Consider the following 66,490-nt stretch of genomic DNA (forward strand, 5'->3'; position numbering starts at 1 on the left):
ATAAAGCCCTGTTCCAACAGCTCTGGTAATATCTCTGGGAAATGCCTTAATAGTGTTCTGAAAACTGCTTTGAAAACAACTGGTGGCTGGTTTAGATAGCAGGACTAGGATCCACGTTAAAATTTGTACAGGCACAAACAAGTTTCTCAGATTTTCACACCATCATCACCAGGAGCTGCATAAAAATCACACTGAATTTCCTTCACAGTTCTGCAAGAGTTGATGGCCACGTCTTAAAGTGCTCTTCAGTCCTGGGAGTCAAAGGAAAATCAGTATCCATTCAAGTCAAGCAGTTTTCCCAGCAATGTTACTTGACTGGCTCTGCCAGCAGGACATATTTTCCAACCTGCTTAGCTGTTTTCCAAGTCTGGCCTCCTCTGTTAGCACCTGAGTTGAAGAGAAGCTCCTGAACAGCCTAAGTCAAAGAATCACAAAATTGTTTGGGTTGGAAGACACCTTAAAGACCAGCTGGTTCTAATCTCCTCTTGCAGAAACCTCTCAACTGCTCCCATTTTTACTCTTCTTTAAAATGAAATGATTTCTGAGTGCAGCTCAGACTGGGATCCACTTGGCTAAGGAGCAGCTTTGTGGAAAGGGACCTGGGGGTCTTGGTGGACAACAGGCTCAACATGAGCAGAGTGTGCAGCAGCTGCAAACAAAGCCAGCAGGATGCTGGGCTGCATCAACAAGGACATCACCAGCAGAGACAAGGTGCTGTACTTGTACTTGTCAGACCAGATCTGGAGTACTGCATCCAGTTTTATTCCGTGCTATACAAAAAGGATGTGGAGAGGCTGGAGAGGGTCCAGAGAAGAGCCACGATGATGATCAGAGGACTGGAGCACCTGCTATACGTGGAGAGTCTCAGAAAATTGGGTTTGTTCAGCATTGGGAAGAGAAGGCTTAGGGGAGACTTTACTACAATGTTCCAGTACCTAAAGAACAGCTACAGAGAAGATTGTTTTAACTCCTTGTTTTGAAGGAGTCCCATGGACAAGACAAGGAGCAATGGGTACAATATGCTCCTGGGGAGATTCCATTTGAATACAAGAGGAAAATTTTTCCCTCTGAGGGCAGTCAGACATTGGAATGGTCCCCCAGGGGAAGTGGTGGATTCCTCCACTTTGAAAAGTTTTAAGTCTCAGGTCGATGGGGTACTGGGACACATAATATAAACAACAATATCAGAAGGGTTGGACCAGATGATCCTTTGAGTCCCTTCCAACCTGACATTCTATGATTGCACTGCACAAAGAAGATGGTTCTGCCCAGACTCAGCATGGGCAGCAATGGTGGGGCTGGCTTGTGCCTGCCCACCCTGCACCAGGAACGAAGATCTCATTGGGATGGAGGATTGCAGCCCTGTGACATCCCACTGGGATGCCATCCCATGGTGGCAGTCAGCCTGGTGTAACCCCAACCCTGCCAAGGAAAGGTCTCCCTCTGGTGCCATCACACTTTGCTCCCCTGAAAAGCACAAGCTCATTTGGAATTGGAGCAGTAGAGGATGGCAAGAGGGTTTCTCTCGGATGCCCAAATGTCAAAGCAGAGGTGGCCCAGAGACTGGAGGCAACCAAAAGCCATCGGTATGGACGTGGCCATGGATGGATGCCAGGAGGAGGAGGGAGGATTGGCTGCTGGGAGTAGCTGTGCCTGAGTCAGTGGAGCAGCAGTGCCATCGCCTGGAGCCCTCCATGGAGATGCTCTCCTCCAGGCAAACCCCAAAGCCAACACAAACACGTATGTTTATTTTTATTTTTTTCCCCAGCCAAGACCTCCTGTAGACCACAGGCCTCCTGGGCAAAGGAGTCATTCTTTGCACAAGCTTTTCCTTCATGCAGCAGCAGCAGCAAGAGCTTGAGCATCCTTATTCTTTCGTTTTTCCAATGAAAAAGCCTGGGGAACAAGCTGCCACCTTAGCTCCAGCAGTGGCACTGGAAGCAAGGAATGCCTTGCACCAGGATTCACAGGATTCACAAGGAGTGCCTTACACCAGAACACCCCAATTCTTCATTTAGGTGGTGAAGACTCCCACGGCTGGGACAGAAGGAACCTCTCTGGAAAAGGGCCAGAGGGATCCCTGGGCTGATCTGGAGAATAAATATGTCTGGGGACAGCATTTTGAGCAGGTCAGGGGTGGAAGTGCGTGGGAAGTGCTGGGGGTCTGGTTGTGTTCACGGGGTATGGGGTTGGGGGTGATGGTGGAGAGTAAATCTGTAGTACAGGAGAGCAAGGGTTAGCAAAAAAAACAAAACAGGGCAGCAGCTTAATTTTAACCTAAAAAAAATCAAGAGTTGCCATCCATGGCCCTGGTAATTGCAAAGGTCTGGTGACAGTACTGCTATTTTATTTTATTATTTTATTATTTTTATCTTATTTTATTTTCCTGTGCCTTGAATTAGGGCCGTACTCCAAGATCAACACCCCAGCTCTAGGGTTTAGGTAAATTAGAAAAAAAAAAAAAGGGAAAAAAAGGAAAAAGAAAAAAGGAAGGAAAAAACAAAAAAATGAAAAAAGGGGAACAAAAAGGGAAAAAAAGAAAAAAAGGGAAAAAGAAAAAGAAGAAAGAAGAAAGAAAAAAGGGAATAAAAAGGAAAAAGAGGAAAAAAAGAAAATAGAAAAAGAAAAAAAAAAAAAGAAGAAAAAAAAACAAAGAAAAGAAAAGAAAAAAAAAAGAAAAAGAAAAAAAAAAAGAAAAAGAAAAGAAATAAAACCGTTTAAGTCATAAGGAGGGCTCCTAAGCCTGAGTGTGGGGTAAGGCAGGCAGGACGGGTGTCATGCATGGTACTGTGTCCAGTTCTGGGCCTCTCAGTTCAGGAAGGAGATTGAGGTCCTAGAGCGGGTCCAAAGGAGGGCAACTGGGCTGGTGAAGGGACTCGAGCACAGATCCTATGAGGAGAGGCTGAGGGAGCTGGGGGTGTTCAGCCTGGAGAAGAGGAGGCTCAGGGGAGACCTCATCACTCTCTACAACTCCCTGAAAGGAGGGTGTAGCCAGGGGGGGGTTGGTCTCTTCTCCCAGGCAGATACCAGTAAGACAAGAGGGCATGGACTTAAGCTCTGCCAGGGGAGGTTTAGGTTGGATATTAGGAAAAAATTCTTTCCAGAGAGGGTGATCAGACTTTGGAATGGGCTGCCCAGGGAAGTAGTGGATTCTCCATCCCTGGAGATATTTAAGAAGAGACTGATGTGGCACTCAGTGCCATGGGCTGGTACCACAGTGGCAGTGGATCAAGGGTTGGACTTGATGATCTCAGAGGTCCTTTCCAACCCGGATGGTTCCATGATCCTATGGCACAGCCATGCTGATTGGGCACACACCTTCTCAGAACCATACAGGGCTTTTTGGCACAGTGTGTGCTATCCTGGCATGTGTAGTGGAATGAGTAGAGGCATGGCCTGAGCATGTGTGCACAACCCCATGTTTGAGGCACTCGGGTGCTAATTACGAGGTGGGAGGCGTGAGCTTGTGTCAGGCCCACCTGTGTTAAGCCCCCGCCTAATGAGGGTTTTGCCTCAGCTGCACATGAGCAGGATCGGGGGTCAATAAAAGGGGAGCTTCCCAACACATGCTCAGCTCCCTCTGGAGCAGCCAAAGGAGGAAGAGGTCAGCTGAGTCTGGAACAGAAGCATGGAACAAGGCCAGCCAAGTCTGAAGGCAGCAAAATGGGAGCGCTGTTTGTGCCCCTTGGTGAGAACCCCTCTTTGACTTTGGAGCACCGTGCCCCAAGAAAGGTTCGCCTGTCTGCACCTGTCAACGTCTGGCCTCGTAATTAGCACCCGATTGCCTCAAACAACACCCGACTGCCTCAAACATGGGGTTGTGCATTATGCTCAGGCCGTGCCTCTACTCGTTCCCCTACAGGCATGTGTGCTTTTTATAGGATACGCAGCACACATGGATGGCGTTTTTATTGTGTGTGCAATGTGTAATGAAGGAGGTAGACTATAGCCATGACAGAGTCTAATAGTTGGACTTGGAATATTCAAATTGTTTTGGTTGGAGAAGACCTTTAAGATCATCGAGTTCAACTATTAACCCAGCACTGCCAAGGCCACCACTAACCCAGCAGCACCACATCCACATGGCTTTTAAAGCCCTCCAGAGGTGACACATCCACTGCTCTGGGCAGCCTGTTCCAGGCTGACAACTCTTTTGAGGAGAAATTATTTAATTATCCAATTTAAACCTCTCTTGGAGCTACTTGAGGCTGTTTCCCCTTATCCTGGCTCTCACTCCAAACCATTTAAACCTGGTTTGTATTTTTCAGCATCACAGCAAATCACAACTCAGGCAGTCACAGTGACACCAGATTGAAAACAATACAGAAAATTCCAGTGTCAGGGTTCCTTGGGGGAGTCTAATTGTGGCACTTGGTCTTTCCCCTTATGTCAGGATACAGCTGTGCTGAAACCATGCACCCTGGTGTCTCCTAGATATTTTTCATCTTAAAGGTCTCCTCCAGCCCAAACCCTTCTGTGGTTCTGTGTCTCACACACTGCATGATGTGTAGTGTAGATAAGATAAAAGACTGGATACAGATCTTTTGATCACATGGAAATATACAGAAATATTGAGGGGGGGGGGGATGGAAGTATTACCTGGGGGGCATAACATTCCGGGTATAACACATCCCAGGTATAACACATCCAGGAATAACACATGCCGGGTATAACACATCCTGGGAATGACACATCTCGGGTATAACACGTCCCGGTAATAACATCCCGGTAATAACATCCCGGTGTAACACATCCCGGGAATAACACAGTCCCTCCCCGCAGTCCTCCAAGACACAGAGACTCGGGGCCGGAGGGGCTGAGCTGATCCGGGGGCCGGGCGGAAGCGCGTCAGGCGGAAGTGGCGTCAGTGCGCGGCCGGCTGCTCGGAGTCGGGTGATGTGTGCGGTGTGAGGGGAGGATGCCCGTGGCGGTGATGGCCGAGAAGGCCTTCAGCTTCAGGAAGCTCCTGGACCAGTGCGAGACCCAGGAGCTGGAGGTACCGCGGGAGGACCGCGCGTTGCGGGGGTTCCCGGCTGAGGCGCCTTTTGGGCCCCGTCGGACCCGCAGCTCCGGGACGTGCGGGAAGCGTCAGCTCCGGGCGCTGCGGGAGGCGCCGTGGGGCAGAGGTGGCTGCCTGGGGGCTGCCCCTGTGCTGGACGTGTTCGGCTCGCGTTGGAGGGGTCTTGGAGCAACTGGTTACACTGGGAGGCGTTGTTTTGAGAGCCTGACCCGGTGCTGGCGGGAAAGGGGCTCCTGGCCCTCTGCTCGGTGTTTCCCTGAGTTTGGGGAGGGTTCGGCGCTTGAAGTTGTCGCTTGTGCAAAATCCTGCGGAAAAAAAACCCCAAAACATGTGAAGCTGCAGCCAAACAACGGAGTCCGTTTTAGTATCGATGTTAGCGTCTTTCTGCAGTGGGATGTGGGAGGGAGGGAGAGAAAAGTTCAGGTGCCTTCCTGTGTTTCACGTGGTTGAGAAGAAGAAGGCACCGAATGGAGAGTGGGGCCCTGAGCTGTGTTGGAGGTATTGCTCTGGGCTCAATGGGATGAGTGGGATGGGAGCTCCCACTGGAAGCTGCCTCTGTGCTGTTTCAAATGCTGATGTTTTTTTTTAATTTTCAAGGCTGTCTGCGTGTGCTGTTAGTGTGCCAGACCCCAGCCTCTGGTAAATGTGAGATGCCACCGTGATACTGCTAAACCTCATCCCAGGTGGCATCAATAGATGCCCTTTCTTGCACAGTTTCCAGTGCTTTTCTAAACGTGAAGCTCACACATCCTGGTGTAGCTGTTTTGAAAGAAGGGGCAATTTTGGATTTTCCTCTTTCGTTACTCTTTAGTAATTAACTTTTTTAGAGTTAACTACTTTGGGAGTTGAAGGGAGAGAGCTGTCCCAGTCTGTGATCACTTGCCACAGCAGAACTCTGGTGCTGACCAACCATGCAGCATTCCCTATAATCCTTACAGGGAAGGGGTCCCTGCTTACTGCTGTGTCTCATCAAGCCTCAGTTGCTGTGCAGAGCCAGGAGCCTCTCATGTTCTCAGCATGGTGCTGCAGCTCCTTGGCATACCGTGAGGTCTGTATGAGAGTGATATGGAGCTGGAGGGAGGTGGTGGTGCTCAAAGTGAACTGCCCGATGCCTTAAATGGTGACAAGTGATAATAGTGAAACCGTGCACCATGTGGGAGAGTTGAGTGTTGCCAGCCTTTCCCACTGGGAGGTGTTTGGTCCTGGCTCTGGAGGTGTATTCCCACCCTTGGGAAGATCCTTCCAGGCTGGAAGGAGCACTGCTCAGGTGTGAGCTGGGGAAGAGGAGCAGTGCTGGAAGCTCTGCATGCTTTGGACTTTCCTTCTTCAGCCATCTGAGGAGGTTCAACATAATAACCTCCTCACTGCCCTGCTGCAGAGCCTTTGGTGTTGAACGTGTTTGGGTTCCTGGGAGCTGTTACAAAGCTGAATATTATAGACTCTCTGTCTCTGCCCAAGATTTCTGCATCATAGAATTGTAGAATCATCCGGGTTGGAAAGGACCTCTGAGATCATCAAGTCCAACCCTTGATCCACTGCCACTGTGGTACCAGACCATGGCACTGAGTTTCACATTCAGTCTCTTCTTAAAAAACCTTCAGGGACAGAGAATCCACCCCCTCCCTGAGCAGCCCATTCCAATGTCTGATCACCCTCTCTGGAAAGAATTTCTTCCTAACATCCAACCTAAACCTCCCCTGGCAGAGCTTAAGTCCATGCCCTCTTGTCTTACTGATATCTGCCTGGGAGAAGAGACCAACCCCCCCCTGGCTCCAACCTCCTTTCAGGGAGTTGTAGAAAGTGATGAGGTCTCCTCTGAGCCTCCTCTTCTCCAGACTGAACTCCCCAGCTCCCTCAGCCCTTCCTCACAGGACTTGTGCTGGATCCCTTCACAGCCTCCTTGCTCTTCTCTGGACCTGCTCCAGGACCTCAATCTCCTTCCTGAACTGAGGGGCCCAGAACTGGACACAGGACTCGAGGTGTGGCCTCACCAGCACTGAGTACAGGGGCAGAATCCCTTCCCTGAACCTGCTGGCCACGCTGTTCCTGATCCAGACCAGGATGCCATTGGCCTTCTTGGCCACCTGGGCACACTGCTGGCTCATGCTCAGCTTCTTGTCAATCCAGACTCCCAGGTCCCTTTCTGCCTGGCTGCTCTCAGCCACTCTGTGCCCAGCCTGGAGCTCCCCATGGGGTTGTTGTGGCCAAAGTGCAGGACCCGGCACTTGGCCGTGTTGAACCTCATCCCATTGGAATCAGCCCAACTCTCCAGTCTGTCCTGGTCCCTCACATTTCCGCTGTGTCTCTACAGAGGCTTCCAGAGTTAAAATGTTGCAGGGTTGCACCTCTGGCAAAGTTTTCCCAAATGGTCTCACAAAACCGGCAAGTTTGTTTGCTGTGTGTTTCTGCATCAACATTCTTGTGGGCACACTGATACCTGCTGACAGCTTCTGTGTTTCAGATCATGAGGTGATACGTGGGATAATTTATTTTTTAATTTTCTTTTTTTTCAGGATAGATGCAGCCAGAGTAAAACTGTAGGTCATAAATCCAGTTGTTTTGGTGGTCCTTAGCTTCCCCTTCTGTTTCACTAGTCTCCTGGCAGAGAAAGTGATGAATATTCTTGTTCGTATAGAGAAACACTAAAGGTGATCAAATATAGTGTCAATTGACCTTCCTTTGTTTTACTGGCTGTAATCCAATGAACTGTTGCAGAAACAGTTGTTTTGAAGGAGGTGATGAGCCCTGAGACCAGTGTAAGAATTGCTGGGACCATTCTGTCTGCTTCATAACACAGCAAATTACCTGCTTTTGGTTTAGATGAGTCTGTAAATCATACATGTAATTAAATCAAATAGCTGCATACTTATTTTCCTGTAAGTGCCTGCTGCACTACCCTTCAATAAATTGCTAATTTTCCTTATTGGAAATCTTTTCAGCTTTTAAATTATTGTGGACTTTCAACACATTATAAATTTATTATAATAAATAATATTTATTTATTTCACTTCTTTTCTACTTTTATGGCTTCTGAGGTCTGCTGGGTTGTGGCAAGTGTCAGAAATGAGTTTGGATTCTTAATAAGGGCAGTTGAAGTGGGCAAAGAAACCTGGTTCTGATGGAGTGCCCTGAGTTGGGCTGAAGTTCACTTCAATGTAGATGAAGTAATGCATGACAAAAACCAGCTCTGTAAGGAACTGTAATGCCAGGTGGTGACCACTTTCATGGGCATATGATGGAATGGTAGAAAGATGTAGCCTTCCTTTATTTACATAGCAAAAAAACCCTAAGTTTTCTTAGGAAAACTCATGGTGTGTCCAAGGCAACTCTTGCTGTAAGATGCACCTGCATTGCTGTAACATTGCAATTCTGACAGTCTGTCCAAAACTGTTCTGTGATGTGAAAAGCATCAGCTGTTTGGGAATGTTCAGATTTCATTAAACTTGGTGGGGTTTGTAAGGTAACTTGCTCTTAAAATACATAACTGAATTATTTGTTCTTGTTTTTTAGGCTCCTGGAGGAATTGCAACACCCCTTGTTTATGGCCAACTTCTAGCTTTATACCTGCTGTATAATGACATGTAAGTGAGTTGTACTCATATTTAACTTGAGTTATTGAATTTGTCACTATTGAGTTGAGCTGTAGTTGCCAAAATATTAGGAACTGGTTGTGTGACTAACAAAATGCATGTTTGCCATGCTGTGTATAAAAAAATCAGAACTGAAAATCATGGAATTAAGTATATTTCAGGAAATATATCTCAGGAAATTATTCTCCTTTGTTTGCATTTTCCCACCCTTTTGAACTGTGTGGAAACAGATTGGCTTTAGGAAGAAATATCCTTAAATAGTGAAATTGGCTCCTTTGGAAAATGTTGAACTGAAATGAGTGATTGTTGATGATGTATTCAGGCAGAATTTCTGTCAGTGCTGTGTTTATCAGGCAAAAGTGAGCACTGGTGTGGGGATTCAAAAGTTTGAGTGTGTTCTTGGATTGTTGGTGTATGTTATAGGACAAATTCCCTGGACACTGATCACAAGTATTGGGTTTACTGCAGATCACCTTGGTGCAAGTTATTTTGAAATTTTAGAGCTGTGCATTAATGAAAAGCAGTGAGTCTCTCTGTTCTGAGTTTTAAATCTTTCTGAGAATTTGTAACCATTTCAGCTTGAGTTCTGCACTCTGAAGATCAATGAGTAAATATTTCAGTATGCCTCAATCTCCAGAATATGTGTGATGAAGCTGGGCTGTAAAGAACTTGAAAAAATAGTCTAAATCTTTGCCATGCCAAGTGGGGCGTGGACAGAAAGTATTTTTCTACTGTTAATAAATAAAATAAGAATACTTTTTAATTTTAATCCTTTAAAATGTTTATGCTTTGTAATATACACAGTATATTAAAACAGCAGGACATTATAAATAATATATAAAGTAGTAATATATAAATTATGCAGCAGTGTAATTTATAAATGCATGTACTGGGGTGCTTTGCTCAAAAGTTTTTCTGCTAGAAGTGTGTGGTCACAGTTTGGAGACCACTGATTTAAATGACTGCTGACATGAGGAAAAGTCACAGTTTGTCCACGTGTTCCTCAAAGATGCAGCTGTTTGAAAAACAAAAACTGCATCTTGGAAATGCTGCCTTGGGTAGAACAATTAAAAATCTTTCCTGAACTGGTGTGAAATGAGCTGGTTAATGAACTATTTGTTATATTATGGCAGTCCTGTTATCTACTTGAGAATAACTTTGGTTTTCTACTTCAGCAGACATAGAGGGAATATTTTAAAGCACTGAGACTGTTAATTACAGCACCTCAACAAACCTTTTGGTGTCTCCTTGTAGCAAATACTGGTTTATTGAGGAATTTTTTTTTTTTCAGGAATAACGCCCGATATCTTTGGAAAAGAATCCCACCTGCTATCAAATCTGTAAGTGCTTTCTAAAATACCATTTGATACTAAAACCATTTTGTATAACCTTGCAGATTGTGACTTTTCCCCCAGAAGATTCTGTTCAAGTAGCATTTGGGCTGAGTTCTGTGCTGTAAACTGCTTGCCCAGCAGATGGCATGTTGGTTCTAGGCATCTCCTCGTTGCTCATCTGTTACCTCTTCTCAAATCATCTTGTGCAATAGAGTCCAGTACATCTGGGTACTTTTTGGTAGAAAGCCTCATGATAAAGGGTAGTCAGCTGGAGGAAAGCAATGAATTGGTTTTAAATCTCTGATTCTGGGATGGGGCCCCATTCCATGTGAGGGTATAAAGTACCTTGTTCAGTGACAAGTGACTTCAGGAGAGATGCACCTTGGAAGTGATTAACTTCCAGAAAGCAGGTTGGTTTTTTGTTTTTTTTTTGCCCTGCATTTGGATCAGAGGTTCATGTTGAGGATGTAATAGCAGAAATACTGCCAGACTTTGCTGTTAGCTTTTTAATTTGAGATTCACAAGGAAACAAGTGTTCTGTAGTCTGGTCTTAAGAAATCTCATGGTCAAATGGGACCTGTCAGATGGTTCTGAAAGAACATTGTCAAGAAAAGAAGTAATTACATCAGCTGAGTCAACAGTCATCTGGGCCTAATTTTACTTGGACTTTCTCTGAAACTTGGTGCATTTCTAGCATGGTAAATATTCTGTGAATGACCAGTGTGGGGTTTTTTGGTTGTAACTTGCATTTCATGTGAAGTGCATTCTTGGTGGAGGAAACCTGGAACATTAATTTTTTCAGGAAGTTCACATCTTAAAGCACAGTGGTTTTTAAAGTGTATGTGTTGATTAATCTTTTGCTAATTAAGTCAGGCTATACTTAGTATGAGTCCTAACTTCAGAAACAAATTGGTTCTCCTTATAACTAAAAACATTACTTTATTACTCAGTTTGGTGTCTGGTTGCTGTTCTGTCAGGCTGCTCTGGGGTCCAGTTAACCAAAAACCAATAAAGATATCCCCTTAAACCTGCCAGGGGAGAACAGGTATGGTGGGTATGGCACCACAGTTTGTGTCACCTCTTGTTAAGGCTGCAAGACCAAATTTCAAGTGCAAAATTGCCTTTGCTGAAGAGACAAATGGTTCTTTAAGTGGAAATGAAGCTGTGCCTGTCCTTGTCCCTCTCCAATTAGCAGCCTGAGCATAGGCTGTCATCCTGTATTGGGTTAGCTGCTGTGTCAGCCTGGGTTGGTGTAACCAACAGGTGAGCAGACTGTACCTATGGGGGTGATAAGCCCTGGCAGAGGATGGATCAGGGAGCCTGCAGCAGTGACACCTGCTAGAACAAGGTTTCCTGGTGCTTGTCTCCTCATCTCCACAGGAATTATGATATATTCTGTCAAGGGGAGAAGGAGTGGGGTGGAAATGGGTTTATGCAGAATTACCTCTTTATAAAGAATACACCATTCTGGATTAACTGTTCTGGGTTTTTTTGTCACAACAGGCAAATGCTGAACTTGGTGCAATTTGGTCAGTGGGACAAAGAATCTGGCAGAGAGACTTCCCAGGAATCTACACAACAATCAGTGCACACCAGTGGTCTGAGACTATTCACCCAATCATGGAAGCACTTAGAGGTGCAAACTGAACTTCTGTTGGGTAGCATGGCATGACACACTGCTTCTTTCTCTGTGTGTAGAGAAATGATTGAAAAATCAGAAGTGGTCAGGAAGATTGTCACCAATTTTTGTAGGTTTTACCTAAAGGATTTTAGGTATTGGGTGTAAAAAAACTCCTTACGAAAACTTGTAGAAAACTTCATTGTTTTTATTGGCTTTGTGTATGCAATTGTGTGTTCTGTCATTGCAAATGACAGCTGTGATAGCAAAATAAACCATTAGTTACTCAGATTTATCAGCCTTTTAACCAGTAATGTGGGAAACTCAGCTTTGGTATTTTATAAGCTCGTTGCATTTAGAAGATTTTTCTTTTGTGTGGCTCTAGACAGATGTTTTAGTTGGGACTGTGCAGCAGTGACATGCAAAATGTTGTTCCTAGAGGGCAGTACAGACTGCTAAAAAGCCTTCCAAAGGTATCTTGCAAAAACAAGTTCTCTGTAGCTTTAGAAAAAATTATTTGCAGATGCCTAATCAAAACAAATGTGGTTTATAAAAGACTGAATAATTTGTCCAATTGCTTTTGAAATATGCATTTTTCAGATCCTGGCCTATTTGACAGACAAGCTTATTGCAAACAGACAATGTCACGTAAAGCAGAGTTTCCTGAGCTTCTTCATGTGTTGGTGGTAGTAACCAAGATACTGCAAACTGTAGTTGAGAAGTTAAAACCCTTCAGAGAACATTTTGTCCTGGCATAGAGCAAGCTGTTGTCTTGCTGCTGATTCACTTCAGTGAATTGTGGGAAGGGAGAGGGAACTTCTAAAGTGCTGGTTCTACTGGTGGCAGTAGTTTTCCTAATGTGTTAGAACTGGAAAAACTGTCAAGATTTCCTAGATAGGGAGTCTGCTTACAGTGTTTATCTCTTCTTAGATGCAACTAGGAGACGAGCCTTTGGACTGGTGTCTCAGGCATATACCTCAATAGTTGCTGATGATTTTGCAGCCTTTGTTGGGCTTCCTGTAGAAGAAGCTGTGAAAGGTACTTTGCATTTATTCACTGAATAGTTTCTCTACAGATGACTGTGAGATGAGAGCTTTAAGTGATGGTAAATAATGTCTTGGTTCTAGATAAGTACTTGATTTTATTATTTGCCACTAGTTACCAATGGTTATCCTTCCCCTCTATCTGAGGAAGTGTTAAAACAAATCCCCAGTGAGGGAAGACTGAAGGTAGTGAGTTAACCTACTTTTTGGGTGCTGTTACTCCTTTCATCAGCTTGTAAGTCAAAATGTCTAAATGTTTTCAAGGAGTATGTCTTAGTTGTGTCATAAATGAGTGTACTGAGTGCACTGAGATGCTTTTCTGCTGTTCTTAATATGCTTCTTTATTTTGTATTTCCAAAAATCATATCAGAAACTTGTTCTCACAAATGTAAAAATGCTGTTTCAGATATATTAGAACAGGGCTGGCAAGCAGACTTTTCAACTCGTATGGTAATGCCGAAGAAGCCAGGTAGGTGGAGCTGTTACTTCATTTGACATTATTTTTAGCATTTTCTAGTAATTAGGTGTTAGTTTTTAATTAAAATTTTGCACAGTATTCTTTCAAATACTTTTGTGGGAGTTTATGTGGCTCTAAAACATGAACTGTTTATAAAATGTAGCAAGCACAAAGTAGTGGGCTTGGTTTGGGGCTACAAGTAGTTTGGATTAAATTACATCCTCAAATTAACTTCTTTAAACAAAAGTAGACAGGATATACTTTGATTTCTCCTGCTTGTCTGCTGCTGTCTCTGACACAGTGGAACATAAGTTGAATGACCTCAAATGACATCTTAATCTAATAAAGAAGAGTAAAAATATACCATTTTCAACCTGAGATTTTTTTCATAAAAAGTTCTTTGGGAAGGCATATATTGGATTTTGTGTTCTGAGGAGCTCAAGTTATTGGTATAATTTCCTTTGATTTTTAAAACTTACTGGATCTTTTCTTCGGTGTCATGATGCTGATAACAAAGTATCTGTTCCTGCAAATCTCAGGCTACAAAAATGCTTGAAGTTTTTTGCTAAAGCATTATTTGTGACTGCAGATATAAATGATAAGCTCTGAAGGCAGAGGTGAAATGGCTGCTCTTAAATTTCATGGTGCAGCTCAGGAAGCAGCCAAGTCGTAGCATATCTTAAAGGGCAACATCTGTTAGGCTAAGAAAAAACTTATCTAGTGTTTGTATAGGCAGAACTTATAGGTGTACAGAGCCCAGAACATTATATGTGTCAGGCAAGGTGTTAAAATTTATTCCTGAGGGCACACAAGCTACCAGCATCCTTAGCTTTTGCATGGGATCTGTTTTTTCATAAACTGGCTGCAAAGTGTACAGAGTTTACAAGTACTGGGAGTTAGCTGTATATGATTTTCTTCCAGAAGTGAGTGCAAGGATTATTTTAGAGACAACAGAAAGAAGCAGGAGGCTGTAATTTGTTTCGAAGCTGTGTGTCTAACCAGCTGAGCCTCGGGTATTCTGCTTTTTAGTTATGAAGTAAAATAAGTAAATTAGCAGGCTTAATTTTAATTACCTTTCTATCCAGTTTTGGCTTGATCTATAGAACTGTTTCATATTGTTCCACCTGGGCTAACTTCCATTGTGTGTTTTTCTTCAGGTGCACTGGAAGCTTCCTTGAACAGATTTATTCCTTCATCAGGTATTTGCTGTTTATGTGTAATCTGCTGTCGTGTTTCTAAAATTTTCATTATTAATATAATCATAATTTCACCAGCACCACAAAATGGAAACTATTTCCTAGGCAAATGAGTGTAGTCATTCCTTCCTTTACAAAAGCCAAACCCAAACAGAGTCCAGTGGGGTGCTATGTAAGTATTTGTCTCCCTCTCTCTTCCCTTCCTGTCATTTTTAAGGAGTGTCTGAGATATCTGCTTCCATTGCTGAAGAAGGGAGTATATCTGAAAGCAGATGTAGGCAGCCTCTGTTAAACAAAAAAGGATGTTAGTCAAAACTTGAATTACGTTCTTCACAAAGCAACTCTTGAGTAGGTTTTGTTGCTTTTATGGTGTGGGACTTCTAAAGTCTTCCCTTGTAGAAGAAAGCAGTCAGATGATTTTTCTGGGAGCCCAACTCCAGGCTGAGGTGCAGTAAGTTATGTAGTGCTGATTCTTAGTGTTGCCTTCATTGTTCACAGAATAGTGTGAGCAGAGGTGAATTGCAGCCTTGCTCTTTCTAATACAATTGCAAAAAGTATCTTAAATTTACAGGTTTAATTCCAAGTCAATTTCAAGAGCTGAAATCTTGCTTTTTTGAAACATTCTTGTGATTATCAGCCTTCTCTGCCACATTCTTTTAGCTCTAAGCCACATGCCTGCTTCAAAACTTAGTCTAACTCTTCATTTTTGATGTTTAAGTCCTAACTTGCCTCCCTGGCTGTAGTCTTGCAATTTATTGTTAAACTGTCATCTAAGCTTAGCTGGTATTTACATAAGTATCTGCACATGCACTGCATTCTCCTGCTACTCATAGAGTGCATTGTGTGATCTGGTTGTCAGAGAACCCCGCAGATCTATTTGATATCTTCCATGTGATAACTTCTTAAGGAAAGGAACAGCTGAAGAGCAACAGATTTATTTTTTTTTTTTGCCATGTAGAAATAGTGACAGTTTTCCAAAAAGCCAAAAGTGTCCTGAGCTGCATCAAAAGAAGCACAGACAGGTGGTTGAGGGAGGTGATTTTCCCCCTCTTTTCTGTTCTTGTGAGACTTCACCTGGAGTACTGTGTCCCCAACATATGAAGGACATAGAGCTCCTGGAGCTACTAAAATGATCAGAGGGCTGGAGCACACACCCCCCCCCTGTGAAGACAGGCTGAGGAAATTGGGGGTCAGCCTAGAGAAGAGGAGGCTCTGAAGTGACCTTTTGGTGACTTTCCAGTATCTGAAGGGGACCTACGAGAAAGCTGGGGTAGGGCTTTTTACAGGAGTGTGTAGTGAGAGGAGAAGGGGAAATGGTTCCAAGAACTCGGGGAGGGAAGATTTAGGTTAGATATGAGGAAAAAATTCTTTAATGGTGAGACACTGGAACAGGTTGCCCAAGGACGTTGCGACTGTCCCCTCCTTGGAAGTGTTCAAGGCCAGGTTGGATGGGGCCCTGAGCAACCTGGTCTGGTGGGAGGTGTCCCTGCCCATGCAGGGAGGTTGGAAGTGGATGTTCTATAAGGTTCCTTCTAGGCCTAGCCAGTCTTATCTTTCTGATTATTCGTTCCTCCAGTATATGCAAAACAAAATGATACCTGGAGATTAGTGACAACTGGAACTTGTTGGAGCTATCTTTGCTGTTAGTAACCCTGTGACTACTTAATGCTGCAGATAACTGAAAACTAAAGTTGCAGATAGGAAATAAGATATGCCCACATATGACTGTTCAACAAGCTGATGCATTTAATTTTTTCCCTTCCTGTTGTGACTGATGGTGTTGCAGATGGATGTGCTTTCTTAATTTCATTAATGATGCATTTGTTTTATCTCTGTAGAACGTGCTCCAGTTCCACCAATTCCAAATGAACAGCAGTTGGCCAGATTGACTGACTATGTGGCTTTCCTTGAAAATTGATGACCCTGCTCCTGTATGCAGAACAACTTGGGAATCCTGTGTACTGACAGTTTTAGAAATCTATGATTTTATTTTATTTCATTTCATATCTGTTAAATGTTGCAGTGTCCACTACTCAAATGTGTGAAGTATACCATGTGTGTTAGCCCAATTACTGTTTTGCCCAAAGCCAAGAGCAACTGAAACAATCCTTTAACTCCTGTATTTATTTAGTAGCTACACTGCAGTATTACACAGTGAGATTTTATTGACTCAGCAGAAAGAGGCAGAGATTTTTTTGAGGTATATGAGAAATGGAGAAGAAAATGAGTAATGAATCAGGTTAAGTGTGTTGAGGAATTTTTACTAGCAGGTTATGTGGCTCTGTGGTGAGTATTGCAGTGCTTCTTACAGATTAATTGCATGTTGAATTAAAGTATAAAGAGTGAAAGACTGCCCTACCCTTATCTGCAGAGAGAAAATCTTTTGATGAGTAACTTAAATAAGAAAACAATTTACCATAACTCTCTTGCAAGTATATTAGTTGCTTGTTTATAAATGATCTTTGTTCTAGTTGGTCTTTCTGTATTGTTAAACCTTCTTGTTTTGATGTGACAAACTTCACATCAGACAATTTTTTACAGCAGAATAATTAGTCATTTAACAAGGCAAATCTTCACTTTGAGGAAGAATTTTTAATTTTGGAAGGTTTTATTTGAGTGACATAGGACACCAGTGATTTTGCTGGTAACCATACACCTTATTGATGCCTGTAGAGACCACTTGGGATGGGGCTGTTGTTTTATGCTGCAATGTCAGTTTGAGGAATGCATTTACTATATCAGAGCACTATGTTAATCTTGGAGTTGAGAGTGGTTTTTAGAAGCAGAAAGATGTATTCCCAGGCTGCTTATTTGTGCTGTGCTGGTTAAAAGGCAATGGGAAAACAGTGCTTTAAAGGGCAGTGCATGCCTTCATTTGCATCTCCCCCCTTTTCAACATCAGTTGTTTCATCAAAGCTGGCAAGTGTGCTGTATGTTGTGATTGTTTTTTCCAGTGTGCACTACCTACTGTACATTCTCTTGTTGGGGGTGTGTTAGCAGGGAGGAATTAGAAACTGTGCACTGCTGCTTTGAGAGCTCCCTTTATATGTAAACACTTACTCAAAATTATTTATTTGAAACCCACCAAAGTCTTGGTTTTCCACATTTATCTTCAGTGATATTAAAGAACATGTTTACACTGACCTTGTGTGCTTGTTTGGTTTTTGGTTTTTTTTTTTAATTTTTCTCAAAACAGTTCTGGTTTGGCTAGTTTTTTTAATGAACTGTTTCTTGATCTCACTTGGATAGGGCTAGTTAAAGGTTGGTGCAATACATTATGCTTGGGTATTTTGAACAGCTTTGTGGGCAGCAATTGTATGGTATTGTATTAAAAAACACTGATACCCTTCAGATGGCTTTTAAAATACTCGGAGGTTTAAAGTACTTGAAGAGCTAAGTGAAAATTTCTCCACGCTGATCTGAAGAACTTAATCAGTGTTGAGCATAGCACATATTACATTAATTTATGGTAGCTTCCTGCACTGTGAAAACTGACAGCCTGCTGCTTACCTTAGCTGGTGCTTTTCCCTTCAGTCTACCAATTTGTGTAGTTAGGGAGAAATCTATTGTAAGTAAAGCAGACCACTGAATCACCAGTTTTGATGATTCTTTGTAAGAGAAGCTTTGAAGCTGTTTACAAAGCCTAAGGATGCTTCCTCAAATAGTCTTTTACTAATGAAAATGCTGCTTGATTCCTCACTCATTTTTGGGTCTTTTTAGGATATACATGAGTAGGTGAGGAGCAGTCTGATTTTAAGACTAGGTAAAGGAGATAGATGTACTGAATAAAATAGGTGTATTACAGCCACATGTAATGCTTTGCTTCATGTCTGGGAAAGGGAACAAGTTGCTTTAGTGATGTTGGTTTGAATTATCACTGGAATAGATCTTAATCTACACCCAATGGTACAGCTTAATACAAATAGCTTTGAGCTATGTTAACTCTCTTGAGACCTTTAATTGACTTGTATTGAGCTAATGAAGTCAAATTTTTACTTTTCCAGCATATTCTTAAAAATTGTGAAGGATATTACCCTGCAGCAGACTATCAGCTGGTTCACAGGACCTGTAAATAGGAAATTTACCTCAAGTGGCAAGTCTGTTGTCGTTCTTTGGAGACTGTAACATTGTCATTAACTGATCTTGTTCCCAAACTACTGTACCATGCATCCTCAAAATGGGAGCCTTCTGCAAGTACTGTGAAATAATGTGGTTCTGTTTAAAAATATTGGATCAGGAAGTTTGGAGTTCCAGCAGGTCACTAATGAAATGGGCAGCTGGGTTTAATGGCTGACATGGAGCTCTGCCATATCAGCAAAGGGGGAGTAGGTAGAAAGACAGATGTTGTTTAATTAGATGAAGACTGATCCAGTCTCTGAAATGTCAGAGGTAAATCTGTCCATAGAGCTGCAGTGAAGCTAGCAAGCTAAGATGAGATTGAGAGGAAAGGTAGGGCAATTCAGATCTCTAGAAAGCAGAGTAGTTTCTGTGCAGTAGATGTTCTTAGGCTTGCTCTAACTCATAGTAGGCTCTTCAGTTGAGTGTGCTTTAATACTATGGAAAAGTATAAATACCTTTGTGAGATGTGATACTACAAAAACCAAAATCAGACACATTTGTAGAAAAAGTTTTTTGACTTGGGCCCGTCCTGTTTTAAAATACTGCAGGCTCAAAAGGGATCAATAAAAAAAAAAAAAAGCAACTTTGGAGTGGAAATGGTAGCCCAGTTGTTTCAGTTTACACTTGACAGCTCTGGCAAGCCTAGCATAGCTTTGTAATTCCCTGCCTGGAGCCCTGTCTCTGAAAACCATGTGTGAACTATTTCCTAAAGTGAGATCTTTTGGTACTGTAAAACTTACCTGGGCTGCTCCAGCCCTGTGCTTTCAACTCTCTCAACAGTTCTAGATACTGTCATGTCTGCAGTGCTGGAAGTGCTGGTGTGGATGGACCTTTTGAGTTAAAGCCATTAACAATTCAGCTGGGAGCAGAGGTTCATAAAGGACTTGAAAAAAGCTTAAGTTTAGTGTTTCCCCATTTTCATTTGCATTACATGTGTAACTGAACATTGTTTCTCTGCATTTTATTAGCATCTCCCAGTTAGGTCAGTGATATTAATTTAGCTGCAGTTTTATTCTCTGTAGAGAAAGATGTTTCAGCTCAAAGTTGGTTAAAAAAAGGAGAATCTGTCAGGAAGAGTATGCCTCCCTGCTGAAGATCCTCATGGAAACATTCCATAGAGTTCAGTAACAAAGCCCAGCAGGTTTTCTGGTTTCTGATCAGAGCTGTCAGTAACTCTGTTAAGAAAATGAGAGCAGAATTCATGTGTAGAAACACCTCACCAGGAATTGCAGGATAACAGTACTGATGTGCCTATAATGCATTTTGATTGATCCTCCTGCAGATACCATGCAGCTGGTTTTCCTTGTTATAGTGATCTGGATTTGTTGTGGAACCCATGGGATGTTTTTCTACATTGCTGATCTGTAAAGTGTGTGCAGAAATGGGACAGTCCAGTTTCTGAGTTTTTGAGAAGCTCCTTTTCAGGGTGAAAAGGGCATCAGCTCAGCCTGGTGCTGATCATTACTCTGCTGGCCTGATCTTCTTCAGGTCCTGGCTACAGTATTAGCAGATACATGATAAAAACTACAGTGCTTTGTATACACCTCATTAGCTTCTTTCCTCTCACCATGAATTCCTTTCAGGACTTCCAGAATGACTGCTGCCTGAGTTCTGCTTGAGGGAAGGAGAGAGCTGATGGTACTGTCATTAAGTCCATATTCCAGCAGCCTCCTATATGTGTAATTAGTATCTGTGTATGGCAATAGTGGAAACCTGGATGTAGATGTTGGGTGGGTGGTTTGTTCTGCCTGTGTCCTAACCTGCTGGAGCTGGCTGGCTTTGTGGTTTCACCTGTGGACACATTAAAACAACAAAAACAGCAACAAAAAACTCCAGCCTTTTGCCTCTGCCTGGTGTCAAATGGAATATGGTTTTGCAGCTGAGTCTCAATGGAGCTGTGTGGCACAACTTGATGAAAATGGAGTCAAAAGAACATGGTAAGAATTAGCAATCAGGATGCTTACAATCAATTCTAAAGCAGTGCAGTAAATGTGGGTATCTTTCTCTTGAACATGATCTCATGTAATAAAAGTCTGAGATGAAGATTTTTAGAAGTAAGAACCTAGTAGTAGGAATTCTATTATTCTAATTTTAGAAGTAGAAATCCAAGTTGCTTCTTCCATGTCAGACTTCTGTTAAGCTAGTATAAGTGATAGAACAAATAGTCCTGAATCATAGCTAGTATTTTGCTAGTCATTTTACTTTGTTTTACATTCCTTTCCTGTCCTGGTTGAGGTAGTTTTAGATTTAGTTAGAATAAGCATGTAGGATTGTTATATAATAATACAGATGATGATGATGATGATGATTATTATTATTATATTATACAGAGACAGTCTCACTGCATAACTTTGTCCTCCAGCAATCCAAGGGACCTGTATATAGTTCAAATATTTTATATAGTTCCAGCTCAAATGTTGCATTTCCAGCCTGGCAGTGCAGGGCAGCTGGTACGATGTAAATGAAGTATTCAGCTTACTCTGCCCTTAAAAGAGCTAATATTTGGACATAACTGAGCCATGTTTACAGACTGGTTAGCTGCTTTAATACTAACTGTAGAAAGAACTTGAAGGCAATGGTAGTCACTGCCTAAAACTCTTAATTTGTTTTTCAGTGCCACTTGGGACAGATGTTACCTGGAGAACTACTGTCACAACATGATGAGGTTTCACATGTGGTTGGAGACATCAGGCTGAATTCTCTATATGGATATTCAGGTTTGGAAAGGGTTTGAGGAAAAAAGAAATGATTTAAAAACATAATACAGAAGGAACTATGGAAGCAAGATGCCTGCAAGGTTTAGATGCAAACTAGAGATGTCAAACTAATGTTAGATAAGCTGAGGTAAAATGTGCCTTACTGCAAGTAGAAGTCTAACACTCCTCCAGTGTCCCTATGGGATAGCTGGAGATGGGTTTTGGGGAAAAGGTTGGCACATGAAGCAGAAAGCTTGTACAGACAAGGAGAGTAGAAAAGCCTGTAAAACGTGAAAGATCAAATGTAAACAGGAAACAGCATTTTGGAAAGGGTGAGATGTCAGCTGGGGAATTGGTAGAAATTGTCCTTGACAGTGGGGAAAGTGGCAGATGCTGAATGTTTTTTCATCATCTTTGCTGCAGATTCCCAGCCCAACATGTTCTTTGCAGGGTTTGCTCACTCTTCCTTGCTCAGTTTACAGTAAATATGGAGGAAACAAATGTGCAATTAAGATACCAGAAAGCTGCCAAACCCACAATATTTCTCAGAATCCTGAAGGAACCCATGATAGCAATCTAGAATGTTGCAGGCAAATTGTCTGACTTCCTGTCACAAACTTACTGTGCTGGAGGCCTGAGGGGGTGTTGGTGCCCAAGTAAAGGGAGAGTTTGGAAATGGCAAACTGTCAGGCATTTGCTAGGAATAAATATTAGTGGTAAAGGTGATGAATCACTGAATGATTGATGGTGGAGGTGATGAAGAGCTCGGAAAGAAGCACTATGGCTTCTGTTAAAATATCTTGCTGCACTGGCTGGGACTCTTATCAGTGTGTCTTTAGGGATTTGGATAAAAGGCATTGGGATTTGATGCCCCACACCAAATGCTGAGGAAATAATATTGCTGCAGGATCACAGGAAAGCTCCTTGAAGGCTTGAGTAGGGCTTACAGGTTACTCTTGTAAGAAAAATGAATCAGCTCTTGGGCATGAAGAGTAAATGCTGGGACCACTGCAAAAATATTTTTTTTATAATATCCCAGAGAAGGAGATGTGCGACAATCTCCCAGTTTGTTGATGGTGGAAAGCTCTTTCAGGTAGTCTGGAAGGATCTCCCAAAACTGACTGGATGAACAAAGTGGTAGAAGTTGATTTTCAGTGCACTGTAGGTGAAGGTAGGGCAGTGCAGTCATGCACAAAAATAATCTTCAAGTGTCTTTACATGGTGCTTAACTTGAAACTGGCATTTGGAAGTCTGGGAGGAGACTGAAGAGTCTCTACCAAGAGCTCCAAAATCGCTTTTCAATGTGTGAGAGTGAAAAAAGCCAATATTGATAAAAAATATCCAGGGGGTTCTCGTTAAGGAGAATCTTAAGCATCTCAGGATGAGTATAGGGATCTAGTTAGCTCATGCAGAAAAAAAAAATTAGGCAAAAGCCCATCTGGAGCTCAGTTTACCATCTGTGGTTACTGCAGATGGAGGTAGAGACAGCATATCACACCTGGAGGAGCTGTGAGAAAGGAAAGAATCCTTGAGAGGAGCCAGGCTTAAATTTCACCTCCAGTGGCCACCATGCTGCCACCTGTAGCTGTTGGGCTACAGTCACCTTCATTCTGACCCAGTGGAGTATTTCCTAACTTTGAGTCCTTTTCTCACAGGTAGTATGGTCATTTTCTCATTGCTTACTATCTTTACACTTTACCTGGATAACATAGATGTCTGAATTTTTCAGTATAATTCTAAAAGAACTGATGCTTTAATATAAGTTGTGAACTTGTAATGTCCTTGGGGATATTGTTTATAATGAAGGGTTCAAGATATCCTGTAAGATCTGAGAACTTCCTTTGTTTCTAAGCTAAATTGAGGTTATTTTCTGAATTTTAGACATGCATCATCTTGTTCTGTGTCCAAGCAGTGGATGAAAAGCTTAGCTAACAACATTCAGCCCCAAAGGATATGAATGCTTCCTGCTTTACATGGCACATCTTAGCTCAGCATTTTGCCTCCCACAGTCCTCACAGGTTCATGGCCCTTTAATATCTGGTGAGTAAAGCTCAGGATTAGTAAATACTGCCAAGAGGGCCTGCAAGAGGAATTCTTCTTTCATGGTAAAATATGAGCTGATTTGATTACAAGCAAAATGTTTTAATTATGAGGGAAGACCCTCCTTCTATTAGCAGTTTGGATCAATGCTGAAAGTCTTGTCTTGATTTAAATTTCCAGCCCAGTCTCATTATTGCAGACTGTTGTGTGATTTCAAGTACAGTCAGTGTGAGAACCTTTTGTATGCTTCTTCAGATATTTGGAAAGGAAAATTTAGGTCAAATGGAATTACTTGGATATCATCCAGAAGTCTGGAGTGTCTCTGTGAAGTCCTAGCATTGGGGAAAACTCTGTGACCACAGGAAATTATTTACTCTTTTAACATGCAAGGTTTTGAGCTGTATGTCAGGGGTTACTGTGACTTCCTTTCTCTTGCTTACCCCCACTCCTCTTTTCTTTTTTTTACTGTTTGTGCCCTAGGGATGGACCATCTTGTATGCATAGAGTATCCAGTGTCTAGCATAATGTAGTTGACTCTTGGGCTGCTTAGGTTCCAATTAACATTTTATAAGGGAATGTGGGAGTGGGGAGAATTGTCAGCTATGCCAAAATTTTTGATCTTTTCCCCTGCTTCTCAGTGACTCATCCAAACAATGCGTTGCATGTTCAGTTGTTACTTGATTTTGCAATAGTTTATTTCCATTGGACAACCTTCTTAAATGTTAATCATCTGAGAAGGGGTTATCTAGACTAATTTTCATGTGTTTTGGCTTCCTGTCCGGGTCTCAGGTGATTTAAGAATTTAGCAGAGCACAGCTGAAGTGTTAATTCATTGAAATGAGATTTTTTGGAGGGGGTTCTGGAGGCTGAGCACACATTTGGAAACAGTTTTACCTCTGTGATGTACAAAGGCTGGCTTGGAGATTGCAGGAGGAATGGCCTGAGGGGCTGATAGATGATGCATAATTTTGAAACTAGAGTTTCAAATGTTCTGAAGTTGCCTGAAGTCAGATTAAGGGAGGATGTGATTGTGTTCTTTCAGAACATTGAGGAGGAACTTGTTTCTCCTTCAGCAAGAATAGAATTTTCATTACAGCCTTAAACATGGGCCACAAAAGCTTCCAAGACCCCTAACAGTACTAGAAGTGAGTGAAAGTTGAAGGACTCTGATTTGGAGAATAAATCTTGGAGGGCTGTGAACAGGAATAAGCTTATTGGCAGATGGTTTTGTTCTGTATTTCAGTCCAGATAAATTGTTGCTACCTAGAGAGGGAGAGATGCATTCATCTTATGTGCTTACTGCATGGTTTAGTTTTCACCAAGGTTTAGTTAGTGATTTTTAGCTGCTTTAAGGTGTGTATCATCCCTGACATTGCCTAACTAGCATGTTGACTCCAACTTGAAGTTTGAAAGACACTGAAATCAGCCAACCAGCAAGGCAGAGGAGGATGACAGGAAAGATCTGACCTGGGAAAATGGGGATTTGCTTTCCTGATCTCTGGAAGGTGTAGTGAAATGAGGCAGTGAGGCAACCAGGTGCCACTGATTACCAGGCAGTGGGCATGAGCTTGTGTTAAGCCCACCTGTGCCTGATTAGGGCAGGCCCCAACTGTGCATGAGCAGGATTAGGGGGCCAATAAAAGGTGAGGCTGAAGCACAGGCTCAGCTCAGTCCTGAGCAAGCCAGCAGAGAGGTCAGTTGAATCCAGAGCAGTAGCACCAAGCCAGGCTGACCAGTCCTGAGGGCAACAGGCTCAGAGCACTGTTTGTGCACTTCTGCTGGGACATCTGTTGGACCTTGGAGCGCCGTGCCCTAAGAGAGATTCGTCTTGCAACAGGAAGGTGAGAGGTCTAGGCTGAATTTTGGCTCAGTTGAGGCAGCACCTGTAGTGATAATGGGATCACACCACTGTATCCCTAAAACTATTGTTTAGAAGATCATCCTGTAAATTTGGTTTTCTCAAGTACTGGCTCATACTGGATGTTTCTAAGTGTAGCCTTTGCAGATGTTAATCCATGTGATTGTGGAAGTAAGAATGTACACTCATTACTTATTTTCCCCTTCCTTCTAATAATTGAAGCTGGGCTGGTTGTTTTGGGGGTTTTTTGGTTGGTTTTTTGTTTTATTTTGTTTTTTTCCATCAAGTTTAGTACTTTTCCCTGCTTAGTGTATGAGCAGGACACAGGAGCAGGTTCTGTTGTGGACAGGAAGCAGCAGGTGTTAGGGAGTGTTGTTCTCCCTTTTTGAAACTCTTTCATGACAGAACATGAAAGATTATTATGATAGTGTAAGCACCACAGCTGACCCTTTTCTAATCTTGTTAGCTCCCAGATGTGTAGGCAGGGATGGAAAGGATGTGCAGAAGAGGTGGGAATTGCAAGCTGTGAAGAATTTTTTTTTTTTTAGAGCAACTCCAGTGTATAAGAGCCAAGTCAGCATGATTAGAATCAGAAGAAATCTCACAGTGTTCATTATTTCCATCTGGATGCTGCTAAAAGAGAGAAGTTATGGTGCAGTTGGTGAACCTGAAAAGGAAAAATATGATGATTCTGTATGCTCATGGACAGGGAGGGAGTGAATTTAATCTGTTGTCTCATTCCAAATACTGACTGCTCCCTCAAGCAGCTGTTTTGGGGGCTTAGTGGAGAACAGGTACCCAGATACTTGTATAGGAAAGTGATTTCTGAGCCCTCAACTGGATATTGGTGAGCTTATCACAAGGACTTGACTTGCTCTTCCCTGGGAGAGAAATAATTGGACTCTGAGTCCTTGTCCATACTGCACTCTGTGCATTCACACTGCAGGAAGAGATGTTGGTGTAGAAGCAAACCATGCCCACCTTTAGGAAACAGAGGGATATCTGTCTCAAATGAAATCTGGAAGCATGTTGTAAAGTAGAAAAAAGACCAACCAGCAAATCAGTGGATTATAGTGTGGTTCTGAGAATTCAGTTAATTTATAGAAACAAGAGCAACATAGTTCTGTCTAGAGATTTTTTTCCTATGGGTTAACACAGGGAAATGTCATTTGCTCAGATTCTTCCTGTTCTTCTGCAGATGGTAAATTAGGGTCCTGTGAGAATTTGTTATATGCTTGGTGAAAGATCAATGGAGTTAATATGCAGTTTTAATTGCTTTGGAGAGCAGCTTCGTGTTCTTGTCTTATTCAGAGTTAGCAAGCTGAACACCTGTTTTTTTCTTGAGAAATGGGAAAGATTGGTGTTCTTAGATCTCTGTGCTCACATGACCTTTACTTCCACTTTGAGACATCCCTTAGTATTTTCTTGGAGATCTGGTTGTCACCATGTTGATGGTTGGTGAGCATAGAAGTATTTCAGTGTTTCTGAAGTCAAAATTACTTACCATGTAGTGCAAGCATGGAGGTTATATTTGAGAGGTTTGAAACCCTGTTTGTGAGTAACTGATTCACATAGAGCATTAGGGATTTTTATTCCTAGGTATGCTGCACAATGTAAGTTTTCATTTCTTCTCTACTCTTAGCTAAAGCTGGAAATACTGTGCAGTGATAGCAGTCAGGAGGATATTTGAACTGAGCAAATGTCTGGGGGAGGAATGGAAGTTTTCCCTTTTGGTGTCTTAGATCCATGTTAAGTTTAAATCTTTTGGCAAAAGGCTGAAAAAGAACAATATGTTTCTGCAGTTTCCTAGGGCTGTCTCGACTCGAAGGCAAGAGCTCTCTTTAAAAAACATTTCCTGTTCAGTGAAGAGTTTCATCCAGTTCCCACTGTAGTCATAAGTCTTCTAAATTTAGGTCAAGTTGATTCATATTAAGATATGTCATTTTAACAGTGTGGAGGAGGTTAGTAGAATTAACTAAGTAGCCCTTCGAAACACAGGCCCTGTGGGCTCTGTTGTGGCAAGTAAAATGGATTTTTTTTTTTTCCAGTGCCTGCAAAGATAAGCAGTAATATGCACTCTGAAATATTGCTTTTCATTGTTGGCATTTTCTTTTCATTAGAAATGATAAATTATCAGATTCTCAATACTTGGCTTAGTCCATTGGGAAATTAAAAATTTCCCTGTTTTTTGTTGTTGGTGGTTTGTTGGTTTTGTTTTTTTTTCATGGAAGGGTATATATTGTTACCACAGTGCTCTTTTTTATAAGCAACTTGATGGCTTTGCTTCAGGAAAAAGTATTTCAGGGTGAGTTGAATGATGCTGCTATGTGACAGTGCTCCAGAGCTGACAAGCTAGGAGGGACTCCAGTAAAGCTGACAGAAGTTCTTTCCCTTTTAGGAAATTCTCACTGTAATTTGTACTTACCAGTTTTTCAGGTCTCCAGTATCTGAAGAGCTTTAAATGAAGCCATATCTGATTCTACACTGGAACATACTTTTTTGCAGCATTTGCATAAATGTCCTTGTGCTCTCAAGAAGAAGCCACTTAGAATTTCTGTTTCTGATTATTTGAAATTTATCCACCATCCATGGTTAATACTTGGAATACCAGACTTTAGGAAAATCCCTGCAGTAGCTGATTGGTATGAAGAGGGGGGAGAAAGCCTCTGGAAGGGTTGTAGGATGTCTGGTGAATTCTTTTGAGGCTGTTTCCCTGTTAGCAGTATCCCCAGAGGTGGTCTTGAGGACCAGCTAATAATGTACATACCTGAGTGTGCATTTGTCCCTTCTTCATCCAGCAGCACTGAAAACCATCCTTTTGCATTTCCAGCATTTGCCTTCAAGCTTTAACTCATCTGCCACTAGGTGCTAAAGTGTGCAGAGCTGCCCAACACTTGTCTTGCAGGGTGCCTGTGGACTCCCTGGGGGGAGCAGCTGGAGGGTGAGTAGAGCTCCAGCCAGGGTGCTCTGACTCCAATGTCATCCTCAGCTGTTCCCTAGGTTGCTCTGGCTGTATCTTGTGGCCAGAAAGACCATTTTGGTGGGAGTGCAGCATGCCTGGCAAGGGGTTGTATTTCACTGAATTATCAGAGTTGGAAGGGACCTCTAGAGATCACCCAGTCCAACTCTCCCACTAAAGCAGGATCATTCAGGGCACATTACACAGGACTGTATCCAGGTGGGTTTTGAGAAGGAGACTCCACAACCTCCCTGGGCAGCCTGTTCCAGTCCCTTGTCACTCTTACAGTAAAGATTTTTTTTCTCTTTAGATGGAACTTTCTATGTTCCAGCAGAGAACTACTGACAAGATTCTGGCTCCATCTTCCTTGCATTCACCCTTTAGATACTTGCAGACATTGGTAAGGTCTCCCTTCAGCCTTCTCTTTTCCAGGCTAAGGAGTCCCAGCTCTCCAGAGAATCAGCCACCCATCCCAGCTTTCTATTGTCAGTGAACTTGTTGAGGATAAATTCTGTTCCCCAGGTCATTGATGAACATGTTGAACAATAAGGGATAGAGTATTGACCTCTGAGGATGCTGATTTAAAGAGTTCAAAGAAGAAGGTTTTTCTGGGCACTCAGGAGTACTGGAAGGTGCTGAGTGGGTTACATGGGTTACAATGCTGGATGGGTGGGCATCCCCATCTCCCTACATGACCAAGGTTACTTTGAGTTTTGCAGTGCCACCCTGGTAAAGACAAGGAGTGACAGTGGCATCAGTCCTTGCTGGGCAGCCTGTCTACAAGCAAGTTGTGTATGCTGAGGTCTTCAGAAAGTGAGGCAGAGCAGATAAGGATCTGCACAAGAGGAGTAAAGTAGATTGAATAGTTTCTAATGCCCAGTTTCTTCCAATGTCATTGCAAATACTGGCAATGAGTCATTTTGAAAGCTTTGTCATTTTTTCTGGTGAAGAGTTCCAGACTTTTGCAAGATGTGTGCAGTTAGTAACATGGGTTTTCTCCAGAGTGTTTTCAAGTAATCTAGGTAACTATAAACACAAGTCAAGAACTCTTAGCTCAAAGCTTTTGTTAAAAAAACCCCAAACAAACAAAACCCAAAACAGACTCCATTCACACAGCCAAAGTATGTGTCCTCATTTATGCATGGATATAATTCATATCCTATTCTTCCTAGACAGGAATTAAGGAATATACATGTATATTCTGGACTTTTCCAAGGCTTTTTAGACAGTACCCCACACCCTCCTCCTGGAGAAACTGATTTGTCATGGCTTTGACAAGTGGTCTCTGCAGTGGGTGGGGAACTGGCTGGGAAAATGCACCCAGAGGGTGATAGTAAATAGTTTATCCTCCAGCTGGTGATGGGTCACAAGTGGAGTCCTCCAGGGATTGATATTGGGCCCGATGCTTTTAAGCAACTGGGATGTTGGGATCAAGAGCACACTGAAGCTTGCTTGTGACACCAAGATGAGTGAAGAGGTTGCCACCCCAAAATGGAGAGCCACCCTCCAGGATGACTTAGACTGGAGAAGTGGACTAACAGGAACTTTATGAAATTCAGTGTAGAGAAGTGTAAAGTCTTGCACCTGGGAACACGTAGCCCAGGAGTGCAGCTCAGACTGGGATCCCCTTGGCTTAGAGAGCAGCCTTGGGGAAAGGGACTTGGGGGTCTTGGTGGACAACAGGCTCAACATGAGCAAAGAGTGTGCAGCAGCTGCAAAGAAAGCCAACAGGATGCTGGGCTGCATCAGCAAGAGCATCACCAGCAGAGATGAAGTCAGCAACCTGCTGTACCTGGTACTTGTCAGACCACATCTGGAGTATTGTGATCAGTTTTGGTTCCCACTGTAAAAAAAGGATGTGGATAGACTGGAGAGGGTTCAGGTCCAGAGAAGAGCCACAACAATGATCAGAGGACTGGAGCACCTGCTGTATGAGAGGCTGAGAAGAGTGGGCTTGTTCAGCCTTGAGAAGAAAAGGCTTAGGGGAGAACTTACTACAGTTTTCCAGTATTTAAAGGGGGGCTACAAAGTAGGTGGAGACTCCCTATTTACAAGGAGTCCCATGGAAAAGACGAGGGGCAGTGGGCACAAGTTGCTCCTGGTGAGATTTTGATTGAACACAAGGAAAATTTTTCACTAAGAGGGCAGTCAGATAATGGAATGGTCTCCCAGAGGAAGTGGTGGATTCCCCCACTCTGGAAAGTTTTACATCCCAGCTTGACAGGGTGCTGAGACAGATATAAGCAATAAATTAGAAGGGTTGCACCAGATGATGATCCTTGAGGTCCCTTCCAACCTGACATTCAGTGATTCTGGGATGTGTTTGGGTACACAGCATCAACACTAGAAAAAACAATCCAATGGGTTTTTATGCTATGATGTTTGTAATGGATGTGCTTTATTGTGCCTTTTTGGGAAGAGAATAGGAATTGGCAGTTGGCTTCACCATTTATATTCTGAGACCTGATCAGTCTCAATAGGAGCAATACACCTTTGAGAGTTTGTGAGACAAAAGATTGAGTCCCCTTCCCTCTGAACCCCTTGGGAAATCTCCCACTGACTTCAGAGAGGATGAATATTCCTACCTTAAGCCTAGCAGAACATCTAGAGAACACATCTGGCCACATGGCAAGAGGAGAACCATGGAGAGGCACTTTGCAGGCTCTGCTTGGGAGCCACTGAGACTGCCTAGAGCATAGAAAACAGGGAAAGGGGGAAGGAAAGATAGGGATGGACACATTTAACCTTTGATTCAAATATATTTGATTTTCAGTGTTTTTCATATGAGGGAGAGGGTGTTGCTGCTTTCCCCTTTGAATCTAAATTTTAGGCACCTAGCACAGAACTTATGCTCTACCAAATGAGTAAAATTCCCAGATATAGGCATGAAGAATATTCTGGGAGAGGCTGAACTCCAGGAATATTAGTGTATCCAGAGTCTGATCAATTTAACAGCACACCACAAGATCACTTTCTTCCCTATTTTACCATATCCAACACAGTGGGAAGTTTTTCCCAGTAATAGTCCTCCTGGGCAGCAGTCCTGCAGTGGGAGGGGTGACTTAAAATGAAAACCTCAACTCCAAGGAGAGTCTTTCTACTCAGAGTTATTAGAGGTCTCTCTTTGTATGTAAAAGATGCCACTGGCAAATCCTCTTAGCTTCTTGTCCCTGCAGCATTTGTTGATAGGATTTGACATGTTGCTCTGACATCCTTCAACTTTTTTTGGCTGTTTGTGTTCTCCTGTATTTGTGGGCAGAGCTGATATCAGCTCCTGCCACTGCAATGTTTGTATTATTGTGTATGAGTGGTCAGATCTATAACAGCAAAACCAGTCAGTGGGAAGAATAACTGGGGAAGTTAGGACTCGGCACATTTAAGGCATTAGTTTTTGTAATTTTGCCTGGAAAATCACTTACTGATGTAGCCCAATTAACTAAAATTCATTAAGTTGTTGCTGTAGAAAAGGGTAAAGAGATTGGGACTTTGAGGATGAGCTATGACAGTAGTATATCCACAGCTTAAATATGTGACATATTGGTGTCTGTAGAGCCCAATACCATGCTGGGGATTAATTGGTGGTGAGAAGAGCTATGCTAAGTTCTGGTGGACAATGCAAACCAGAATGGTTCTGTCAGCTATTTTAAAGCTTTGTTGAGTTATGCAAGAAGGAAAGCCTGTCTCTAGTTTCCTCTGGCTCTCTCTTGGGCTCGTTTGTTCTTCAAGTGGTGGTTGATGCTGCAAGGATGGCAAGGAGAGAGCAGTCTTCCTGTGGCATCTCTCTGCCTTGCACCCCTCCTGCTCTGGGACACCACTGCTGGCACAAACCCTGCCCTGAAGAGGTTAAAGAAATGGCTGTGTTGGATAAATTGCAGGATGGAGCTAGTAGGAAATTGAGTGGTGTGTGGTGCCAAACCCGTGATGTGTGTGCTCTTTCCATTGGGAACACTGAGTCATAAAATGAAATAAAAAGCTGTTACATTTCTACATAATGAAAAAACGAGCCCCAGTCTAGCCTCTTATGCACTTGCACAATCTCTGTCCTATAACAGCTTTCTCTGTTATAGGTTATGAAACCTTGCTCCCCTTGGTAGAAATTCAGTTTATTTCAGCTGAAAAGAATTGGGTGTCACCTTGGATGGGCCTTCTCCCTCAGCCCGAGTCAGGGCCAGGCACTAGTCTTGTGACTTTCTAAATCCAACCAGTGTTACTTATTTGCTGTTATTTTAATCCTGCTGAGAAGAGCTTGGTAATGTCTCCATTTCGTTGTCTTGTCAGCTGGTAGTATTGCTGATCAGCTCTCCAAGGTATACTTGGTAGAAACTAGAGAAGGAAGCACTTCTAGGAGCTGTGGTTTCTGATTTTCCTCTTTTTGGGTGCAGAGCAAGAGTGTAACATACCAACAGGAGAAGTAGTATCAGAAAATTAGGAGGAAGGAAGTTCAGGAGGAGATGTGACTGCCCTCACTTTCTGTGGTCAGTATAAGGTGCCCCAGCTATGCTCCTGGTTTAATTGGTCAATTACAAAGGGATTTTGATACGGTTTTAGGTCTGCATTTATAAGTAGGTAAAGCATATATATAAGTAGGTAAAGCAGAAAACCATCTAATCATTGCAGTTATAAATTGAGATGCACAGTTAAATTATAGTTTATATTACTGTGATCATGGTCTCAAACCGAGACTTCTGCAAATGCCTCTGTGTTACCACAAACATGAACAGATGCAGAATGATTCAAATTGTCTGTCAGAGTTTTAGCTGCCTTTGGTAAAATTGGGATGGTAAAAGGTAACCAGGCAATCTGAGAAGAGCAAGAAAGAAATGTTTTGTTTTGTGAGCACCCAGACACAGCTGAAGGAACTGCTGCTGCCTGTACCCACCATCACAGCTGAGAGCTGGGTGAGTTGTCCTGTACCCTGCCCAAAACCTGGTGTGGGTCATGCAGTCTGTGCATGGATGCTCAGCTCTTTTGGGTTTGCTGTTGCAGAGGGAAGTTGTCAAGCCATGGTAGCTTGATTGACCACTAACTGCATCCATGCTTTTCTGTTCAGTACTCTGAATAAAACGTTGAAATTATCATTGCATGGGAATTTCTGGAGGCAGAGTGATTTCCTGCTCACAACGTGAATAGAGCTAAAAGCCAGGAACTCTGTTAAAATCCCTTTGTTATTAGCAGAGTGCACTGTGGCCTTTGGCATTCCCTAAGTCTGCTTCTCTGTCTGCAAACTGAAGGTAATTATGGTACCTACCATTTGCAGGAATGTGGAGGATGACTCGAGATGTATGCAGCCTCTTCAAAAATATATAAAGTGATACATCTGTTGAGTATTAATGATTTGCTAAATTTATTGAGCACTTTGGGATTGTTAAATGAAAGATCTTGCATAAATGGCACTTATTTATTGTTATTACCAGAGAAAGGGTAGTACAAAAGTAGCAGCTACATGGGAATCCATGAGACAAACATCTGGTGCACATGCCAACATCTGCTATCACTTAAAATTCAACCCACTTGCAATGTGAGGGACTCTAACTTAGAGACACACATGGAGTAGATTTGTGATCACTGAGTTGTTGCAGTCATTTGTTCAGGCTGTTCATATGCTGAATATATTCTTTACACCTTCACCTGTGGGACATACTCTGCCCTGGCAGGATTGTCACAGGGATTGCATGTCATTGCTTATCACAAGGCAGCTTTAAACCTTATTTTTTCCCTCCTCACAGAAGTGAACAGAAACGTTCACTAATGTTTTTCATTCATGACATCAAACATGGGCAGGACAGTATTTTGAAGTTTTCCAAGGCAGGTAATGAAGCTTTCTAAGATCCCTAACAACTCCTTCAAAAGTGAGTTTCAGCCTGTGGAAAAAATTCCTTCGTGTGTGTTGTTTGGCCCTGGGTGCAGCAACTGCTTTGCTTCTGGAATGGTGGGAAGGTTGGAAGAAGCTGAAGGGAAACTGGTAACCTTGCAGCACCAGGGACCTCAAGACAAGGGATAAAACCTGCTGCTGCTAAAGTTGGTGCCTGATTACTGTGGCAGTCCTAATAGGCCCATTTCAAGGCTACTATCATTTTATTGACATGCTTGCTTTATTCTAGCCCTTTCTGTGGGGTAGGAACAGCAGAAGGGAGTAGGGAAGGGTAAAAGGTTTTATTTCAGTGGCCCTATTTGTGTACACATCTCAGGGAAGTGATAAACTATCAGCTGGCTTCTGACCTTCAGCAAAGCTGGGGTTGGGTGATGAGCAGCAGGTAGTGTAAATGACTGCTGGAGAGGATTTGTATGGAGACTAAAGAGAAATAAATTCTTCCCAAAATGGATCACTTAGATGTTTTGAGAGTGTATTCAGCTAAAAGTGAAGCCCCTGATTTGTGAAAGAAGGTGCCACTGCTCTTTTTAACCTCCGAGTTAAACGTAGTCCTAGGGTATGGGGATTTTTGTACTGTATAGGACCAGGAGCTTTAGAAATATTAGGATATCAGGCATATGAAGAGGTCTTCTAGGACACATTAGATCCAACCTGAAGTTTAGTTTTGTGTTGGGTTGAGGAGGAGCTTGCATCTGAGAGATCTGCCATGGACTTAATCACAAGAGGATTTGAAAGGCCCCTCTCTAATCTCTCAATAGGTGAAATTCCCTAGGATGCTTCATATAGATCTATCTGCTTTAGTCTTTCTAGCAATAGTCTTAATGATATTTTAACTTTTTTATACATAGATACTTTGTTTTTCAGCAAAACCTTTTGTAAGTGATTGAGAGGAAAGAACAACTGCTAAAATCTTACAGGTTCTTTTCTATGAGATTTTTATTCTGGCTTCAGCAGCTTTACTACAAATAGAGGCAGAAAAATAGAAGCCATGAGTAATATAAGTACTTTTGCTTGTTTTTTCCCTGCTCTTATGACACTTTTGTTGGTTTTTCCACCCTGCATAGGTGGAGATGAATGTTTCCTCCTACCCATGAATCAATACCAGTAAAGGCTTGGGGTTGCTCAGCACTCTTGCATTAGTAATATTTTGATTAAGAGTAATGCCAGTCACAAGTGCTCTGTGCTCAGGACACATCTGTGATGGCTTTTGTGTTTGATTTCCTGGGATACCAGAAGGAAGATTGCCTCAGTAGTTCCTGGCTCCATGGCTTGGATGAGTGACACCATTCCCTTTTGTGTGGCAAGGGCTGTGCAGCCACACTTCACTCTGTAAAACAGACAACCTTGCAGGAGTAACGTATGTGAAAGATTAATTGGTTCTCTGATAATTTCATGGTGGCAGGAGCTATAATTTCCCTAAATGAATATGTGGGTTCTGGTTTTGACCATGAGGTCATGGCTTTCCTGTTTGCATGTTGGTCTCTAAGACTGTGGTAGGGAAAAATGTTGATTTAGGCATGGAAAGTTAAGTCTTTTTGCCAGTGGCTCAGGAGAATGGGACTTAATATTTGTGCATCAATGTGAACTCATATTTTGCTGATATCTTGTTCTGTTACAGAGCAGTAGATATAAATTCCCTTCCAAAGGCAAGCAAGAAAACATTGAACCTACGACTTGTCACTATTTGACTACATTTTGTGAACTGACTAAATATCAAACTGTGCTAAGTAGTGCATATAATAAATCAATTCTAACTCAAACTGCTTAATTTCACTGCTTCATGATGTTCTACTCTGTTACTAATGTTTAATGTGATCGTTTCCTCAGTAAGGAGCTATTTTGTGTTTTGGTGGGGTTTTTTTAAGTTTCCCCTTAGGAACAATTGAAGCTGACTCCTGATACTTTGACAGTTTTATCCTTTTCTAATCAGACAAGATCTTAAGTGTTGCTGGTCCCTAGTAGTTTAGAAGCAATAAATCAATACCTCAAAGACTGAAAAATTAAAGCAAAGTTCCTTTTTCTGCATCTTCTGTTTTTAAATCTTTTATGGCTTGTTAGTTCCCATTCCCAAAGCCTTACTGCATTATAACTGCTAAACTGTTATTTTCTCACAAAATCCCTGCCAGAGCAGAATATTGAATAAAATGCTAGATACTGCAAAAGTTGGCAACACTGCATGGGGTGCTGCTGGCTTCTTGTTTCCTCTGCCAGTTCTGAATGTTGGTGTTGAATATTGCTCAGTCTGATTAAAACATTGGCGTGCTTGTCCTTCTGTTGTCTGCAGAAGAGGAAAGCATCTGGGCTGAAGTTCAGGCAGATTGCAGTTTCTCTGATGTGGTCTTTCCAGCATTTAGTGTTTGGGCTGTACATGGAGCACACTGAGCCCCCCCCTTGCACATCCATTCCCGAGGAGGGGAACTAAGGTCAGGACAAGCACCCGTGTGCTTGGGAAAGATCATTTCCAGATTTATGCTGAGGGCGTGTACAGCTGTGGTGGTTCATGATGTGGGGGAGAAACAGATCCTGTGCTGCTGCAGCTTAGTTTGCACATTTGTTTTATAGTGGTTGTGTTCTCTCAGACCCAGTTACTGCTGAATTTGCTCCTCAGGACTATTCAGCAGCTCTATATAGGGGATTTGATTTGGAAGTGAAGAGAAAGCCTAATCTTCCTGCATTTTACACCCTCTAGGATCAAGGGCTGGGCTGACTTTTCTATCATCCTTTGCAATAGTTGAAGGAAATGTTTTGTTCCTGGTGATGTTCCATCACAGTTGCTCTGAGGAGACGCTCCGGCTGACACGCAGCTCAAGCCTTGGCACTTGCTCCAGAAAAGCTTCTGCCAAATGCTTCACCACTGAGTTACTGCTCCTGACCACCAACTGCTTGCTCTTTGCAAAGTGGGGAGCTGCTGGGGAAAGGAGATATTTGGTGAATCACAACTCCCACGCCTTCGCATACCCACTGATTCCCAGCCAAAATACTTCCACCCTTATTCACACCAGGTACCACCTTTACTCCAGAATCTTTTCCAGCCATCCTGTTGGCTATCATGCATAAAGGAGAGGAGAAACTCTGGTGCTTCAGTGAAGACAGATAACTGACCTGTAGCAATTAATGTGTCTGCATCAGACATCTGAGTTACCTTAGTGCCTTCTATTTCTGCTGCAAGATGCTGTCACCTTTTTGTGACAGCAGAAAGAGGATTGAGTTACCCAAGAGTTTTGCTGTTAGGAATACCTTGCAGCTTGACAGGAAGCAATATCAGTTTAAGTGGATGATTTGAGAAGCTTTCTTGGCTCTTCTGACTTTCAGTGGGACAGTTCTAATCCTTTATCCTTGTTTTGTGTATGTGATAGTAAGTCAGAAAGAACAATTCCTCTGGGTTGTTCTGTAGTAACAGGAATTTGTTGCAGTGTGGCCTGTTTTAAGCACCTTAAAGCATGTGCTGACTGGCATAAGACACTCTCAAATGGCTTGGTTTTAAGATTCATGTGTTTTGATGCCAGACAAAACCAGTCAATCATTTGTCTGAACTCTTAGACACTAGAAAAATTGTACTTGGTGAAACACTGTATTGGATTTGTACTTCTGATCTCATTAAAAACTGTTGGTGGTTTTTGGTTTGGTTTTTTTTTTTTTAGAGATAGGACAGGTCTGAGAGGAAAGTGCTTTCTGGGTCTGCACAGAGCTAACTGTCAGAACTGGAACTGTTAGAGTGCAGGAAGCAAGACAGGTAACTTTTTGGGTGCTGTTTGTACCATGGAGATTTGAGGGAACACTACAAGGTCTAGGGTGGAAGCAACGTGTGGAGACCAAGGCTAGAGCCACTGAGCCTGAAGCTACGAAAGCGGATCTGAACCCTTCTGCAAGGCTAGATGTGGAGCATCATCTGGCACAGTGTCATGTCAGAACATGTCACCAGTCTGAATCCATGTATTTTACGGGATGGAAGCTTGGCCTCAGAAAATGGGGAGCATCAAGTTCAATATTCTTCATGACCATTTAAGCACACTGTGTTGGGAAAAGGGAGGTGGGTGGTGTTACTGACACAGAGCATTTGAAGGACTTAGGTGTGAGGGGCAGCTAACACCTGAAATTGTGTTAGCAGAGCCTGGAAAAGAAAAGGTTTTTCATTTTTTGCTGGTGGGGAAAAAAACCCCTATTGTTGCAACATTAATTGTGAAGGTATAGGTCTCGATAGCCCTTCTACCATATGTGGAAAGAGTGGTAAGAGTTGGCAGGTAACCCCACAGTCCATTTCTTCCTTTACCCCCATCTATAAATTGAGGATGGTCATTTTGATAAGCTTCTTAGAGGAAATGGAAGGATATTTGTCCTATACTTTTAGAATGGGTGGGCATTAACTGGCCAAATTCCATTTAGCATATCTGGTCCTCAAAGAAGGCCAAATCTGCTGCATAAGTCTTGTTTTGCTATGAATAGAGCCACCTTAGCTGGGTTGGTGTCACTGCAGGCTGGTAGAAGTGACAGCAGCTGGAGGATGCTTTGAGGAAGCAGTGCCAGGCAGGAGTTTGTCACTAAGTGACTGATACTATTCCCTCCACCCTGCTCTTCTCCCTCAACCCAGAGCTTTCCATGGAAACTTTAGCCACACTGGCTGAGGTTTCAGGCTCAGAATCATTCTTGCACTTCTGCTTGTGTTCTTGTCTTTAATAAAACACAACAGTGAGCCAACCACTGTGAGCTTGCTGATTAGTGTGGCTGCTGTTTGCTTTATGGTCATGTCTCCTGGTCTCTCTCCAAGGGTGTTCAGGTTACAGAAAGGAGGTGACTCAGCTTTATCAACATCTTCCCTGCCTTGCTGTGTTTTCTGCCTCTTAACCATGCACAGAGCTTGGGCAAACTGGGAGGGGAGCTCAATGCCTGTGGTGAGCTGGGTTGAACCTTGGCCCTGGTGAGAAGTGCAGCCTTTTCTCCCTGACTCAGAGATAAACCATTGACAAGCTTGGCATTGAGGATTAGGAACTTTTTTTGGAAATAAATTTGGCATTTGGCATTTGTCATTATATAGAAAACAGCAAGAATCAAGATGCTTGTTGTGATCAGGACTGAGATGGAGAATTTCAGGATGTGCTTCTGACTTTCCCAATCAGAGTAGCATTTTATTTTGCACACATTTGTATTTAATGTGGTAGACTACACAGGTTTTTAAAAAGTTGGTTCAGCCAGTCAGGTCTTCAAGAATCTGCAGAAGTTCACACTTGGTATTTGTGGCAGAGCTAGAAATAAAACACGTCTCCAGAGACTTGTTTGTCATCCTGGTAAGGCAGTTCCTGAAGTGCTTTGCTTTCTTTGTGTCACCTGAAAAAAAGGCTGGACTGGAGTGTCTGCATGGAGAGTTATTCCCTTTGCAGGGAACAAGGGGAGATTCGCTCCTTCCAGTGGCAATGAGAATTGCATCTGTGTTAATGTCCATAAACTGCAAGAGATTAAGCTAAACACTATATACAGATTCGAAATGTAATTTGGCCCAGAATCTAAGATGCAGGGAAGAAAGGAGCCAAGGAAGCAGCCTGGAACATAAAGCAAGTCCTTTTATTGGGTGCAAGGTGTAAGGCCATTACTTACTGCCATTACAGTGGAGGTTTTGACTCTGTCCTACAATGGTTTCCGGAGGCTTCATGGGAACGGAGAACTCAAAAGACTATTGGGAATACTGTGGAAAATCTCTAAGTCAAACTAGGCACTTCTTAGCCCTTGATTCTCCAACCCTGGAGATATTTAAAAAGAGACTGGATGTGGCACTCAGTGCCATGGTCTGGTAACTGCAGAGGTAGTGGATCAAGGGTTGGACTTGATGATCTCTGAGGTCCCTTCCAACCCAGCCAATTCTATGATTCTATGATTCTGAACCAGGCCTGCTCCCCAAGCTGAATGTGCTTCACTGCTCCAGGCAAATCCTGCAGCTTAGGCACTTGGATTGGAAAGCAGGAGGCACTCTATTTATCTGGGAGACAGAGGGACAAACACACCTAGTACACACTGCTAGGTTTTTTTTAATCTTCACTGTGTCTGGGTGGGTGTTGCATTAAAAGGGAGTCAAGTAATTAGGCAGAAAAGAAACCTTGGAATCCAGCTAACCCTCAGATATTAGAGGAACTGGGGGCAGCTGGGCTTAGATTCTGAGTGGTGGCCAATTTATCTTTAGTAGACCAGAAAACAAAGGTCTGGATGTACAACTAACACCACACTGTCCATCCAGTCGTGCTCAATAGGAACAGTTGTGGCTACACACTGGAGTTGAGTTGTGCTCAGTAAGATTCCTCTCTACCAGATTAATCAATAGTGTGATTTATTAAAGCAATAGTATACAAGTTCTTTAGGTTGCCAGTGATTAATTTACTGTCTTCATAGAATGTACAAAATACCTAAGTTATGGGTAATACAGTAATAAAGTCAAAAACTGGGTGAAGGGGAAGGAAGTGACTCTATAGAGATTTCACCAGGGCACACAACCTGGCCTAAACAAGAATTATTCCCAGGAGGGGAGCACTGTCAGGCCAGAACTGTGCACTGGGGTGATCCTGCAGAGATTTACACCATTAAAGAGACTCCACAGAGATTGATGCTATTCCTGGGGAGGCACTTGATCCAGTTGAGTGTTCAAATCTTACCCAAGGGCATCCTGGTGTGGGGGAAGAAGGGCTCAGCCCATCAACTGGTCCCAGAAGTCAGGGGTATCTCTGCAAAGGTATCTTCCTTCACACCCTTTCTCCTTTTGGCTATTTCTATGCTATTTTATCTGTAGAGGTGGAGCTTGAGTGACTCTAATGAAACACATCCTTATTATGAATAGTGCAAAGTTCTCTCACTTTGCATTTAAAGGCATAGAAAAAATTCAGAGCACAGGCTCAGTGAGGGGTGGTTGCAGTGAGGTGGGTAGGAGTAGGAGTGGTTTTGTGTTACAAGGAGATTACAATGAGCCAAGTTCACCTTAAGGACAGCATTCTATCTCCAGGTGGCAGGTTGTTGGCCCAGGGTACCAAAAGCTGGTTTTGTTGCCATGGAGTGTGGCTGCAGTGTCTCCACTCTGCCCTCCATCTAATTTCTCCTGGAGTCAGCACATTGAGTACCCCTCACAATGCCAGCATCTGAGGTAGTCATGGTACACTGACCACATTCCACCTGCTGCTATCTTTCCTTAAAATGCAAATATGATTTTAATTTTTAATTCACCTCTAGGAATTACTACTGCTAAGCAACAGCAGGGAAGAAGTCTTTTTAATATGAATTTAAAAAGGGTGTGCTGTGTTTCTTGTGTTTCTTTTTCCTTTTGGAAAAGAATGTTCTACTGAAGGGGTAGAAATCACACCTCTAAGAAAAAAATGAGAAAAATGTTATTGGGGCTGTTGAAGACATGAAAAAATTCTTAACTTTCAGTTCACCTTCAACAGCTGAACTTGGGGAAAAAAATCTCTAGAAGAAAGAAACATTGTTTTAAATGAAGCTGTTTCGGGCTCTAAACTTGGAACTTCTTCCTTGAAAAATGTTGCAATGAAACATCTTGAGAAATTTGAAATTTAGGATTCATCTGAAATAATTCTTCCTTATGAATGTTTTAATTTTTAATGAGGTCTCTATTTTCACCAATGTTATAATGAAATATTCCTAAACAACTCTTAAGCTCCTAAAAACGTCTTCCCTGCATTCAAACCAACTGTTTTTCAGAGAAAGTTTTGAAGGGAGAAGACATGCCAGTCAAGGTATGTTTGCATTAGGAAGCACTAAATCCATTATAATCCACTCGATCATTCTGATTAGCTGGGTGATATTATGCTTGAGACTGCAGACACCAGAGTGTTGAAGGCTCAGTGCTTTGTGGTTTTATTCCTGTTTTTCAGTTCCTGGCTATGAACATCCTAGAGATTGCTGATGTCCTTCAAACACTCTTGGATTGCAGAGCTTGACCAAACTTTCCCATGAGGCACCCTCAGGTATCCCAAGGTACTTGAGACCAGTGTGGGGTAGGTTTCAAAATAGGCTTTTTTCTCTGTGTAGGGACAGATCCTGTCTGTCTGCCTGCAGTCCTTAGACAAGTGTGATGTGATGCTGTCCCTGTGGAACTCCTGGCTTGCTGAAATGCTGCAAATGTCCCTGCTGATTTCTGTGCACCCAGGGTTTCAGCTGCAGCAGCTGTGCCTGACTTTTTTATTGAATCCAATTCTTTTGGGGGCTCTGTTAAAACCACAGCCACAAGGAAGACATCTGGCCCCGTGCCTCCTCAGTGACATCATGGACTGGTTCTTTAAAGGCTGCTACGTGCACAGGAAAGAATGTGATCTTGTAGAAACAGGACAGCCACATGCAGTTATGGTTAACTTCTGTGTTCTGCTTCCCAGTGAATATATGTTATTCATCTGAGACCCATCCCTCCTGTTTTCTCTTGCCAAGGGTTTTCAGCAGACTTCATGGTTGCATGAAACCAGCACTAATTAGGAACTCTTTTAACCAGTTCCTTCATTATTTTTCTGTGAGACATTGATTTTATCTTCTTCTGTCACTAGGCATGCAAGCAGAGAGAGTGGGATTCCACAGGGTGGTGCTGGGGATGGTGGGACTGTAGTTCATAAAGTTTTTGAACATACCATGCTGCTTTCATCAGTTCTCCCAGACTGCCAGCAGTCAAGGCAGAAGCATGAACCTGTGTGACACAAAATACACTGTGACACTTGGCTGGCCAGACAGTTACAGAGGTGACTGAAACATCAGGAATATCAGCTGGGGAAAGGGTGGCACTCAGCTCTTAAACTGGTAAGTGAGGAATCCCAGGTGTATCTGTGGTGTAGCTGTCACTGTCATTGCAGAGACTGCTCTCTGCAGAGCTGGGGTTGCTCTTAAGTCAGGGTATCCAGTTTGCTGCTGCCACAGGCAGCTATGCCCGGGCTGTCTCTTCATGAAGTTACCTTGGATGCCCTGGTTTTTGTATCCAGAAGATGGGATACAGCTAGGCTTTGGCTTTCACTGAAGCAGCAACATCCTGAGCACTTTTACAGGCACTTTGCAGTTCAGACCAAGTCTGATTTGCATTAGGTATCACGGTCTGAAGTCAAATGCATGCAGTGATAATGCTGAGCAATAACCCTTGCTGGAGCCCTGGACTGCACTAGAAGTCACTCTTGTTCTGTACAGAGGTTGTTCAAGTAACTAATTGTTAATAATGAAATATGTCACCATTAAAGGTGCCACTAAACCTAGCTCCATAACACATCTACTTATGGAGGTGTTTCTTGTCTGCCTTCCCCATGCATCACAGGGTTTGTGAGAAATTAATTGCCAGGCCTCCCACTCAGATCTTTCCTGAGAATATTAATCTGGGTTCCTGATGCTCTTCTCCAGAATCCTTCTAGGTAGTCAAGCCACAAGAACAGGAGGAACTTCAGGAATGGGTTGAAAGTCTTACAGCTTCCAACCTTGTTTGCTCCACGAAGTTTCTGCTGTGGGTTTGCAAAATCAGAGAGAGTCCAAACACCAAGCTGACTGGTGTGTAAGATGCAGTTCATTACCTTCAGCTCATCACGCTGAGGCCAGTGGGATCCAGGTAGAAAGGCATAATTTCCCTCTGTATCCAAACTAGGATGTGATGCAAGGAGCTTCAGGGATGATTCCTGGAAGCACTGTGTGCCACTGTTTTTACTGGTGTAATCACTTCGAAATTGTTTCTATTTATTAGTTTATCTGCCTCTAAAAGAGGTACTGTATTTCCTGGCTGAACAAGGAACTTTGGCTCTCAAGGAAATAAAGAGAATTTATGACTGCTGGAGGAAGGAGCACTCTTGAAAACTACAAAAATGCCTTGAGGCTTTGCAGGGAGGCAATTAGGAAGTCCAAAGCCCACCTAGAAATTAATCTGGCTTGCATGGTTAAGGATAAGAAATGTTTTAATAAATATATTAACAATAAAAGAAAGACCCCCAGGTGGCCCCCCTATCACCTGGTAGTTCAAGGCCTGGCTGACTGGAGAGATACCAGAAGATGGGAAAACTGAAAGTTACTTCCCAGTATGAATTTACAGTTGGTTTATTGCTTAAGAGTGGATACGGATGTAGATAAGAATAAATAAAAAGGGTTGAAGTTCCAGTCTGGTACTCAGGTGGTTGACATATGTTTTTCAGAGTAGTTCCAGAAAAATTAGGTTTGAAAAGTGGGTGAAAAACTTTTTCTCTGTCTTGGTGAGCTCCCATGCTGACAGGAGTGCTGGGATTTCAAAGAATGAGGCACTTCTTTCCTTTTTGTGCACCAAACTGAATGCTAGAGCCTCAACAACAAGCCTTGCTTTAATTAGGTCTGCTTCAAACAGCAGATACACACGTGCTATAAAGAATTATGGGCTGTTGCTGCCAAGGATGCCATGAGATGACTGAGTGAAAGGGAACATTTACAACAAAACCTATGATTAAAGAGATTATTAATGAAAGGCCTTCAACAAAATAAACAACAAAATGCTGGAGTTTATTATTTTGTAAAGTCTTTTTTTTTCCTGTATAGAAACTTCATTAGAAGATAATTACCAGGCACTTCCTCCAAAAGAAGTGGCTGAAGAAGCAGTTAGGATTATATAGATCAGTTCTTTGGGACATGAAGGTTACACAACAGCTTGTGTCATGTGTCTGTCCACCCCTGCCATTTTGCACAGATGTATGAACTTCACATCTGCTCTAATTAGCCTCAGGCCTGATGAGCTGTGGAGTGGGAATTCAGGATTAGGGGGGATGGAGAAATATTTTGTTTTGGTTAGCTATGGAAAATGATTGCAGGGCTGTAAAATACAGTTTGACACTTGGGGTTTCATGTAGCAAATGGGGGTTGATAGCTGGGAGATGGGGGAACTGATCTGTTTTCTTGGGTTTTGCATCAGGTAGACAAGAGTTTGCCTGTCATGTTGTCTTTGCTTGCATTACTAGATGTACTGAGGTGATAAGGCAAGAACAGTGGTTTATTGCTTGGTCTTGTTACTGAGAGCTCATTGCTTCTTGGCAGAAGAGCAGCAGAGTGTGTCCTTCCCCAGCAGCTCCAGTTTCAAAGCAATTGGTGCTGTTTACAGAGTGATCAGCAGATCGGCAGCACCTGGGCTGTGTGCCCAAAAGAGCTCTTCCTACTGTGGGCTGGGTAAATCAGTGCCTGAGGAGCAGGTGTTCCCCCCTTTATTCCATCTTTGCAATCAAAGAGCTGAGAGGACAGCTCTGCTAAATGGCTGAAGAGCTTCCTTCCTGTGAGGAGCCAGCTGTGGCTCCAGGATGGCTAAACAGATGAAAAATGCTTGTAAGAAAGAGGAGGAAAGAGAAGCTCTAAGAAAGGAACTGATTTCTCTATAAGCCCTTAGGCAATGTGGAGAAGGGAGCCACATCAGTAGGAGTCTAACTTGCTTTACATTTACAGCTGCTCCTGACCCTACACACCTTGTCCCTGTTGCAGTACTCAATTCCCAGTATATGTTACCTCTTTTGAAACCAAGCAGGGCTGATGAACCAAGCTCAAAGACACTTTTGCCTACCGTAGCATCCAGCTTACCTGCAGTAGGTTATGTTTTTGCTGAGGAAAAGAAGAGCTCTTGCTGTGTAATCCTGTCTAAGGATGAGGGGATGCTCTCTCCCACCCCAGTGTGCTGTTGGCAGGGTGAGGGAAGAGTATTCCTGAGCTGGAGACTGACTGGGGCTTTCCAGGGAAACTTGGAGTGGTTTGGATGCTTGGGGGCTTGAAGGGGTACCCGAAGGAGAAAACCAGGAGCTGATCAGTGTGGAGAAGAGGGGAGGGCAAGGCCAAAATCCCTGGGTTGGAAGAGGCAGCCTGTACTCCACCAATGGACCTCACTCGTGCAGCAAAGGGAGTCAGCATCCTGCAGCTCTCCAGTGTTGCTTCTGATATAACTCTGGTCAGAAGCTCAAACAGCTGGGAGCAAAATGGATGATGCAGAGGAAACATCTTCAGAGTTGGAAGTAATAAAAGGCTTGGCATCTTCTACAGCAAATACTTCAGGGAACAAGGAGGGGGGAAGAAAGTCCAGCTGGATTAGGTGTGTGCAGCTGGGAGTGGACACCCTGCCAGGTTGCTGTCACTGCAAAGGAAAGCAAGGGAATGTGTTTAAAGGAATTTCACATGATGCAATTCCATCCTGCTTGAGTTTAGGGGGGCAAAGGCCTTGCTGATGTCTGCCTTGCATCCGATGCAGATAGCCCCACAGGGCCACATGCTGCTTGCTCTCTGCCTGTGCAATCCAGCTGTGGTTTTTCCAGATAAAAACCTCTGGCCTAAGGAAAGGAGCTGAGCTGCTCTGATGAATGAAGCACCCATCTCGTGGGTGGCACTGGACAGCTTAAGTGGGAACTTGAGAAAGTGAATAAATTGGATGTGCTCTCAGCTCTCTTCCTGTCATCTCTGTAACCTGGCAGCATCCCATGGGGCCTAACTCAATGCATGGATCTCTCAGCACTTGTCAGCACCCAAATCCTCTGTCTTCTGAGCTCTGCAGCCCCGACCAGTGCTGAAACACCCCAACCTCCTCAGTGTTGCTGAACTGGCATTCAGAGGAGCACTGTTCACCAGTGCAATATTTAGACATTTAGACCAGTCTTTGGCAACTGAATACCAAACTGAGATCATCTTCATATCCTCCTGCTCAGGAGATGCCTCACATCAGAAGCATGGGCTCATTGCAATAGTTTTCATGTTGCATCGTTGTGATTTGCATCTGGTGTGGCATGTGCCCAACAGACCAGCGTTTAAGGATCTGGGCTCAGCTGCAGCAGCAGATCTTCATTGTATTCAATTGATAATCTGGCCAATTTGGAGAGAAATAAGTCGTATTATGAAAATAAACAGAGGATAAACACTTTCCACCAGAGTAAAGACAGATGGAAGGTTTTGACCCGTTCTTGTAGCAATGTCTCACTCCTGCCTGAAGATAGTTAGTTTAGAAGAATAACCTTCATTAAGGGCTTAGACTATTAAAAACATCTGCTTTCCCATGTATCCTGAAAGGCTGCAATATCTGAAAACAGAGGACATGTATCATGCTTGTCCTACCCACCATAAAACTTGGTCTCTGCAGTTTAAATTGTGGGATTTTAATTACGGTGTGGATGAATTACTCAGTCCTATGTAATGCACTTTTGGTTATGGTGCTGTGAGAGCTTTTCCTTGGCTGGAACTGGGCCAGCTGACCATATTTACAGTGTGTGTCCAAACATCAAATGCATCTGAATAAGTAAAGTAATCACTTCCAGACTAAATACGTTTCAGATTTGTTTAAAATACTGAATAAGCTTTGTTACTGGGAGATGTCTCTTCTTACATCAAGCTACTGTGATGCATCACTGCTGATGCCAATCTTTTTTGTGTTTGGGCCTAAAAACATTGAGTCCCCTGAGCTCCAGCAAAATCTTACTTTGATTGTGGTAACTCTTGGCTGAGGGGCAATCTGTGTTATGTCTGAGCATCTCTAAGTATTAATTGCTATGTCTTCAGTGGCCCCTCTGCTGCCAGAAGTCGCAGTAGGAAAAATGGATTGTGAACAGATAACAATCTTCATTTGTGTAGCTTGGAAGGACTTGGGAGAAGCTGGTGACAGGGCTAGAGGAAAGCAGAAGTTTGGTGTGAGTTGAGTTCACTACAAGACCCTTAAATGTTTAGCACAACAGTTTGCTGGGGGGGGGGAGGGAAAACTGGAAGCAGAGATGCTCCAGATCTCAGCTGTCCTGGGAGACCAAGCAGAACCCTTGTAATGTGTGACTTCTGTCCCTTCCTTCTGATACAGTTTCACAATAATAATTCCTTTAGACTTTCTTCTGTCTGGATGTTTAGTCCTGGCATTATCCTGGCTTCACACTCTTCACATGGTTGTGCTTTCTGTACATTTTTACTCAATTCTCTAAAGCACTGAACTTGGAATCTCAGCATTTGTATTATGTTTTGGAGGCAGAGCAGTCAGCCACAAGACCTTCAGCTGAACAGCACAGATTTTACATCCCTTCAGGTGCTGCTCTGATTGTGTCTCATGCTGGTACATCTGGAACCAAAGGCAATGAAGATGTCCAGTGCCTGCAGGGTCTCTTGCAAGGGGTCCCACAGCAAGAGGACAGTGCAGACCCTGGCCAGGAAGTGTAATGAGTGGCTAAAGCTCCCCTCACATTACAGAATAGTGATACAACAGTATGGTTCTGCTGCCTATATACCTGCTTTTTTTTTGCAGATTTCACTGTCTTCTTCCTGCCTACATGTCTGCAGTTGTGGAAACAGTTTATAATTCATCTGCGGTCCTTAAAGTTTCCCTGGCTCTCTGCTTCTCTGGAGTGAAGGGTACTATTAAATAGAGCCTCCCACCAAATTCCAGTGGCTATGGTCACAGACCATAGTCCCAAACCAGCCCTGACTCAGACACAGATGACTCTAATATGCTTCTTCCCTGGCCTTGCACAAGCAATGGAGATGCTGAATAAGAGCAGAGCAAGTAACAAGTCTGGTTCCTGATCTAAAAAAGAGGACTCAGAGTCACCAGGGACCATGCAAAATTAATGCTCAGCTTTCACATGGCCAGAGGTGAAGCCCAGTGAAGGAGCTGAACACAGATGCTGTGAAGGTCTGGGGCAGTGTGAGAGGAGATGTTGCCATCATGAAGCTTTTCTTTGAGGTTAACAAGGCATTTAAGCGCATACCCATCAGAAGACAAGAGGTCTTGGTCCCAGTGTCACTGTTTATGTTTAAGGGTAGACATAATTTTCAGCATCCTACTGGAGCAATGCTTTGGATGAGAGTCAAAGGAGGAAATCCTGATCAAGCACATTCCCACCTAGAGATACACTTTTCTTACTAGACTTCCTAAGTTCTTTAGAACTGAACCATGCCTTGCTTTAAAATAATTTATCTTGAATAGCAATGTAGTTGCTCATTTCAGCCTGCTCCTGGAATGTTTGTGCTTGCTGTAATTATTTTTGGGCATGCAAAAGTGTCTTTTTTTTTTCTCTCTCTCTCTCTGTACCAAAATAGTAAATGACACATGATGCTTTTTATTCAAACTCACTTGAATGAAGATGGAGTTTGTGGCCTAAATGTTTCTGGCTTCTCTGAACAGCTTCTTATCAGCATGTCTAGTGAGAAAAATACTTCTTTATCTACTAAGAAATGTCTATTCTGCTTTTTTGGACCATGAAGTTTTGAAAATTAAAACAACAAAAAAAAAACCCTGCTCTGTTTATATTCCAATCAAGATTTTCTTTAAGAAGATACCTTTCTCAGAGTTTTAATTTTGTTAAAAACAGATTTGTTATGTTTATGAAATTATGAAAGCATCTGAATATAGTATGGAGATACCCTTCCAGTATCTGAAGGGAGCCTGCAAGGAGGAGGAGAGGGACTGCTTACAAAGGACAGTAGTGATAGGATGAGGGGCAATGGTTTTAAATTAGAGTAGATTTAGACTGGATGTTAGGGACAAGTTCTTTACTATGAGGGTGCTGGAACAATGGAACAGGTTGCCCAGGGAAGTATTTGAGGCTCCATCTCTGGAGATATTCAAGTTGAGGCTCAACCAAGGCTCTGAGCAGCCTGACCTAGTTGAGGAGGAGTTGCACAAGGTGATCTTTTGGGGTGCCTTTAACCCAAACCATTCTACGATGCTATTAATTGATAAGAATCAAACTGATATTACTGAATTTGTGTGCTGTTGATCTTGTGTTGCTTTTAGGGATTTTAAAGTGGACAAGTTAATACTATGCACATTCCAGTACTCAATTGCTATGTCCACAATTGATTCACAGCCTCAGAGAGAAACATGTTCAGTGTGCACTTAACATTGTGGCCAAGTTCTTGTCCTTTCTTAAGTATCACTGAGCAAAGAAACAGTACATGTACATGGCCCTGTGGTTGCAATGCATCACTCATGCTGGCCTTCATTAGCACCAATGATCTTTGCCTGAAACTGAAGTCAGGTAATCATAGAATCATAGAATAGAATCATAGAATTGGCTGGGTTGGAAGGGACCTCAGAGATCATCAAGTCCAACCCTTGATCCACTACCACTGCAGTTACCAGACCATGGCACTGAGTGCCACATCCAGGCTCTTTTTAAATATCTCCAGGGATGGAGAATCCACTACTTCCCTGGGCAGCCCATTCCAATGCCTGATCACCCTCTCCATAAAGAATTTATTTCTAATATCCAACCTAAACCTCCCTTGGCACAACTTGAGACCGTGCCCTCTTGTCTTGCTGAGAGTTGCCTGGGAAAAGAGACCAACCCCCCCCCTGGCTACCCCCTCCTTTCATGGAGTTGTAGAGAGTGATGAGGTCTCCCCTGAGCTGCCTCTTCTCCAGGCTGAACACCCCCAGTTCCCTCAGCCTCTCCTCATAGGGTCTGTGCTCGAGTCCCTTCACCAACCCAGTTGCCCTCCTTTGGACCTGCTCCAGGACCTCAGTCTCCTTCCTAAACTGGGGGGCCCAGAACTGGACACAGTACTCGAGGTGTGGCCTCACCAGCGCTGAGTACAGGGGCAGAATCTCTTCCTTGGACCTGCTGGCCACGCTGTTCCTGATACAGGCCAGGATGCCATTGGCCTTCTTGGCCACCTGGGCACACTGCTGGCTCATGTTCAGCTTCCTGTCAATCCAGTGACTGGAGGAGAATTCCCAGTGTTTTAATCCAGGCTTGGGAGGTTGCTGGGCTGTGCCAGGGAAGGGAGGCCAGAGCAAAGGCTGCTGCTACCTGCAAAGCTGATCTGGGGGGATGGCTTGAATCTGAGCTGAGAACAGGTCGGAAATGGGCAGATGAGTGCCCAGCAGCAGCCTTGTGGATGGCCTGGAGAAAACAGCTGAAAGCAAATGAACATTGTGTTTGTGTTGTCTCCAAGGTCACCTCCTTATCTGTGATTTATGTAGCTCATCAATAAGCTTACCTCCTGGGAATTAAAGATGGGAAATGCTTCTGGAAAAACAGAAGATGTGCTGGATGAGGATAGTGTTAGCCTTCTGGCCTGGCAGGTTCATATAGAGATTTTTCCATGAAGACAAGAAATTTATTCTAATATTTGGAGAGAGATATTCCTTGGAAAAATCTTTATTCACATGCCATGTACATGATGTCCTGTTGCTATGATCTCCAAAGAAACAAACAGTTTCCTCCTCAGAAATCTCCAGCTCTCTTCAGCAATCTCTTTGCCCTAAAAGCTCTGTCTGTCTGCTTCCTTTTCCTTTGGGCTGGTACCGGGTTAGGCAGGGGACGGTCCGGGTCTACCTCGGAGATGGGCAGACCTGCCAAAGAGCACAGATTCCAAAAAAAAAAAGCCACGTGGCACAGCATACCAAAAAAGCAGACAAAAAGGGATGTGTATGCTGACTCAAGAGCCACGGGGTGAAATGTCGTGGTCACGGCAGTAAATTGAAAAAAAAATAAAAATAATTGTCTCTTGAATCAGTAAAACACCGACACTGCCTCTCTGTTTGCCCTCTTTAAAATGTATCCAGGTCATTTCCATCCACAGACCCCCCCTCCTATGGCAGGACTATGAGATGCTCATTGATACAGAGTTGCCAGCCAGGTAATGCAATAATGCAAATTGGTGTCAAATACAAGAATTAGGGAATTCCAAGAGGGCCCACAGGTGCCAATTTGCAACCTCTGGCAATGATTGAGGAGAAGAAGACATTTTTTTTTAGTGTAAAAATTCAGAGGAAAAAGGAGAAAAATCAGGGGGGACACAGAGCAGGAGCATCAAAGGAAGCATCACACCTTTGGCTTCAGAGAGACAGCAACCCAGGTGGCAGGGATTCTCTAGGGACTTTGGAGGGTGAAAGGAACCATCATCTGTTCCTTTCCCTTTCCCCTTCCCTTTCCCCTTCCCTTTCCCCATCAGCTTCTCCCAAGGGTGATTCATTTGTTTTAAAACCTGTTTTCCTGCATTTTCTCCCAGGATTAACTCCTTCTTAAAACCCCTTGCCAGCATGGTGTTCCTTTTCCCTTAAATAAAGCATTGTAATTCATGTAAATCCTAAAGGTTGGTTACTTTTGTAATTTGTAGGGTGAATATGCTCAGTGGCTAATATTTCCTCAGAAACAAAATAAAAAATAATAATAATTATGGACTGTGACACAGGAGTACCTCCCTCTTCTTCCTTTAGGCTTTCTCCTTTGCTTAGATACTTGGATGACCTTTGCTTAGGTCTGTGATTGTCTGTGGGTCTTGGAGTCCACCACTACCAACCTTCAAAGTAATTGTGTCTTTATAATATTTTGGAAGGATGGAGATTTAGCTCTGGAGTAACACAAGAAGACACTTGTACTGGTTTTCCTTTTGCATTTGAGTCTTTGGACTGTGTAGAGTGCTTTTACTTGTCATCAAATGGTAGATTTTTTTTTACCCCTTGTGAGCTTCAATGTAAGATGAAAAGAAAGGCACAGAGAGGGATAATTGGATTAAAATCAATGTTTGGTTGAGGTAATGTGATGTTTTCTTCTATCCTTAGTCTCTGAGACTATAACTGAAGGACATGCAGTGTCTGTTGTCAAGGCTGTGGTGGAAAGGAGGGAAGTGTGGAGGATCAGAATGTCTCTGGAGAGAGCCCATCCTGTAGCAGAGTGGGATAATCTGGTGGGAGCAGAGTGGATCAGAGCACTGTTACTGCATGAACCATGTTACATTACACTCTTGCAGACCATGCCCATTCATTTCAGCTCAGTTCTTGGTGCTGACAATAGTGAGAAATTTTGTGCCAGCCACATATCCCTGGGGATTTCTTGGCTGTTTGTGTGATACAGAACTACAGAATTACCGTGGTTGGAAAACACCTTCAAGATCATGGAGTCGAACTCATTAACCTCATTAAAAATGAACTCATTAAAATCCCAAGTAGAGAGCCTACATGAACCCATTTGTTCCAGCACACAACACGGGAGCAGAGCGCTCTTGTGAAGTTGTCTGAATGTTTCTGCCTCTTTTTATCATTTAAAACAAATTTTAAAAAATCTGAACAAAAGTTGATGAGCCTTAGGTGAATTCACAGAGGTGAGTGTGTAATCTGGAGTAAATGAAACCCAGCCTTGAAGTATTAGGAACTGTGAATGACCTCTGCTCTAAAGCAGAGACTGTGATGTCCGATGGGAAGCAAGTTTCTGCTGAAACAGCATCCCTGGCCCTCAGGTCTCTGTCAGGTTAGATACAGTATTTGGGTCACTGGTGTCTACAGTGTTCAGTGGGTTATTCACCAGTTCAGGGGTGAGCATCTACAACCTGTGATCTAATCTCTCCCCTGAGCTCATCCCAGGCTGACTTTAATGCCTATGGTTGTCTTCTCTATTGACTTGACAGCAGTGGGGTATGATGCTCGCTGTCCTTGCTGCTGGCTGGCCCATGCCATTAGGCACACTGGACTGGGCCCCATTCTGAGGAAGACTGGACTTAATTTTACTGCTTCTAGGGCCTGGTCCTTGAGCCCCTACTAGAAAATAGTGCAGCCCCTCAAAAAGCAGTATTACAGCTTTCTCCTGCAGCTGATTAAAAATAAATCCTCAATTATCACCTGGCTTGGCAAAACACTGAAGCTTGAGTGAAAAGTCCAATGATGTCAACTTTTATTGAAGTTCTCCACCTCCTGGCTGTACCAGTAATGGCTCCAGTTGTCTGAGCTGCTGCTCCCAGTCTGCGTGGATGTGTGTTCCAGGCTCTGAGTGTCTGTGCAGTAAAAATAGCCCCATTTTAAATCTATTGGAAATATTAAGGGCTTAATTGGCACCTACTTTAGAGCCTTTTTCAGCCAGAACTACAGAGACAGAAAGAATTAGGCTGCTGTTCTCTGCTCCTGCACCACCCAGCCATAAAGAGGGCTAAAGCAACTTGATGGCTACTGGGTTTTTAGTGGTCCCTCTGGCAGGAGAAGATGGGAGGAAATGCAGCTACTTCAATACTCCCTTGTTCCAGTCCTGTGTGTGCCTGTCCCCAGCAGCCCCCTGGGCTATGTGAGGGTGGTGTAGGAGATGGCTTTATGTGAGAGGGAAAGTCAGATTTATTTCTGACTCACGTCGCACATTACTCAAGACTAGATTGTTGACTCATGCCCATGTGATATCGTTTAAAAAATGCTCAGTATTGCCAGTGAACAAAAATAACTGCTGTAACTTCCTTCTAGTCAAGAGAATTAACTGTTCTTTAGCTGACATTTGCTTTTGTGGCAGAAGCAGCATTGTGTTCCAAGGGTCCTCACATATGTATGTATGATGCTGGAAACATGCTCATCTGGTTTTCTTTGGGATTGTAGGGATGGAAACGGATATATGAAGGTAGCAGAAGGGACAGAGAGTCTTCAGCCCTGTTGCCTGTTGGTTACATTCATTTCTGTGAAAAGGACCTGCAGAAATTAAAGGGGAAGGGACACAAAAAGGAGCCCAGTTCCTTCTTTTCCCTGGTAGATTCTTGTGAAGGTCCTTCCCTTCTTCTCCTCATCCCAGCCTGTCTCAGGAGTTCTTTTTGCTAAATAGAAACTTCTGTTTCCTGTCTCCCTTGAGGCATTGGCTTTTGCTGTCAGTTTTCAATTAAAAAAATTTAAAAAAAGAATCACTCTGGGGAAAGCTGGAAGCTGGAAAGCTGCTGGGACCCAATTGCCTATCAGCAGCTGAGATGCATTTCTTGGCTTTTCTCTTCTTGAAATCACAGTGTACAAACCTGAACATCATTATACACACAGTGTGAGAGACCAAGCACCTCTCATAGGCTGAGTGCATGAAATCCTGAGGCAAATGCTTATTGCAAACTTGAGGGCATGAAGGAGGTGGGAGGGAAAACTATCAGTTCAAAAAGCTTTGCCTCTTGGGCTCAGGAGCAGGGAAAGAAGTACAGAATTCTGATTAAGGTCACAGCTGAAATTAACTTCATATTTAACACAGAAGTGGAGGAGAAAGCTGAAAAACTAGGAGAGCATCTACTTGAAAACTGGGGAGCCAAATATCTTTTTCCAAAGAGAAAGATGCAGGATTTTCTTTGTATAAGGTCACACTTACTGACAAGATCTTCATTTTTCCTTTCCACATCTGGGATAGAGAAACTGAGACAAAGGTTCCAGGCACCCTGCTTGAAATGTAACCTAATGGGAAGAATGTCATGTTCCACAGGCTGGAAATGTGGAGGTTCATGTTGGATCTCACCAGGATGAAGTAAAGGTAACTAAATATCTGGTGCAGTTACACAACTTTATTGGACAGGCACAGAACTGGTAGGGATTAAAACTGGAGTTGTTACAGGCAAACAGTAACTACTAAACCTAGTCTTTTACAGAAAGAGAAAAAGAAAGAGGTAGATAACAGAAAATTATTGGTCCTTGATCCAGCGTTGGGACAGCAGACTGGAGGAGGGTTGGTGCTGGTGAAAACTCCCCCCACCAAAGCCCACCATCATCAGCTGCTTTTTTAGGCCTGAACCATTAATTTCATGAAAATGAGTAATTGTGGCTGAGATATATCTGACTGAACAACTGGAGCAGACCTCCACCCACTTTGCTCCTCAATCTCTACAATATTTTTATAATTATCTCCATAGGTGCCAGGTAGTCCTTTAGGAATGCCAACAAGCTTTTGTTAGAGGGCTTACAATGGTGTTGTGACACCACTCCCTGTGGAGCAGTCCCATAAAATTATAGCTGTAGAAGAGAAAAGAGAGAGGAAGAAAGGGAAATAAGGTGAAGTAGTGAACCAACCACATGAAGTTTGCACCTCCAGAGCAAGGAATTGTTTCTTCTCAGCAAAGTCAGCACTTTCCAGCTTTGCGGCCTCTCCTCTTATCAAGGAACTGTCTCTTCTGAAGTCCATCAGATGGTCTGAGACAAATGCATAGGACATCCTGCCTATTATAGATATGTAGCAGGCAGATGGAGAAAGTTGGCTGTGACACAGGCCTCCCATGGACACCTGGCCCTGGGGCTGCTCTGGGCTGGCTTGGTTGTGTGAAACCAGAGCATCAGCCATGGATGGGAGAATGTGAAGGCAGCTCTGAACTCCTCCTCATGGCTACTTCAGTTCCTTTTCCTGGCCAAATCAGAACACGACAGCCACCATCTCCTGTGGAAAGGTTGCTACCAGCTGCTCTGCAGAGAGGGTGCCCCCTCAGGCTCAGGGTAGTGGCAATGGGACCCTGACTGGGCTGTCATAAACAAGGTAAGCAGCACGAAATGGTGTTTTGCCTCTGGAACAGTTTTTCTATACCATGATAATAATATCCCTCTCAGAAATAATCCTGGAAGAGTTTGTTGTTCTCCTAAAGGAGGATGGGGGCAGAGAACATGACATTCATATGAAGTAATACCCTTGTTGAGCCCAACCATTTGTGGGGTATGGAGAAGCTTGTTGAAAGTGCTGCTTGTCTCACTAGATGCATTTAACAAAACTTAGTCTGCTACTCTCCAGGTTAACACTGCCTATGCTGGACTGTGCTCTTTCTGTGTAACGAGGAAGCTTATCCTGGACTTGAAAAAACCCCTTTCATGATTTAGATAAATTCCATTTTAATAAAAATGCATTTTCTTTTTCTGACAGAAGAAGATTTTTCATGACATAAGTGGTAGAAAACTGCATCCAAAAGCACAGAGCAGGAAAGCACATCACAAGAATGTAGAAACATTGAAAGGTTTGGGTTAGAAGGGACCTTAAAGATCATCCAGTTCCAACCCCCCTGCATGGGCAGGGACACCTCCCACCAGACCAGGTTGCTCAGAGCCCCATCCAACCTGGCCTTGAACACTTCCAGGGATGGGGCAGCCACAGCTTCCTTGAGCAACCTGTTCCAGTGTCTCACCATTAAAGAATTTCTTCCTAATGTCTAACCTAAATCTTCCCTCCTCAAGTTTGAAACCATTTCCCCTTTTCCTCTCACTACACGCTCCTGTAAAAAGCCCAACTCCAGCTTTCTTGTAGGCCCCCTTCAGCTAGTGGAAGGCTGCCATAAGTTGCCTTCTTTTCTCTAGGCTGAACAACCCCAATTTCTTCAGCCTGTCTTCATAGGGGAGTTGAAAAGTAGTCATCAAGGGTTAGAATAGTCTCTTGGAGAGGGGGCTGAAACAGCAAAAAAGCTGCTGTATTTGTGACATGTTGTAATGATGTGCTAATAGCCGAGACATGTCTGTAATGACTAATTGGTTTAAAAAAAAACAACAAAAACTAAGCAGAGACTTGAGCCAGGATTCTATTTGGGCTGAAAGGGCATTTACAGTTTTCCAGCAAGGCAGACATTAGGATCACACCCAGCAGATCTGGGAAATTACAGCCACGCTTCAAAAAAGCCCAGAAAGCCTAACTCTACCCTTCCTCCAAAAACTTATGATACATATAGACAAGGAGGAGCAAAAGAAATATAGCTGCCATTGGAAAAGGGAAAGAGTGTGTTGGCCAAGTCAGGCAGGAGGCCTGTGACAGAGCCAGGAGCTGAAATCACCTCTCCTGAGGACAATCTTCATGGCATTGCTAAAGGCAGGCTCCCCACTAATCAAAAGCTGATGTCCCCCACTGCTCCTTGTGCAAGGTCCCTGGACTCCACAGGACCCAGACTTGTTATCTTTTGTGCTTATCTGCTCTCAGTTGGTTTTCTGAGTTGACCATGCCAGGAAAACATCACCAGTGAAAGGCTGTGGGAGAAGGTTCCCTAAAATAAAGCAGACAGATCACACAAAAAAACCCCACAACCACAAAATATGAAACCAACACCAAAGGCCACCTCTGAGGTTCCTTTGAACCCAAAGCTCTGGAGATGTTTAATGCCATGATGGAGGACTTGGCATGAAAGGTGAGGAGGAGAGGGAGAGCAGGAATTAACCCTGCATCAGGTGGCAAGCAAAGACCCCTCTATAGGGCAGAGGGGATCTGTCAGGATCTGCTCTGCATTGCCTGGGGTAAGTCAGAGAAAGCTCAGCCCTGATTGCTGGCAGAAGGGATTGAGTTAACCAAACGCAGAATTCACCTCTCTGCTCTTCTGCTCCTCCTTTTTAGGAAATCCTCAGCTTTGAAGAAGGGAGCTGGTGACAGAAACAAATGTTACCCTAATTGTTCCAGGGGCTCCTGGTACAGGCTGCCTGCATGCTGGAAACCCTGCAGCAGAGGAAGAGTGGGCAGGGTGAGCCAGCACTGCTGTGTTTGCTGGTGGTGAGAAGCGGGGATGAGAAGCACCTGAGATGTCATCATCATCAGCAGCAGGGCCCATAGGGTCCCCTTCCTGCCATCTCCACTGTGCTGAGTAGGAGAGGTGGGCTCCAGGCCCCTGTACAAGCAAACAGGGTTTGATGTGTTGGTAAGAGACTGCACTCACTGGCTGGGGAGAGCAAGAGGCAGAAGGAAGAATGTGAGAAGGACTGGTTTAAATGGGAACATTTTCAGAGGAGCTGACCCAGTCCATCCTGCCCCAAGGTACTCACTTTGTGGACAGATGCTTTCCAGTGGGAACGTGGTCCTTGCCTAATTGCATTTGCCCAATCCCTAAGCCTTTAGGTCAGTGGGAGGAATCCCAGGCAGTCAGCAGGCTTGGGAAAAAGGCCTAAATGACAGAGAAAATTCAACTGTCTCTAATTGCTCTTTGACTCATGCCTGTGGGTATTCTCCTCTCTGCAGCTGTTGGGAGAGCTGGGGATGGCTACTAGGAGATGATTGAATACATGTGACATCCCTGAGGTAAAAGAGCTCTATGGTGAGGCTTTAGAATGTTACAACAATCCCAACAACCAGCAACTCTGACAGGCACTGCTGGCCTGCAGAACCATATCTGCAGTAGCCAATGCTGGCTCTGTTGTGAAATTCCTTGAATTATTTGGCCAGTGATAGCACCCACCACCCCCGGTGTTATGTGAGCAAGGCCAAAGGAGTGGTCTGCCCTGCTTGCAAAAGAAAGGAGAAATAGGAGTGAAGGCACTGTTACAAGTTTGAAATTCAGAAAGAAACAGGAAGATTTGTCAAATGTGGGTGCTGAAGACCAAGCTCCTCTAGCCACTTTTGGGTGCCTTGTCAAACAGGGCTGGCTTTTTAAGGAGGGTTTTAGCAAAGTGAAAAGGGGTTCATATGCTCCAGAAGTTAGGACTGCAGATGACTCCATCCTTGTTGGTTGGGATGTCTCTTAGTGGTGCTTAAGCCTTGAGCTACCATCAGGCTGAAACTAAGGAAGCCACCTGGCAGCACTGCTGACTCCTTCCTTCCAACTCTGCTTCTGAGAGGGTCAGAGTCAGGGCAAGTGAAAACTCCAGGGGAAACTTTGCGTGTTGATAGCTGCAGTGGAGCTGCAGTGGAGTGGAGGGAGGCCAAAAAAAAGTCTGAAACCCCACAATGATGATAATAATCCCCAAAGCCCTCATAGCAAGTCTCATCTCACCCCACCCTTTATTTTCTTATCCAGCAGGAAAATGTTTCCCGAGCATTGCTGGCACCCTTAGCAGGACAGATCCCATCCAGGAGTGGTGCTGGGGGTCAGTCAGAGAGAGAGTGTGAGAGGCTGGGATGGGAAGCTGCATTTCTTTCAGGTCAGTGAGTTCAGATCATTGCTCTGCCAGAGGTTTTTTTCCACGTGCTCTTAAGCTTGCCTTTTAAACCCTGCTGCATCATCCCTCCAACAATTAAATGGAATAGTCCTTTTCTTTTTAGCTGTTTGCATTGTGGGCTCTTTAAGGCATGGGCTATTCCTTCTTATGCTTTTGTACATCTCTTAGCACCCCTGGCCTTGGCTGCAGCTTCCTCTGTGTTGTCCCTTTTAAGGCACACTCAGGATCAGCCAGTTCTTCCCCTTTAGGTTTCCTATAGCAGCTGCACCAGCAGTTGCATGCTTCCCTGAAGACAGCCTTTAACTCTAAGTTGTCCATGATTTCAAGTGTGAAAGCACAGCATGAGTTGTAGCAGTCAAAGCATGAAGCAAGCCTGAACTTCTCACAAATGCGTTGCCTGCTCTGGAGGGGAGCACAGCAGTTTCTCCAATGGATGTCTAACCAGTGTGTGTGAGTTGCTTGCACATCACAAACTATCTGGGTCCTCTGAGGACCCTGAAGGAGATCCCTGAACCTTGGAACAGGCTGTTTATGCACTGAGCAGCTGGGTCCCTCAGGACCACATGGGGCTCTGAACAGGTCTTGCAAATTTTGCCTTCTTTTATTTTTTTTTTTTTTAAAAGCAGGGCAAGACCATCTGTTATGCGCTGAGGTCATTCATATTCTCCAGGATTGCCAACAAATAGAAAATACCTATGGGGCTTACAATGTGTAGAGCAAACAAAGAAAACAGACTGGAGTGTAGTATTTTATGGAATCCTACAGAGGAGTGGCTCCCAGCAGTTTTGCCTTAGGAAGCTGCACAGCTGTTTCTAGGTTCTGAGTGCTTGCAGAGATGATCTACATGACAAAGGCAAAACAAAGTAGTCTCCCTCCCCTCTTCCTCAGCCTGCAGGGTGCCTTACAGCTCCCTGCTCAGACTGGGGACAGGACTGCCACCACCTGCAGCCAAGCATCTCCCAGGAGTTACCTTGTCACCCAAAACACCAAGTCCTCTAGATAAGAGATGGGTTTGGCTTTTCTTTTGCCAAAGAAAATCCTGCTGAAGGAATCCTTTCATGGCTTTGCCCTGGATTTCATTTGCTTTCTGCAAACATGACCCAAAGCCAGTAGGATGACTCTGTTATGGAATACTTGAGCCATCCCTTTGAGGACAGTTTCAGAGGTTGGGAAGAGCTTGACTTTCAGGCAGGAAGCAGGGCCCTACCAGGAGCACATGGATCACCCCTGAAGCCTGAACAAAGTGCTTGGATGGAACAAGACCACCGAGTGGCTGCTGCCAGGATGTACAAAGGAGCGGCAGCTTGGTTACATCTGCCTTGAGGAAGCTCTCTGGGACAGGCAGGGTCAGGCTGTGCTCTTGCATCAGAGATGGAGGAGACTCCTGGAGGACCTTATCCCTCTCTACAAGGACCTGAAGGGAGGGTGTAGTCAGGTGGGGGTCGGGCTCTCCCAGGCAGTGAGTGACAGGATGAGAGGGCATGGCCTGAAGCTGTGCCAGGGGAGGTTTAGGTTGGATATCAGAGAGCACTTCCTCATGAAGAGGGTGATCAGGAACTGGAATGGACTGCTCCAGGGAGTCACCATCCCTGGAGGTGTTTAAGGAAAGGCTGGATGTGGCACACAGTGCCATGGTCCAGCTGATGTGGTGGTGTTAGGTCACAGGCTGGATCTGATGGTCTCAGAGGTCTTTTCCAGCCTCAATAAGCCTGTGATTCTGTGAAACAAAGACTGCAGTTCCTGCCACTTTGAAGATTTGCTTCTAGTCCCACATCAGGAATTAAAGGGTGCATTACTCAATAAATGCACAACATTGTGCATGATTCAGTACAGATTTGCACACGGGGTTATTGGAGACAGATTGTCCTGAGTTGTGATTTGTTTGGGTTTACAGATTTCAGAGTGTTCTAGTTGCCTTTTAAACACTACTCCTTTATTCAGGCAAATCTGCCTTCGGCTTTCCCAGTTTAAATTGTAGATTCCCATGGAAATTCAGGAGTCTGGGGACATTTCAGGCTGATATTTATATTTTGTGATATCTTGGCTTTGTCCAGCAGTGTTTGATGCTGCATGCAAAACAAATGATGAATTCTTAGGAAAGGTTTGCCTGTCATTTTGTTTGCCAGATGAGAAATATAGCCCAGCTTCCATCCTGTCATCGTGTTGCCATTCCCCAGGCTTACAATAAACAGTATTCATAAGATAGTATTCAGCTTTCCAGGACTCTTAAATTCATTTCTCACCTACCAAATGCTTGGGTCTGGCCAGCTCCATTCTTTGTGGGGTTTTTTAGCATCCTATGAGCTTTCTAGGAAAGAAAAAAGTTTCTTGTTACAAGGTTCTGCAACTAAATATAGGCTACTCAAAACAAATCAGATGAGGCAGGATACTCTTACTAGAACTTGAGAGAAACAAGAGGTCAAGTGACGTGGGTAAATAGATCCTTCATTCTCTCTAGAGCTCCTATTCAAAGCCAAGAAGAATTTATCCTGATAAAAAGACTATAACTTTGGAGATTACTCTTTGAACTGGAAAGAACTGATTTATGCTAGTGGATTGCATAAAGACATTTACCTCCATCTTATTCCCATCTTTCCAGTGCTCTCAGATGTATTCAGGAACAACTCTTCTTCTTTTTAAAATACCTTTTCCATCAAAAGAAATAACCCCAAATAAGTATATTTAAATCTTTAGTATTCTCTAGACTTTTGACAGCATTTTAGTGCCTCAATAGCAGAATAATTTGTAACATGGGATGAATTGTCATTGTTTATATTTGTCATATTATAAAAACTTACAATGGACAGTTCTTGCAGTAACACAAAATCTCTCCTTTGGGCAGTAGGAAAATTCAGTGAATTTAAATGTAAAATAATTTGAGCTTGTGAAAACTGGTTCTTCCTATAGTCTGCCTGCTTTCCCCTGACATCCCCCTCCTGAGAGAGGATGCAGGTATGTGAGAGTGTGTGGCACCTGTGGTTTCATATAGAGGTGAATCTCATTCCTAGACTTTTTTGTTGTTGTTGTTTCTTAGGTTTGTGTATCACTGATGAACGGAGTCCAAAGTATTAATTCTTTGAAGAGGTGCTGGTGATTTGCAAAGGATTACACACTGGATAGAAGCTGGCCAGAGCTATCTTTACCTAAGGAATTCTATTTCTAAAATACGCTGAATTTTTGTTGCTTTTTTCCCACGGAGAAAAATGCATCATATTACTTTACTTTTCCACATGGCCCGGTGTGTTTAGCTGGCTTTCCGTGCACATGTCTGTCCTGATTGCCTTCCTTGCTATACTTCTGATCACCTTGCAGAATCTCACGCAGGTGATTTCTATCAAGTGTCCCAAGACTGCACCTGATCATGTCCAGGATAAGACACAAATTAAGCTCACCCCACGCACCAGGTAAATTGTCCTGTATCCCTTGAAGAGTACTGCTTGCTGCCGAGAAGATAACGTGTCCCAGCATTGCTTGCCAAAGAGCGGCCGGCGGAGAGGCAGAAGAGCCCATGTGGTGGGGAATTACAGGATGGGGGGTTTAATACCGGTAATGGTGTCTCAAGTGCAGACATTAGAATCCTATTGGTGCCCTGTTGCTTATGGGGTAGGCCTTATTGCAACTATCCTGGACATTATTACTGTGCTTATTGGGGCTGTGAATAGTTGGCTGACTACTCTAATATCCTCTCTGTTAGGTCCTGTCATTATGTTATGGCCCTTCGACATTCTTGCAACAAAACAATGAAAATTGAAAGAGGGGAATTGTGAAAAATAAGGGTTTAACATTGTGGTTTATTGTTTTGTTGGGTGTATCTTTCAATTTAATAATGTTCGCTTGGGCTGTTTGTTGAGGTAGCATGTTGTATCCTGTTGTTGTAAATAAGGGTTTAAAATTGTGGTTTATTGTTTTGTTGGGTGTATCTTTCAATTTAATAATGTTCGCTTGGGCTGTTTGTTGAGATAGCATGTTGTATCCTGTTGTTTTGGGGTGTATGTTTAAGCGCACTTATAAGGAAGAAAAGCCAGAAAAACAGGAGGAGGCGCCGACCGCAGGGGCCCGCCAAACAGGGACGTCACCTGACCATTCCCCTCAGCAGCAGAACAAAGCCCATGAAGCAAGAACCAGTGCTGGGAGAGCCCACAAAACGAAAACCAATGATAAACTGATAGGAGACTAAGAGGAAGGGGTTTATGAAAAGTATAAAAGAACCAGTTTTACCTTATCAAACTTGCAAGCCAGTGGTGGGGCTACGGCTCCCCGGCTGCCCAGCGCGCTGCAGCATGCTGCTTTACTTATATCTCTCTCAAAACGTTTTACTGCTGAAACATCGAGTCAGTGTTTTTAGCTGGCTTTCCACCTACCCATTCACATCACAGAGATAATGCCAGCATGCAAAATACTCCCTGTCCTGTAGAAAACTTGTGCTCCAGACATTTTATATGGGAGTCACACATGTGAGGTTCTTATCTAGAGGATAAGAGGAGGATCTGCTGCCTGCCTTTGGGTTGTCTGCTCTGTATATTTGGTGGTTGGTAGGACTTGACCCACTGGGATGGTTTCCTTTCTTCTGCAAGATTTTCACCAGCTGTATCTCTGTTCCAGTTCCAGTTTCAGATCAGTGCCACCAAGATCCATGTCTGAGTGGATGAGGAGAACTGCACGAGGGAACCACCTGAACCCTACAGCAGTCACCTACCTACCCCACTCCCTCTTAATGCAGCATCTTGTGAGAAGCTGTTTCCTGATGCTCTTACACCCTTGTTCTCACCAGGATGGAAACACAGAGGTAACAGAGATGACTGTGGCTGAAAATTTTTATTTCCCATGGCCCAACTGGTCCTGTGGTTGTCTCTCCACCTCTTGTCATTCAATAGCCTTGAGCTGCTTCTCAGTGGGGGGACTGCCAGTGATTATGGAGAGATGGACTTATCTCTTGGCAGAGATGTTTTCATGAAGTTTTCATTTGGTAATGCTGCTCCCTGGCACTTTCTGCTTCCTCCAAAATGTCCAGTAGTTTTTCAGGTCTCCAGCACCATTATCTAGAAAAGGGAGAACTTTAGCAAAAAAAAAAACAAACAACCCCATAACTCACCAAATCTGCTTTTGTCTCGAAGTCTTTAATAAAATTGAAATAGGTTGGCAAGGGCATTGTGTCAGTCTGGCAAAATACATCCTGTGTGCAAGCTTCTGGATACCCTGAAGCCTCAATCCCACCATTTCCATGTAACCTGAACTGGTAATTTCTGCCAAGGGAGACTGAACTGAGAGAAGCCTGTGGGATAAAGAGGATTATTACTATTATTATGGATTCAAGGATAAAGAGGAGCATACTGGAAAACCTGAGCTGGCCTCAGCCCCTTGAATGTCCAGTGAATACTTGCTGATGGGAAGATAGTGTGTGGGATATAGTGTGTGGGATATACTCTGTGGAGACTCTCTCTTTCCTCTCCTTTGGCTCTGTGCCTTTTTCCTAGGGATTTTCTTGGCTATCATCCTGGTGACATTGTTGTCTCATTCCGCCCTCAGCTAACAGACATGATCATCAGACTCCCAGAGCAAAAATCTTGCCCTGGTTTGGCTCCAGACCCAACTGGTCACTGTTCCCAGCCCCTACACAGATTTCTGTGCCCAGAGGTGCCTGCAGCTCTTTCAGTCTTAGGAGTATCCCTATGGACCAGTTACATTCCCAGGTCTGAGGGGCTTCCCTTTCCTCTGGATGACTCATGGCCAACACAGACGGAAGCCCTCTCTTCCAGAAGGCTCCAAAGGCATTGGACATGTTGCAAAAAAAAAAAGGCAAAAGTCATTTGGAAATGGCTGTTTTGTTGGGATAAAATGTAAAAAATGTAAATGTAAAAAAAAATTGCAAATGTACAAATACAGATCCCTCCCACCTATTTTTGGACAGACTGGTTCACCCTGCGTGGCTGCTTCTTTCTCTTTCCATTACCTACAGATTCCTGCATGCCTAGCTTAGGTGGGCATTTAATTTCTAGGATCTTTGCAGGACTCTCTATCATCTTAATTTCTTTTTTAAGGAGTTTGGTGAACTTTCTTAGCAAGTCACAAGAAAGTGTGTCAAAAGAGTGTTCAGCAATACTGTACCATAGCCTCATCTCAGTCTAGCACTATGCCCAGAGATGAAAAGAGCATTAGGAGCTTGCCCAGGCTCTTCTGAATTTCCTGATCATAGTAGGAGAGGATGAAAATAAAACATCCTGGGGCATCAAATATCCCTGGTCCCAGTCTGAGGGGGGAGCACTGTCAAGGCTTCCTGGGTACCTCTGTGGCTTGCTGGTAGTGCAAGAATAAAGCATATTAAAAAAATTACTGGTTTAAGTATATATATATATATATATATATATATATATATATAAATGGTGCTTCCAAATTTTGATTAATGTTGTGTCTATCTGAAGGCAGAGTTTGGATCTAAAGATCAGCTCTCTGCAATGCTGAGTGAGAGGAGGCTAATTTTAACAAAGACACTTTTTCCGTAATTTTTTCATATTCTGGTGACTTCACATCTCTGTTTATTTAAAGTACAGCCCTCAGCACATCATGAAATTAATACCTCTCTCTGGGAAACAAAACACGTTTTAGGAAAAAAGAGAAGACATGAACAAAAAAGAAGGCAGTGTTTGAAGAAGTTCAGAAAGCCTTAGATTCCTCCAGGGTCCCCAGCTGTGCTGTACATTGTCCCAGCTGAATGCCAGATATTTCCTCTCTGCACATTAATGCATTCAAGGAGGAACCAAGTGGCTGTTCTGAGTGTGTTTTCGGCCAAGCGTGTATGTCCTATCTCTAAGCAGCCCTGATATTTAAGATGACAGTCCTTTATTCTTTCCTTCTTAGAGGCCTCTCTGCAGCTCGTAAAGGCTACTTGCCCATCAGTGTGTAAAAGTCATAGGCAAATCTTCATCTCCTTCATGGTCTCAAAACCATTTTCTGCCCCTATACTCAGCCCTGGTAAGGCCACACCTTGAGTACTGTGTTCAGTTCTGGGCCCCTCAGTTCAAGAAGGATATTGAGGTCCTCGAACAGGTCCAAAGGAGGGCAACTGGGCTGGTGAAGGGACTCGACCACAGATCCTATGAGGAGAGGCTGAGGGAGCTGGGGCTGTTCAGCCTGAAGAAGAGGAGGCTCAGGGGAGACCTCATCACTCTCTACAACTCCCTGAAAGG

General features: G+C 43.4%; 1 protein-coding gene across 1 annotated transcript; it reads left to right on the top strand.

Moving 5' to 3' along the window:
* Positions 1-4,845: 4,845 nt before the first annotated feature.
* COPS8 (COP9 signalosome subunit 8) lies at positions 4,846-17,040 on the top strand. The gene is made up of 8 exons (XM_008495013.2): positions 4,846-4,996; positions 8,531-8,601; positions 9,902-9,950; positions 11,448-11,580; positions 12,493-12,600; positions 13,012-13,074; positions 14,220-14,261; positions 16,097-17,040. The coding sequence occupies exons 1-8, from the start codon at positions 4,919-4,921 to the stop codon at positions 16,174-16,176; spliced, it is 624 nt and encodes a 207-aa protein (XP_008493235.1). The 5' UTR covers positions 4,846-4,918; the 3' UTR covers positions 16,177-17,040.
* The last annotated feature ends 49,450 nt before the right edge of the window (positions 17,041-66,490 follow it).

Source organism: Calypte anna, chromosome 7 (genome assembly GCF_003957555.1).
Source record: "Calypte anna isolate BGI_N300 chromosome 7, bCalAnn1_v1.p, whole genome shotgun sequence".
NCBI classification, from domain to species: Eukaryota; Metazoa; Chordata; class Aves; order Apodiformes; family Trochilidae; genus Calypte; species Calypte anna.

Coding starts and splice junctions, on each gene's coding strand:
- COPS8 (XM_008495013.2), top strand. CDS start 4,919: ATGCCCGTGGCGGTGATGGCCGAGAAGGCCTTCAGCTTCAGGAAGCTC. Junction 8,602..9,901: donor TACCTGCTGTATAATGACAT/GTAAGTGAGTTG, acceptor TTTTTTTTTCAG/GAATAACGCCCGATATCTTT. Junction 9,951..11,447: donor TCCCACCTGCTATCAAATCT/GTAAGTGCTTTC, acceptor TTGTCACAACAG/GCAAATGCTGAACTTGGTGC.